Here is a 72,089-nt window from a genome sequence, read left to right as displayed (position 1 = left end):
TTAGAGCCTGTATGTCATAGCATTTAGAAATGTAATTGGACCCAGGTTCGGCTGCTTGCTCCTTGAGAGCCAAACTGGAGACACAAGAGTTGGTCGGAGGAGAAGTAGGTTTATGAGGAGCTGGCAACCTGAGGAGATGGTGGGCTAGTGTCACAAAGACCATCTCAAATTTCTCAGGCTAGCCAGGGGTGTTATGCGAGGGGGAGTCTGGGGGAATTATGTACAAGAGCTGAATACATGCTGGTCAGTCTGTCTAGTCTCAATGACTGTGTTGAATAATGGGCCACCTGGTGGTCTGGCTGGCATTAGCTTGATTGCAACAGGAATACAGATGAACTGCTCAGCCTTCTTTCCAGAGTGGGACGTTCTGCAACCTGGATTCCATGCTTAGCGTTTCAGGTCAGTCCCTGCAGTTCTTTAAGCAAAGCACGTGAGTTAAGCATCATCAACAGCCTAGCATAGAAAGAAGGGGGATAAAAGGAAAAAAAAGAAAAATAATTGTTTTTCCAGATGAGGTGGTAGTTTCTGTTACAGAAAGAGCCCAAAGGTTTATAGATAGAATCCAAATGTCTCATGTTATAGGCGAGGAAACTGGTTCTGAGAAGTCAAACTTGAAAACAGCAGAACCAAAACTAGAACCGTTTTTTCCCAACTTATCTTCAGGCGCTCTCTTCACATCACAAAATTTCTGGAAACATCGACTTCTCCTTTCCCTGAGTCCTTTCTGGACATGGTTTGATGGCTCCTAACAGTGCCAGGCACACAGCCAGTGTTCACTTCCTTCTTGTGTAAACAATCAGACTCAGCCTGTCTCTGAACAACCACTTAATCCGAAGAAAGGAAGCCAACATGCCCACAGGTCATTTTCTTAGCTGACTAAGACTGGAAGGTGGATCCCAGAGCAGCAAAGATGTATTCAATGTAGACATAAGAGAAAGAGGAAAAGAGATGTCATGGCTCATTGTGCCCAAGAGACTCCATGTCCTCCCATGTGACCAGGGTTCCACTTTTCCAGATAGCACCTTGCTCAAAGATTTCTCCAGTGCCAGGAAAATTGTGCACTGCTCAAGTTTTCCTACCTTAACAAAAAGGTCATATCATAAAGAATCTATTTGGTCACTAAGGGCCACACAGCAGGTTATTTCCTAATATTCATTGTCCCTTTCTTCTATAGAAATAGAATCTTTAGACCGGGCGCAGTGGCTCACGCCTGTAATCCTAGCACTTTGGGAGGCAGAGGCAGGCAGATCACCTGAGGTCAGGAATTCGAGACCAGCCTGGCAAATATGGCGAAATCCTGTCTCTACTAAAAATACAAAAATTATCCGGGCATGTTGCACCTGTAATCCCAGCTACTCGGGAGGCTGAGGCGGGAGAATCGCTGAACCTGGGAGGCTGAGGTTTCAGTGAGCCAAGATAGCGCCACTGCATTCCAGCCTGGGCAACAGAGCAAGACTCCTTCTCAAAAAAAAAAAAAAGAAAGAAAAAAGAAAAAGAAATAGAATCTTTAACCTGGGCACAGGCTGAAGAACAGAGAAAGATTCTGTTCTCTAGCTTCCAGTGCGTTGAGTGTGGCCATGTGATTGAATTCTGGCCAGTGGGCCCTGAGGGGCTGTGTGGTGTGCTGTTCACCTCCATGGGAAGGTGTGTGTGCTCCTGTCTCTTTCTTCCTTCTTGCTGGGTGGAATGCCAATGTGACAGGGGCTATCATGGAAATGGGGATGCCACAGAGCAGCAAGGTCAAGGCTGACAGGCAAGAAGACTGTCTCAGTCAGCTCAGGTTGCCATAACAAAATACCACAGACGGGATGGCTTCAACAACAGGAGCTTATTTCTCAATGGGAGCTTATTTCTGGAGGTGGGAAGTCTAAGATCAAGGTGCCAGCCAATTCAGTTCCTGGTGAGGGCTCTCCTGCTGGTTTGCAGAGGGTTGAGTTTTTGCTGTGCCCTCACATGGCAGACAGAGATCTCTGGTGTCTCTTCTTCTTATAAGGACACATACCCTATTGCATAAAGGCCCCAACCTTATGACCTCATTCAACCTTAACCTTTAACCTCTCAAAGACCTCATCTCTAAATGTCATCAAATTGGGGGTTAAGGCTTCAACATACGAATTTTGCAGGTTTGAGGGGAGACAAAAATTCAATTCATAAGAAAGACACACATCACAAGCAAGGTCCCCATGCTTGCTTGGACTTTTGCGTGATTGAGAAGTGAATTTCTAACCTGTTACACTACATTTGGGAACTCTTTTACATCCAGAGAAACTTATAAATTAATCTGTATATTTAAACTTAGGTTTCATTCCTACTGATGTCACACTAATGTTTGTTTTTGCTATTGTTTTTTGGTGCCTAGCGTAAATACTCACTGAAAGAAAGCATGCAGTGGTTCTAACCAGACACAGGCATCTGGGCAACAGGTGTGAGAATTCCCATATGGCCCTCCCCACATGTGGTGTGATGCATTCTCATCAGAAGGCAACTGTGGTTGGAGTGTGAATGGCTCACTGAATTGCTGATTGCAGAGCGCCTCTGGGCGGGTTCTATGCACCCTCCAGCCTGTGGACCATAGCAGAACACATCTGGAAGGCTTTCATGTTTTTCTTTGGAAAAGAGGGAAAGAGGAAGACATGACACGGAGTGAGAAAAGGAGGGTATATTTGTTTGCTAGAGCCGCCATAACACAGACTGAGTGATCTTAAACAACAGAAATTTATTATCTCACAGTCTGGAGGCTGGAAGTCTGAAATCAAGGTGTTGGCAGAGCCATGCTTCCTCTGAAGGCACAGAAGGATCTGTTGTAGGCCTCTCTTCCAGCTTCTGGGAACTCCTGTAGCAGTGTAACGTCAACCTTCACTTTCACGTGGCGTTCTCCCTGTGTAGAGAATGTGTCCACATTCTGCATGTCTCTGTGTCTAAATTTCCTCTTTTATAAAGACACCAGTCATATTGGATTAGGGTCCACCCTAAGGACCTCATTTTAACTTAACTAATTACATCTGCAATGACTGTATTTCCCAATATGGTCACTTGGGGTTACGAGTTCAACATATGAATTTGGTTTGGTGGGGACACAACTGAACTCATAACAAAAGGTAAGAACTAACAGAGTATTTCAGCCAAATGGTTCCAGCCAACCACTAGCAGGAGAGGAGACCAAAGGTATGTCACGGAACAGCAGAGAACCAGGTATGGTGCATCATCCTAAGAGGGAGTAATGAGACCGAGCCTTGTGGTTTCTGCAGTGAAGGCTTGATCTCAACTAATGCTCTCCTCATTCCAGCATGGCCGATGATGACCAGGGTTGCAGAGTTTTCCGTGGAGCTCCAGGACCCAGAAGCCAACTGCTGTAGCTCCTCGTTGATGCTCTGTCTCCTGCATGCCAGCTGCCCTCCATCCCTTCCTGGGAGCCATGGATCAAAACAATTACCTGCTCTCTCTGGAGGCCAAACACCAGAGGCTGGTGTTTTGTTTTAGAAAATACAGTTTATCCCTTTTCAATGACAAAAGAAATAATATTCATTATAGCAAAGTTGGAAAAAGCACCGAAGTTAAGAGTTCATAGGAAAATCATCCCTAATTCCAAGACCCAGACAACCCCTGTAAAATTTTGACTCATATATTATTCCTTTTTGTCTTCTTTTTTAAGGCATATTTTACAGTCTGTACCACAGCCTCTCTGTAACTACATACTTAGATTTTCCACATTATATAATGGATATTTCCTATGTTATTATAAATTATTCTTAAACATTCTTTCAATAGTTGTATAATATTGAGGATGACTAAATCATAATAAAGAGAAGCTGATATTTTCTGCTTTCCACACACTATTCCAAGCAATGTACATACATTCTTTCCATGTGACTCTAGCAAAAGCCCAGTGAGGTAGGAATTAGTCTCATCATATAAATTGATAAGAAAATTGAGGCTCAGGGTTTTAGCAATGTGTTTAACATCACATGCTTATTAAACAGCCAAAGAGGGATTTAGACACAAGTTGGCTTGACTCTACTTTCCATGCTTCTAATCACTGCTTAATTTCTCTATTGCTGGACATGGAGTTTACCTCCACATTTTTACTGTTATGAATACTGCAAGGCACATCTTTGCACAGAACATTTTGTTTCCCCTGTATTTTCTTATGATAAATTCACAGAACTGGAAATACTAGAGCCAGGAATTGAACATTCAAAGAAACTCCACCATTTTTGTTACTGCTAATTTGTTTTCCGAAAAGGTTGTGCCAATTTACATCCCTTCCAGCGCTATAGGAGAAGGCCGATTTCCCCACACTCAGCACAGGACTGTCTGCTCTGTGAACTTCCCTGCTATTTATGATAGCTGGAAATGCATTGGTTTTTGTGTTTCTTTTTGCATTTATTTGAGTATTGGAAAAGTTACACATTTTTCCTTTTCTTTCTCCCTTTTTCCTTTTTAGAGACAAGATCTTGCTCTGTTGCCCAGGCTGGAGTGCAGTAGTGCAATCATAGCTCACTGCAGCCTTGAACTCCTGGGCTCAAATGATCCTCCCACCTCAGCCTCTTGGGTAGCTGGAACTACAGGCACGTGCCACCACCCCAGCCAATTTTTCAGAAAATTGTTGTAGAGACAGGGTCTTGCTATGTTGCCCAGGCTGGTCTCAAACTCCTGGGCTCAAGTGATCATCTCACTTTGGCCTCCCAAAAAGTTTGTGGGATTACATGCATGAGCCACTGTGCCTGGCTAAGTTACACATTTTTCGATGTTTTAAGTCGTTTGTATTTTCTACTAAAAATTTGGAGCCATTTATTTGTTACGGTCTTAGTATTTAATTGAACCACGTGTAATTAAAATTTTTGTAAGTCAAAAGTTGTTGAATATTATCTCAGCCAAATGTTTTTTCAAATGCATTAAGAATATTAATTTAGATATATTGGCTATAGATATTTTTGTTGATGTTTTGATATAGAAGTTTTAATTGCCAAAATGAGCATCCAATCATCTGGAAATTCTCTGAGTAATGAAGATGGCATGCTAATGATTGCCGTGGACTATTTTAAAAAAAAACTTTCCTGCTTTTGTGTTTTATTTGTCCCTTTTGTTCTTCCTGCTCTTCTCCTGACCCCTCAGGATTGAATCCAGAAAGATGTATTTTCATGAGATAGGTGAAGACTGGGTATCAATTTTGGAGAATAGGAAATATTATTGGAAGAATTACAGGTGCCAGTAAAACAAGTAAAAATAGTACACCTTTATTATCCTTGATGCCATACACCACTAAAACTGTAGCCTGACAGCATTTGGGGGCATAGCTTTAGCTGTAGCAACTAAGAGGATCTTTAAGGAAGGGGTGATCATGGCTTAAGTGTGCACATATGCCCTGCGTGACACTCACATACATTGCCTCAGCGGAGAGCTCACTGGCTGTGTCTTACTCTGAGCCAAACAAAGACAACGCCAGCCCATCCGGCTCTGAAACAATTTAATATCTTGTCTTTCCTGTAGGTAGACAGAGAACCATTTGAAAGTTAACTATCATGACTGCATATTGCACACACATTTTTAAACTTCTAAAAAAAGAGAGAGAATGGCTACAATGAAGAGCGTCAAGTCGCTTGTCAAATCTTGTGGTAAGAGGACGAGAAATGCTACTTCAATAGCCACGAGTATTTCTGAGATCGCTAAGTAGCACTTGCTTTTAACATCTGCTGTTCAAGACCCTCATTTGTAGCAGCCATTTCTGTTTGCTTCTGTTCACATGGGGAGGCAGGTGGAGTCAGACCCAGTTCAGGTTTCTTGAGCCTCTGATTAAAATGATTCACACCAAATCTCCCTTGGCCCCAAATACATCTTTATATCAAATACTGGTTATCTCCTATAAAGCTGGGAAGCAAATCTAGGCTCCTTCAGTGTCCAAGGCTTTGATCAACCCAGTGGATCTTGCTGCTTTCCTAAAGCATCAAGGAGACTGCATTTCATTTTCACAGTGTGGCTCCCAGGAGGGGAACTGAAAGCATTACAGATGATGTGTTTGCCAATACAATAAAATGTTCTTAGTGGGCGAGGAGGACATTTCCGACCCACGGTGCAGACTGGATGAACTCACTGTTGGTTTTCCCAGGAAGAACACGGCTATTGTCACTTGGCTCCTACTTGGCAGATGCCGGCTAGGCTGGGGCGCAGTCAGTGAAGAGGAACAAAGTTTTCCTCTGTGCAAAGCTAACTGACCCATTCCTGGATCAAACCTGCAACCTCAGCCTTCTTGGCACCAGCCACAGACTGACTGAGCTAACGGGGACAAACTGTTTCCAAGTCATGTAGGAACAAATCCTTCAGAGCACAAGGCGTCTGCTGCCCGGCACAGGCTTCTCAGCGAGACCTTGGTGAATGGGCTGGAATCTCTGCACAGAGCAGCCAACTGGCAGGCAAGTGACAGCCGCTGGCCTTTTGCACACAGGGCCTTACTGGAGCTGTACTTTGTTTTGCTGAAGATGACTTATTCACACGTCCCAGATGTTCCCTGTAACCGAGAGCCCTGGAAACAGCTACCTAAAAACACATGTGTTTTCTAAAGGCCTGACAGAAATAAATATGAGCAAACAGCCTGAGGTTGCTGTCTGATCACCAGGCAGTCTAAGGCCTGACCCCATCTCTTCATTTCCTCTCTGTGCTGCTGGGCCTCCCTTCTCTAATGGGGCAGGATCTGAACAGCTCTGGTTGTAGTTTTAGGGTTTGTTGTAAGTAGTTTGAATGTAATAATCAAACTCATAGAAGAACATTAAAAATGTTAAAAAGAGGGCAAGGAGAACAGAGAAAAAGCTGGTGTTAGCTTGAAATGAATATGTGGAAAATGCAAGTATACTTTGAAAATGATAGCATCGTCTCATATTTGCTTTCGATTAAAACTTATACAGGCATTTTCTCCCTGCAGAAGCCTAAAGCTCTCCCTTGGAGGAATGTCAGCAGTGACACCTAGGCAGCCTCTAGCAGCTGTGGGGTAAGACACAGGAAATCAACCGCACGAATGCATTTGTCCTCCTCTTGGGACCCAGGCCCAACTGTGCAGGATGCATAATGCCCCTCTTAGGTCCTCTCAGCATCTCCCTAACTGGCTGCCTTGCTTCCACTTCCTTTCTGTCCAAATCCAACCTGCAAATGGCCATGACACGGATCTTCCCAGGGCCTCACCGGCAATAAGTCGATTCCCTACATGAGATGGCTTCATGCTACACCATGCGAAATGCACGGGGAATAAACAGCAGTTGCCTCTCCTTGGCTTTTGAGATCTTCCCCTGTCTGCCATAATCCTACTTTTCAAACCCTCTCCTGACCCCACCAGGGTTGCCTCTGTGGCCCCCGACTCTTCCTGTTTCCCAGACCAGGTTGGACCCCATTAGAAACTTCGTGATGTTCTGCACCTCCTCTTCCCAGCACCTCCTCACAATCCCAATTCTCATTTAATGCCTTGTCCGCTTCTGTGAGCTCCCTGTGAGGGTCAGAGCTGAGCCATCTTCCTCCCTGTGTGTCTGCAGTGTCTGGTAAGGAGGTGCTCCATGAGTCTTTGCCGGCTGCAGGAATGACTCCTCTTAACATCCAGCTGGCCCTGCCTTTTAATACTCCACATCCATTCTGTTTTGTCGTTTCTACCCCTAAGACTATGCTCCTGTTGCTTTCTCTACCTGAGAAGCCCTTCCCTCTTCCCATCCACATCCCACTTACCTTTTCTAGCCCCCACTCAGTTCTTTATTCTGTACAAGGTGGCCCCTGACCCCTGATCTCTGACCCATCTGATCTGCCCTGAGTTCTCCCGCTTCCAAATTCCTAGGGCACTCCCTGCACCACGGATGCAGACCTTAACACATGCTACCTTGCAGTGTGACCTGAATTTTCCCCAAGTCTGGCCTCCCTTATCAAATCTGTATCCACCTTCCTAAATTCCTAAGAGCCCTGAGCAGAGCTGAGCACAGACCAGCTGTTCGATAAATGTCTGGCTCACTATGATTGGGCAACTTTCCTGCCTCTCTCTGATTATCTACATCCTGTCCATTGTTCAAAGTCTGGCTTCCTTTGAGGTAGCTTTGTGGATGATGCCCACGTTGAGCTCAGGCCTGGCTCATGGTGTAAATCAACACTTTGTGGAACTCTCACCCCCTTTGGGATGACATGCTTGAGCACACACTGCCAGTAAACACGCATAGTCCATGATCCGTGAACTTGACATGGGTCCTGTTGTACCCTGACTCTCTGGATCACTGGTCTACCCTCAGGGGAACACACACTGCACACTGGCGGCCATGGGGCTTCAAGGCACCGCTTGGCACTTTAGCCTGTCTCATGTTGCTCTTGGACACCAGAGAACATGAGGCCTAAAATGTGTGGCTGGGGGTGTTGCCTTTTTGGGATAACTTTCTGTGCAAGTTGGAACTTCTGGTCCTGTTGTTTGACGTATGTATCTCTCAGTATAGGAGGCTAATGGTGGAACCCTTTGAGACCAGGAAACCCATCACCAGCAGACCAGACATTTTACTGGACACAGACAGACACTTATTTTAAAGATGCCTACTGCGCCTGGCACAGAGTAGAAACTTAACATAAGTTGATTTAAATTAAAAGCAATTGTGATCCTTGATGGCAAGTGTCCTACCTCATTGTACTGAGATGTCCTTTTAATGTGAACCTCGTTAAAAAAATTTGAAAACCTACATACTCCTTCAGACATTTTTAAATTGACATCTAACATCTTCATCATCATAGGGTTAAATAAGTTTACTTTTTATTAACAGGAGATAGAAAATGTTAAATATTTTATATGGTAAAATAAGATGAGAATTGATTATAATTGGAATACATATTTTATATTATTTCAAAAAAATTTTTCATTAGTTTATTGATTAAAGCATGACATATCGGAAATATATCAGGTTAAATTTTTGTTTGTGTGTCTGATTTATTGTATTTTGAAAAATCCACTCATCCTGCAAAAAATTCCAGTTACATTTATTTAACTGGATCAGCATCGCAGCCGTATATGACTTAGACATTCTGAATTATGAGCCCTCATGGGCCAATATGCCTTCTCTCTTGCAGAAATATGTACAAGGCAGGAGAAGGCAGAAAGCCTTGAGCTCAAGGGCCTTGATTTATCTTTAAGTTTATCTCATTGTTTTAAACTCCCTCCTGCAGCAAAGCACCAAAGCGAGATTTGGGATGGATAAAGGATATATCTTTTTTTCTAAAGTGAGAAAAGGTACATTCTGAACATAGCTCAGTTTCAAGCAGATTAATATTAGAAAAATACCACTGGACATTGATTCCCCTGTAACTATCCTTGCCTGAGTATTATGGGGAAGTCTTCAGGTCCCCCAGGTAAATGTGCACCTAGTTGGAGGAACGCCAGCCCGGGCTGCCCACCTGGTGATGAGACAGGTAGAACAAGGTGAGCATTAAGTGCTGCCCGGGCTGGGAGCAAATGCCTTTCCTTGGTTCCATGGAGAGGGTGGTCCTTATCTTCATGGAGAAGCAGCTAACTGGCCTGTAATGAACACAGACAGAAATGAAAGGGTCTCTAAGCCAGGGACATGCAACAGAGTACAACAGCTCTCCAAGGAGCAGAGGGTAGAGTGGTGGGCAGGCAAGGCTGAAGCAGAGGTGAGGAGGGAACAAAAGGCAGGGCACAGGAGCCAGCATGGCCTCAGGGTCAGACTTGCCTAGGTCAAGTGCACCCTGGTTCTTTTTGTCAGCCCTGCCCTGGGAAACCTAGAACTCAGACTCCTGGGTCCCCAACTTACAGCCTTGTCCTAAAGAAGGAAAACTGTACAGCTTTTGCAGCATGAGATGCTGTGAATACAGTCTGGCCTCATCCTCTGTGGCTCTGGCACCTCCACAAGCCCCTGGCTCATGCTCTGGTCCCTGTGTCTTGTTCTTCTCAGACAAACCACACTCTGCCTGGCTTGAGTGCCCAAGCTGTCCCTTGTAGAATGACCTCCCTGTTAACTCACAAGTCGTTGTCTCTGAGCCTTCTTTCTCCAGCATATCCGTTCCTACCTTCTCCCTTAGAGCAGAAATTTTCAAAGTGGGGTCCACTTCTGTGCCAGCATTACCTGGGACTTTTTGTGGGGAAAGAGAGTCAATACCTAAGACACATCTGGAGATGCTGATTTGGTAGATCTGGAATTTGAATATATAATGTTGGAACTCCTGGGACAATGTCTGGGAAGCTGAATTTTTATAGACTGCCCAGATGGCCGGGTGCTCCAATATTTCCTAGAGCTTGGGATCCACCAGGATGCAGCCGGTGACTTCCTCAGTGTTCCCGGGCTCTCTTCAGATCTCTACTGGAGCACCTACCATACCATACTGTAATTTGTTTATCTTCCTGTCTCCACTAGTGTCTGAACCCTCAAGAAGAGCATTGCCCTTCATCTTTGTTGACTCCACACCAGAGCAGTGCCTGGCACATAGTGGTGTTTGATTGTTTGGTGGTTGCTATGGTTTGAATGTCTGTGTTCCTTCAAAATGTATGTTTAAATTTAATGCCCAATGCAATGTCCTAGGAAGTGGGGCCTTCAGGAGGTAATTAGGCCATGAAGGCTCTGCCCTCAAGGATGGGATTAATGCCCTTATAAAAGGGCTTAAGGGAGCAATTTTGTCCTTTTTTTCTCTTCCACTATGTGAGGACACAGCAAAAGGTGCCATCTATGAAGGAGAAAATAAGCCTTCACCAGACACCGAATCTGTCAGCACCTTGGTCTTGGACTTCCCAGCCTCCAGAACTGTAATAAATTTTTATTATTTATATATTACCCAGCCTAAAGTATTTTGTTATAGTAGCAAGAATGGACTAAGACAGTGGTCAAAGTGTTGCTGGTAAATGGTACACAAGAGAGACTGGGAATATTGTCAGAGTTCTCCTTCCTGGGTATCAGTATCAATGAACATAATGCTCTAAAACTTGAAGAGAACCACCTGCTGGAATCTAGGATTAAGCTAAAGGGCTTTGCAAGATGCAAAAGGCAGACCCAGATAGAAAGAGACGGTGCACCATGCCTGACAGCCATTTCTCCTTTCTTCCTCAATAATGAGATCTGAGTTTATGAAAGGCAACAATGCACCCAGCAGAAAACTACACCTCCCAGTCGCCCTTGTAAATAGGGTGACTGAAGAGATTTAACAGAAGTCACTGTGTCTGCCCTTCCTTCTTGCAGCCTGGAACACTGACTACAGTTGCAGCAGCCATTCTACAACCAAGGACGGATGCCCTGAGCAGGGAACAGAAAGCTAGACAAAGCCAGAGTCTCCATGACATCATGGAGCCAGCATGTTAGCCATACGTTGCCTACCTTTGGGCTTCTTTTACGTGAGACACAAAACAACCAACCATGAAACCCCTATGTTGTTTAAGCCACTGATAGATAGGTTTTCTGTATATGCATTTGATCCTACTCTTGACTAACTCATATGGGTTGAGATTATTAGTTTTGTGAGCCGATCATCCATTATAAATTTCTTGTTTGATGTCTACTTGACCTTAGAGATGCAAGACTCACCTTCCACTCTTACAATTGCTGTGCCCAGTTCCTCACGGTCCTTGGTGCTCTCTGCCCAATGCTATTCAGTCTTTTAAGTTACTTGAAGAGCAAGAAGCTGGGCTCACTAACCACTTGTGATATCAACCAAAAGGGCCTTCAAACTCTTCAGTGAACCTACTGTGCTTGGGAAACCCTGGAGGGTGGTCATGGGCTCTTTAATTTGTACCCAGAGGAAACACACAGCTGGGAACTTATTACTCCTGGGATCTTCCTCCTTTGAGTTTCAATTATATAGGCTTAAATCTTCCAGTTTACAGTTGACACTAACATTTTGTTGGTAGTGAATAACAAGCTTATAAGGGAAAACTAGGAAAATTTCCTAATGGTATAGGAGGAAGAAGTGCAAAAGTGTTTATTTTTGGGGGAGGGAGTTCAAGGTATAAGGATTTCAAGTCTCCCAATATGAGTGGGTTTTTGATGTAAACAAAGATAATAAGCAAGAACATCAAGATAAAGCTATTAGCATCATTTTAGTTCCAATAAAATGAAGATATGTCTATAAGTCTGGTCCAGAATACTGTACTGTCTATAAACCTAATCTAGCCAAGGGAAGTCCTAAGAATCTACACACAGTGATCAAAACAGTAGGAAGGAGGCTGGGTAAAGGCACTAACACGGGCTTTGGGGGTGAAAGAGAACTGAGTTTAAATCCCTCTTTTGCCATCTGTCATGAAATGAGGGCACACTACCTATCTGGCAAGGTTGTCATGAGGATTAAATAAAAAACCACATGTAAAAGGGACTGGCCATAGGGAACACAGGATGTGGCGTGGGAGAGTGAGCAAGGTGGGAATAGGGTGTGCTTTGCCATCCTAGACACGGTTGTCTGAATCTAGACTCCTTTACTTACTTGCCCCATGACCTTGGACAATTTTCTCCTTTACAAAATGGGGCCAGTAATGTATCTTACCGATAAGGTGATTGCGAAAATTGTGTGACATCCTGACTCCTCATTCTTTCTTTTTCCTCTGAATCCCAGATTGCTGAGCCCTTCTGGAGAAAGTTAAGAGGTGGAAACTGATTGAACCTCCAACACTGTTATGAAATGTTGACATTTCAGACGGACAATCTTTCATTTCATTCCCAATTTCCTACAAACCTCCTACCACAACTGTTCCTGTTCTTACTTCTTTCACACCTTAAACTTTGTCCTATCCCCTTCTCTCAGCTGAAGACCTCGCTACCCACTTGGTGGATCAGGGTCACTCTTGTAGACTCCTGAGTGCAGTCTCTCTCCCCTTCCTACTTTATGTGGGTCTTTACCATTCTGTCTTATCTATGAGAAAGACTTGTTTTCTATTTGAGATCCCTCTACCCCTAATTCCCAAACCAAGACATTTTTTCTACCCCTTGTGCCTGTTAAATGGCACTTAGGAATTCAGAAAATAAACACATTAACTACCAAGGGGTTACCAAGAGCCCCTTAAAAGCTCTACCTTCCTCAAATTCAGTGTTTTTCACCCTATGTGCTCTCTCCTTGTCTGTCTCATGTCCTCTTGGGATCCTGATATGTCTCTTTGCAGTACGTTTGTGAATCTAACTTTCCTTCTTTTTTGTTATTGAAGACCCAGAGTTTCATCTGTCAGCTGGATACCTCCATGTGAATGTCTCAATTACCTCCAGCTCAACAAGCAGCTGAACACATGATCTTTCCCATTGAACTTGGGGTCAGCCTCCCAAGAAGCCAGGCTCTAAATCTCCCAGCCATCTCTATCTTCTCCTCTTTTAGCTCCCTTTGCTGCACAGGTGGCAGACCTCCTCTTCTTTTCCACATCTGGTGTCTTAGCCCTGGTTCCTCTAATATGGACAATGAGACAATGAAATAGCTCCTCAACTGGTCTTTTCAAGTTCTGTCCTTATCCTTGCCCTAGCCCCCAATTGGTGCCAAAGAATAATTTGATGGAATTCTACACCCATTCATTACTTAAAAATAAATAATAAATACACAATCAAGTAAACCTCCTATCAAACTGGAAATAAAAAGACAACTAACATGACGAAGATTATCTTAGACTGGCAGCCAACATCATATTTATCAGTCAAATGTTGCGGCATTCTCTTTAAAGCCGTGAACACGACAAAGATGCTCATCATTATAATTAATAGCAAGAAAATAAGAAAAATAAGACAGAAAAAAATAGATATCATTATAATTATATCATATCATTATATCATTATATATATAATTATATCATTATAATTAATAGCAAGAAAAAAGAATAAGAAAAATAAGACAGAAAAAACAGATATAACCATTATAAAGACAGGCAAAATTATCTCACAGTATTTATTGATTTTTTGAGGAAATGGATGAAAGAATGAATCACATGGATAAATATTTATGGTAGATTAAGAGAAAAAACAGTGACAAAAAAGAATATGTGGCACATAATCCCAATTTAGTGAAAGAAAATAAATGATACTCATTCAATGAATGAGGAAAATTTTTACAGCTGAAGAAAATTAGTTTGCAAATGTCTATACATTAGAATCCAAGTTTAATTATATATTGTTTCCCCCAAAATTGATCTTCAAAGATAGAAACCAAAATGTTAACAATAATTATTTTTGGGAGATGATTTTATAGATGAATTTTATTTTATTTTGCTCTTGTGTTTATTTCATGTTTTTATAGAGAAATGGATTCCTTTGAAATTAGGGAAATATTATGAAAAAAAGCAAGCTTCTAATTTTTAAGTTCTAATATAGACAGACACTAGGCAAAGGTTAACTTTCCTGGCATTTTCCTTGTGGCTGTCCAAAAATTAGCTACTCATCAACCATTTACACAAGATGTAACGTCGTCTCTCTTTCAAATGCCTTAATGTGTTCTAAATGTAAGGAACATTCTTTTTCTCTTTCCAAGAACTTCTAGGCATGAAACACCCTTAGGGAGAATTTCCTTCTTAGAAGTGATTTGTTAGTTGGTGTCACAGTTCTCAGAAGTTCTGTGAATAAGTCAGGGACTCAAAATCAGGCATAGTAAAGTTAACCTGCAGCTGAAGAGTATAGAGCTGATTTTACCATTATGGTGGATAAAGAGAGGAGGGCCTTGTTGGCTTATTGAGGCAAGAAAATTGACAGGGAAATCTTGAACTGAGTCACAGAGAACACTGTTCAGTCTTGCACCTGTTCAAAGTCAAGAAGACCCTTAGGATTGTGACCCAAAACTGCCACAAGTGTTCAGTCCAATTAGAAATTAACAAACCCATCCGATTCGGGAAATTCAGCTACACCTCCCAATCACCTAATCCTTCTCCACTCCTGATGCTATTTTTTGAACCCTTCAGTCTTCAACTTGACATTGTCCCAGCTTTTGGATTTCTGATCTCCTGATTGTGAATTCTGTTACTAGTCCCCCATACTGACTCCCAAGACCATGAGCCTAGCCAGGTCTCTGGGTGACATCTCTGCACAGCTGTGTCAGGTGGGGCATACAATGCAAAGTGGTGCTAAAGCCATAGACTGTAGGGCATACTTCTGAGTATATTCTTGCTGGAGGTTCATTGAATTTCTTAGATCTGTGAGTTTATAATTTTCATCAAATCTGGAAAGTATTCAACCACTTTATCTTTAAATATGTTGTTCCCTTCCCTCTTTTTAGGATTTAATTACACATTTAAACAACTTGCTGTTATCCTAGAAGTCTTTGAGGCTCTGTTAATTTGATTCAGTTTTTTTTTTCTCTACTTACTTTATTTTGAATAATTTCTATTGTTATTTCTTCAAGTTCATTAATCTTTTCTTTTGCAGTGTCTAAACTGTTGTTGTCAAGCCTATCTAGTGATTTTTTTTTCCATCTCAGATACTATATTTTTTATCTGTAGGAGTTCCATTTGGTTCTTTTTTATATATCCTTCTTCCCTACACATTAAGTTGTTTTATTTTAAATCCTTGAGCATATGTATAATAGTTGTTTTAACGTCTTTGCTCATTCTACAATTGGTGTCGATTGCAGTTCTGGTTCTGTTGACTGATTTTCCACTCCAGTTTATGGGTCTCATTTGCTACTTCATGTCTAGTAAGTTTTTACTATTATGTTATTAGGTTGCTGAGTGTGTGGATTTTGTTGTCTTCCTGTAAATAGCACTGAGCTTTGTTGTGTCAGGCAGTTGAGTTATTTGCAAATCAGCTTGATCCTTTCAAGGATTGCTTTTAAGCATTATTAGGACAGGTCTAGAATAGCCTTTAGTCTAGGGCTAGATAAGCTGTCTCACTACCCCTTCTGGAGATTCTACTGAATGCCTCAGCTATTTGAAATTCCTCCACTCTGCATTGCCGGAACACAAATGTCTATTGCTCCTCTGTGAGTTCCAGGAATTGTTGATCATATTGTTCCTTAGCAATTATTTGTCTGGCCTCATAGAGTTCCCCCTCTGTAGACTTATGGAATTTCTGTAGACTTACACAGATTTCTCAGCATAGCTATCACTTTTCTGAATTCTTTCACACAAATTCTAGCTACCTTGGGATCCCTGAACTTTAATGTGTCTCTTCAGTTCAGAAAGACTGCCATGCATTGTTTGGGCTTTTTTGCCCCACCTCTTGGTCTGGAGAGTGTTTTTCAGGCAGAAGCTTCTAAATTCCTTTCCTCCCTCCCTCCCTCCCTCCCTCCCTCTCTCTCTCTTCCTTCCTTGTTTTTATAGAGAAATTGATTCCTTTGAAATTAGGGAAATATGAAAAAAGCAAGCTTCTAATTTTTAAGTTCTAATATAGACACTAGGCAAAGTGTCTTTCTTTCTTCCTTCCTTCCACTCTTTCTCTCTCTCTCTTTCTTTCTTTCTTTCTTTTTCTTTCTTTTCTCTTTCCTTTCTCATCTTAAAATAGGGTCTCTTTTTTAAGAGATAGGGGCAATCATAGCTCACTGCAGCCTTGAATTCCTAAGTTCTGCCTAGGATCCTCCTGCCTTGGCCTCCTGAGTAGCTGGGACTACAGGCACAGATCACCATGCTGGGATAATTTTTTTATTTTTTAAATTTTTTGTAGAGATGTGGTTTCCTATGTTGCCCAGGATGGGAGAAATTTCTTTTGATTGTAAGGCTTGTGTCTTGTTTTCCTTCTCCCAGGGATTACAGCTCTGTGCTTCTTTTTGTCTAGTAACTGTTCTATATATGGAGCCCAGTGTTTTAGCCTAGTACCATTTACTAGAACATGGCTGGAAAGCGATCCTATTGGAGCAAAGAGGAGGTGCAGGTTGAAGAGGTTATGCATTAAGAGCTAATTGACTTAAATAAACCATGTTTTAAATAGCTTTGGGAAGCCATAAAGCATAGGACATAGAGAGCAGTAATTTTACTTTCTATTAATAATTTCAGATATAATCTAACATATAATGAACTTACTAAAACGTTTTTAATATTTTAAATTTTTTCCAGCCCCCTGGTGGCTCTGTTCCCCTAAAAGTACAGATGGCTAGAATAATAAGCTGTTTACTGTCCACAGAAAACTAGAACCAAATAAAAGGGGTTTTGACAGTTTCTTTGCCAAAATACAAAATGATCTGATCATTTGTCAACACTAAATATTACGACTGATTGACTCCCAAGCAGATGTACAGAATTACACTCACATTAGCACTGTATAAGAGATTACATTGTCCCACACTCTTACCACACTTTAGTGTTACTGGACTTTTTAGTTTTTCCCAATTTGGTAAACTTAGCACAAGGGGATGATGAAGACAAGAAAAGATGTATAAGAATAGAAGATAAACTTTGCATTAGTAGGAGGATGAAGATATTATAGTAGAATGTCATGTAGCAGTTAAAATAAATTAATTGCTCCTACCAGTTTTAATAAATCAAAATATTAGGCCTAATCCTGAGCCATGAAGAAAGTTGCAAAAGGGCACATACAGCATAAGGACATTTTTAAAAAAGTTTTAAAACGTACAAGATAGTACCTATTTATAGAGCAGCAGCTACAAAACCCAGTGGTCTCAGCTCTGGCTGCTGATTAGGATCACCTAAGGAGATTTAAAACATACCTATCACTGTGACTCACCTCTAGAGATTCTGATTAAGTTGAATTTAGAGTCACCATTTAAAGCAATTCAACTTACCAGTATAGAGCTTCCCAGGGGTGTCCAAGGGAGAGAATACAGTCATGGGTTCTTAGTTACTGTTTCTGGTTGGGCCAGTAAAGCCCCTTCCTCATCCTTCTTTTCCGCCTATCACTAGAGACAGAAACTAAAAACCAAGGCTTCAGGCTGCTCAAAGCCTAAAACAAAACACAACAAAACAGAACAACAACAACAAACTAAGGCAGGATGGACAAGCTTGGTCATTCAGTGATGCAAAGTACATCTCTGTATACTACACGTATATAGTTTCTTTACCTTTTATCTTCCTTTTGGAGTCCACATTCAGACAAACTTTTCATAGGAACCACCCTTACTTTAATTTCCATTGGCTAATTGTGTAAATTTGACAAAATTACTTAATTTTGGCATTGCATTTTGTCTTCATCTGTAAAACAAAGATAATAATCACACTACACTTTTCAGGGCTATTATGAGTATCAAATTAAATTATATATGTGAGTAAAATGGAAAGCAATTCACAAATGTTAATTATTATGAGTCTCCCTGCTCAACATTACCATATGCTGCTTGAATTACATCTGCGTACACTTGTGTGTGCTGAATTGTTGTAATTTCCTGTCTATTTTTATGTGTATACTTATATAACCTAAATCTCAATTCAATTAAGACTTTTTGGGGGCAAGAAACAAGATTTATACTTCTTTAGTATACCTTATTTTCCCCATTTCTCTGATTAGAAGCAAAAAACATTGAATTGAATATATTAACAGAAACATAGTGCATAATTTTAAAAAATTTTCTTCGTTACAGTAGGTATTAACTTTGGCAAGTATACTGTACACACACATTATATATATACACACTATATATACACACATACATGTACATATATCTATATATGTGTGTATGTATATTATACATATTATTATATTATAAACATATATACGTGTGTATATATATACACACAGGCACACCTGTAGAACATATGGCAGGAGGATTTTTTTTACATATTAACCTTTCATTCTTTTCCTCTCCGAATGTCTCCTTTTCCTACCATTTTCAATCAGATAACTTGGCTCATTGGTACTTGCTTCATTGTGTGAGGGGAGGGATGTATCAGGATCAAAAGCAGAAATGACCCATGAGTCTTTTTTACTTTCATCTCTAAAAGCCTAATTTCAGAGCAGGCAAAAGGATTTGATGTATGGACAGAAAGTCTTGCCAGAAACTGTGGAGAGCACAGAGTGTTCCATTCTCCAGGCAAGAGAAAGATTCACCCAGGCTTAGGAAAAGAAAAAGGAATAGAAAGGAAGTTGGTGCTGGGAGGTGGCAAGATCCCAGAGAAGGAGGTGGGAGGGGCATGTAGTCATGTGGGCAAAACTGAGAAGATTTTCGCATCCCAAACATGACTCAGGAAAGGGAGGCAGCATCTGGACCTGAAGGAGCTGTTGTGCTGGGATGGGGACATTCTCCACGGCAACTTGTGTGGACAGGTGGCCAAGGAAGGCATTTTCCTGTAACTCCCCATGCCTTGTCCCTGTATGGGACTCTGAAACCATGCACAACTCTGGCCATCATGGCGCAGCAGAGGCTCATAAAGACTGAGGTCAGCATTTCTTAACAACTTAGTAGCCAAATGGGAATTAAATGGTTCAAGAAATCAAAGAAAATTCTATTTCTTGCATGTTTGGGAATATGAGCTGTGATTCATACTCACCACATTTATGCATATACATATTCTTGAACAGCTATTTATATTTCACATTTGTGTTTACACACACACACACCATACAACTCAGGGTTTCCTGCCAGAAAGTACATTTGTATTTTTCTCTTTTCTGGTAAGAGGTGTGTCCAAGAATCACCTTGGAATTCCTGTAGTAGCCTCACTATTGGGAAGGCACTTCCATATTACCATGGAGTCACCAGTACAAGGAAAACACCACCTCGAGATACTTCAGAAAGGTAACAGCCCTGAGTGAAGAGAGCATATATAACACCCTCAAAGAAACTCAGACATATTATGTCAACCACATAATCTATTACTAAATGGCAATGCTATATTAATATTAACATGTTTCCATTGCTGATAAGGTTTTGCTGATAGGAGAGTTGACATACAGTTTTATGGTAGATTAAGAATGATAAAACCAATGTTATCTTATTAACAATGACAAATTGACATGATGACAACAGCGGCTAGTGATTTCCACTGCAAGGCACAGCTGGGCTGTTTTTAATGACTCTTAAAAAGAAGGTGATCCAGAATTCCTGGCGTGTAGCCTGGAGCATACATCCTCAGAGATGTGGGCTTTTCGTTCCCATGAAAAAGAAGATAAAAATTGGGAAATAATTGAGGACACTCGCTGAAAAAGAAAGCTGCTTGAAATGTGGAATTGCATCTTACTCACCATCGTGTTCTTCCCCTTTGCTCTTCTTCCTGTCTGTAGTGCAACTGAGGTATCTATTAATAGAGACACCAGGCTGTGCTGCAGCAGCAGTCTTCCAACTGTGGAGACAAATGCTACCTGGTAAAGAAAGCAGAGTTAGAGAAGTGTCTGTTCATATCCTTTGCCCACTTTTTGATGGGGTTGTTTGTTTTTTTCTTGTAAATTTGTTTGAGTTCATTGTAGATTCTGGATATTAGCCCGGGTGGGGGGAGTGGGGAGGGATAGCATTAGGAGATACACCTAATGCTAAATGACGAGTTAATGGGTGCAGCACACCAACATGGCACATGTATACATATGTAACAAACCTGCACGTTGTGCACATGTACCCTAAAACTTAAAGTATAGTAATAATAAAAAAAGTATGAGTCCATAATGTTACAAATAAATGATTGAATAAATATATAAATGTAGAAGAAAAAAAAGAAAGTAGAGTTAGAAGACAGAAGGGGCCTGAGTTCTTCGTAACTCCCTTAGGCAGTTGACAATTGCCTATGACTGCCCAACTCCAGACTTCTTGTTATAAGAAGAAAATAATCTCCTTCTGTCTTAAGTCACTGTGGTTGGGTTTTCTGTTCCTTGCAACCGAATGCCTCCCTAATCAAATTTACGTGCACAGCTATGATTGCCTAATATAAGAAACATTATATACACAGGGCAGGATTTATTGGTAATAATAGTGAAGGTAAATCCACATTTTAGAAAGTTTTCTTGGAAATTTGGAAGATTTCTGGCTAAGCCCTTGTCAAATCAGATTGGACTCTCACTGCTTTTACTCACAGTGGGGCTGTGTAAGAGCTCAGGACAGGAGCTGAAGTGCCAGTTCTGGTACAATCATGCTGTTCTTGTATGCTTGCCGTATTAGTATTATTTTCAGTCCAGGGGATTTTTTTTGTAGAATCTTTTAAGTCACTGTTTAATCTTATGAGAGTTACTTTAATTAAAATATTATAATGGGCAGGGCGCGGTGGCTCAGGCCAGTAATCCCAGCACTCTGGGAGGCAGAGGCGGGCGGATCACGAGGTCAGGAGATTGAGACCATCCTGGCTAACACGGTGAAACCCCGTCTCTACTAAAAATAAAAAAATTAGCCAGGCGTGGCGGCAGGCACCTGTAGTCCCAGCTACTCAGGAGGCTGAGGCAGGAGAATGGCATGAACCCAGCAGGCGGAGCTTGCAGTGAGCCAAGATAGCGCCACTGCAGTCCGGCCTGGGCGAAAAGAGCGAGACTCCGTCTCAAAAAATAAAAAAAAAAAGAAAAGAAAATATTGTAATGTACATGTCCACATAATCAGCAATATAAAGTGCAAAAGGCACAACTAATCTGAAAGCAAACATACAAGGGAGAACCCCAGTTTTCCCAACCTCCCTTCCCCAGTAGACATGAACATCTTCCACTTCCTTAGGGGCCAGCAGGCTTGCTCTGTGTGTTATACAAACTGAGCAAAAGCTACACTATTAGTCTAGATGCTAAATAGTAATAGAGCTCAACTTGCTTACTTCAAGAATTAAAACAGAGTATAGTGAATTTGATATTCTAAAGGGCTAGTCTAAATTTTCTGTTATAGCTAGATTTTGGATAAATTGCTCCCCTTCCAAATTATTTTTCACCCATTGCTAGGCTTGTGAGAGAGTCTGAGAAATTTTCAAGAAACCAGAGTTCTCACATCTTATAAAAGATATTAACTCAACATGGATCATGAACTTAAATATACAACATAAAACTATGAAATTTTTGGAAACATAGGAGAAAAATCTTTAGGATGTAGGACAAGGCAAAGAGTTCTGAGGCTTGACACCAAAGGCATGATCCATAAGATGAAATACGAAAACATGTATTTAATCAAGAGTAAAAACTTTTGCTCCGCAAAAGGCCTGATTATGAGGATAAAAAGGTGAGCTGAAGACTGGGAGAAAATATTTGCAAGCCATATATCTGATAAAGGACAAGAATCTGGAATATATAAAGAACTCTGAAAACCAAACAATCCAATTTGAGAATGGTCAAAAGATGTGAAGAGCTATCTCACTAAAGAGGATACACAGATGGAAAATGTACACACGAAAAAACATTCAACATCAATGAGAACACTTGGACACAAGAAGGGGGACATCACACACCGGGGCCTGTTGTGGGGTATGGGGAGGGGGGAGGGATAGCATTAGGAGATATACCTAATGTAAATGACGAGTTAATGGGTGCAACACACCAACATGGCACATGTATACATATGTAACAAGCCTGCACGTTGTGCACATGTACCCTAGAACTTAAAGTTTAATAATAAAAAAAGAGATATAACAAAAAAAGAAAAAATAACTTACCATTTACTATGTCATTACTTAGTCCTAATTGTTCAAACACTATGCTTTGATTGAAAAGATTACTGTATCCTTACTATTAAATAAGAATACAAACAATTCATATTATTCTGTTTTTTTCAGAATAAATTCCCATATGTATACTTTTAATTGAGGAATAAACACATATAGTGATGGATAGAAAAAAAAAGAAAAGAAAAAATGTTCAATATCATTAGCCATTAGGGAGATGCAAATTAAAACCAAAATGAAGAATAACTACACATCTATCAGAGTGGTTAAAATAAAAAACAATGACAACACAAAATGGTGGTGAGGATGAGAAGAAATTGGATTCCTCATACATCACTGGCGGAAATGTATAGCCACTCCAGAAAACAGTTTGGCAATTTTAAAAAAATAAAATAAAATGAAACATGTAATTACCCTGTAACCCAGGAATTGTACTCCTGGGCATTTACCCAGAGAAATACATATTTATAGCTGAATGTATATAGCAGCTTTATTTGTAACAGCCCCAAACTGGAAATAACCCAGATTTCTTTTGATTGACGAATGGTTAAACAAACCATGATACATCTATATCATGGAATAACACTAAGAAAGAATAAACCATGGATACATGCAGCAATTTGGATGAATCTCCAGATAATTATACTGAATGAAAAAAGTCAGTCTCCAAAGATTACATACTGACTGATTCCTTTTATATAAAATTCTTGAAATGACAACATTGTAGAAATGAAGAATAGATTCGTGCTAAGGGTGAAGAAGGGGATAAGGATGGAAGGAAGTGGGTGCGACTATAAAAGGGCAATCTGTAGGATTCTTGTGATGTTGGAAATATTTCATATCTGACCGTATCAATGTCAACGTCTTAGTTGTGATGTTGTACTGTAGTTTTGCAAGACGTTGTCATTGGGACAACCTGGGTAAAAGATACATGGGATGTCTCTGTATTATTTCTTACAACTGCATGTGAGTCTACAATTATCTCAAAAAGATTAAGTTTAAAAAGTAAACAAATAAAACAGTGCTTCGAAACCAAAAGATGAATGATAAGCAAACACTGCACAGTTACGGTCAACAGCATACATGTTAATCCATGGCAGATGGGAGGTCTGGAACCAAGTGGAGTCTCTTGAATACCTCTGGAGCGAAGCATGCCCATTTAGGTTTTCAGGATCCCCACAAATTAAGTTCAACCAAGTAAGAGCTCATAATAAAAAAAAAAAAAAATCACCAGGCTACATGTGGTGGCTTATGCCTGCAATGCCAGCGCTTTGTGAGGCTGAGGTGGGAGGATCTCTTGAGACCAGGAGTTTGAAACTGCAGTCAGCTATGATCATGCCACTGCACTCCAGTGTGGGCAGTACAGCGACACCCTGCCTCTGAAAAAATAGAAATTTACCAAAGGCACAAGGAAACAACTCACCGTAAAGCAGAGCCAATAGGTAAAATAAATTTTAGTGTAAGACCCCCCAAGGACATCACATATTTTACTTTTCTGATGCAGAGTATAAAATGGCTACGTAAGGAATGATTAAACTCGATAAAGGATGAAAATTAAAAATAATGAATCAGAATGCAAAACAGCTACGTAGACTAGAAAATGAAATAGAATTTATAGAAGTAAAAAATTGCAGTTGTTGAAATTAAAACCTCGTGGGTCAATGCCTCTATTCTACATGGTTTGAAGGCCTAGCCAGAAAAATTAGGTAAGAAAAAGTAATAGAAGGCCAGGTGCAGTGGCTCACACCTGTAATCCCAGCACTTTGGGAGGCCGAGGCGGGTGGACCATGAGGTCAGGAGCTCGAGACCAGCGTGGCCAACATAGTGAAACCCTGTCTCTACTAAAAAATACAAAAATTAGCCGGGCATGGTGGTGCACACCTGTAGTCCCAGCTACTCGGGAGGCTGAGGCAGGAGAATCTTTTGAACCCAGGAGGCGGAGGTTGTAGTGAGCCAAGATAGTGCCACTACACTCCAGCCTGGGCAACAGACTGAGACTCCACCTCAAAAAAAAAAAAAAAAAAAGAAGGAAAAAAAAAAAGAAGAAAGAAAAAGTAATAGAAGATATAAGCATTGGGATAGAAGGAACAAAATTCATTATTTGCAGGTGATATGACTGTCTACATAGAAAACTCAAGAGAACTTACAGAAAAATATTGTCAGAATTAATGAGAGTTTATCAAAGTGGCTAGAATAGAGAACAATATGCAAAAATCAAATGCACTTTTATAAACCAGCAATAAATTTAAAAAGTCATTATCAAAAAGGTACACTTGAAATAGAAACAAAATATAAATTATCTAGGAATAAATGTAACAAAAGGTATTTAGGACTTTTATACAGAAAACTGTTAAATCTTATTGGAAAAAAAGAGTGAAATAGATAGAGAGTGATACAATGTTCATGGATAAAAAGACTCAATATCAACTGTTTTGTACCATCTCTCTCCTCTTCCACTGATGCCCTTGCATTTCTATTTCACTGGAAAGAATGCAGAAGTAAGAAAAGAACTTCTACTACAACACATAAATATTAAAACCCCAACAGCATTTTAATGGAACTATATATAAAAGCTGTCACCTATTTTTGTTGAATGTAACATTTGAGCTTCTTTCTGTCAGAGGCAATGGTGTCCACTTTGGATACAGCTTCCTCTGTAATTCTTTAGCCTTGTCTTCAGGCCAGGCCAGTTGTAGCTGACCAGTCTGTGGGCAGAGAAGAAAGCATTTTCCATGATTGCTCAATGTAGGACCTGGCCTCCCATACTTTCTTCCTTCCATCCACAGACATCAAGACAGATGTGTGTGTTTGGACTTGGACTGCCACCTCGCAGAGGGAGCTATGACACAATTTCCTCTACATTTCTTAACCCTTACAGCTTTGCCATTGCTATTTTCTCAGGTCCATCATGACTAATCTTTGATAACCTTTATGTATGTTTACTTCAGTCTCCATCGGAGGCCTGAGACTCCCACATTACCCCTCATTTCCTTTGCTTAAATGCTCACATAGCTCAGCACATTCTTTTATGTCTACCTCCCATTCCTCCACAACAGATGCAACCCTGGCACTGTGTCCTCTGAAACTCACGCAGCAAAATCCTTTATATTTTACACCTCTTCTCTGAACATTTTTCACTTTCTTGCTCTAAGGAAACCTGGATTCCCCCTGAGGACCCTGTTTTTCCTGCAGTCCTTTAAGTGGTGGCTATTTTCTCTCCTATAGCCCTTTAATTCCTGGGTCTGGAGATGGCCTGGGTGTCTTTCTTACTATTCATTTTTCTCTCAGACCATTCTCCCTTCTTCTTCCTCCCTAAAATATTCCAGCTTTGAATATCCTATCTTGACCTTGAGTTCATGGTCATAGTCATTTAGTGAACTCAAGGGTAACCCTATCTTATTTCTTATTAATTTTAACTCTGGGTTTTCTGTTATTCTATCCAACATTACCCTTTTCTTCATTTCTAATGATTTAAATATGCATGTAGGTAATATGTTTTACACTCTGAACTCTCATTTTCTTGACCTACTCTCCTTCAGTGGCTTTGTCCTTCATCCAATCTTGTCTGTTCATTCCTAAGGACATAGCTCAGACCTTGTCATTACCAGTAGCTCCAGCTCTAACATTTCTGGCTCTCTGACTTCAGGCACATGGTAGAATTAAAATTTCCCCCATTGAAGTTAGTCCTGGCCATGAGACTTTTCTTGGCCAGTGAAATGGGCAAAAAAAAGCTTTAAGATGCAGAGCCTTTACCTCACTTCCTCTTGTCATGATGACCAGCAACATTTGAGGTAATAGCTGTGCTGTCAGTCTGGGACCATGAGTGTTCATTAGTGATGAATAGTGTCCTTGTGCTAACCTGGTTGGACTTGTACCCTGAACAAGAAATAAACCTTTGTTATTCAAAGTTACTGAGAATTTGGGGTTATTTATTGCTGTAGCATTGTGTGCTTGCTTCCCTTTCTCTGACCATTTTTCGTATCTTTCCATATAAATTTCTTTAGTATCCAGATCCCAATAAACCTCTGTGAATGTCAAGAAACTGAAACTGACGCATGTGAATTCTCTTTGCATTTTTTTCATAAATCCAAAGCTATTCTAAAATAGTTTATTAAAATTAATGTAAGGAAGTAATGTTAGCAAGATAGCGGACTAGTAAGCTTCAGGCCCTTGTTTTCCCCAGAAACACTAAGAGAATAACAACAGCAACAACAAGAACAAACTCCTAGAGACTGGCTAAAATAACCGTATAGAAGCTCTGAAAATTAGTCAAAGATCTATTGCAACCAATGGAATCCTTAATGAAGAAAAAGCCACATTCAACACGGTAGAAAATTTCATGGCTTTTTTTTTTTTTTTTAAGACAGAGTATCGCTCTGTCTCCCAGGCTGGAGTGCAGTGGCACGATCTCAGCTCACTGCAACCTCTGCCTCCCAGGTTCAAGCGATTCTCCTGCCTCAGCCTCCCGAGTAGCTGGGATTATAGGCGTGCACCACCATGCCTGGCTAATTTTTGGATTTTTAGTAGAGACGGGGTTTCAACATGTTGGTCAGGCTCCTGACCTCATGATCCGCCCACCTTGGCCTCCCAAAGTTCTGGGATTACAGGTGTGAGCCATTGCGCCCAGCCGAAGACTATTATTTTAAGTGAAGTAACTCAGGAATGGAAAACCAAACATTGTATGTTCTCACTCGTAAGTGGGAGCTAAACTATGAGAATGCAAAGGCATAAGAATGACACAATAGACTTCGGGGACTCAGGGAAAAAGGGAAGGAAGAAAGTGAGGGATAAAAGATTATAAATTGAGTTCTGTGTACGCTGCTTGGGTGGTGGGTGCACCAAAATCTCACAAATTACTGCTAAAGAACTTATTCATGTAACCAAATACCACCTGTTCCCCCAAAAAACTATGGAAATAAAAAATAATAATAATTGTTTCACTATTTAAAAAAAGTTCTCTCTTCTAGTTACTTTTTTTTTTTTTTTTTTTTGACAGAGTCTCACACTGTAGCCCAGGCTGGAGTGTAGTGGTGTGATTTTGGCCTCCCAGATTCAAGTGATCCTCATGCCTCAGCCTCCCGAGTTGCTGGGATAACAGATGCATGCCAACACATATGGTACTTTTTGTATATTTTGTAGAGATGGGGTTTTGCCTTGTTGCCCAGGCTGGTCTTGAACTCTTGAGCTCAAGTAATCTGTCTGCCTCAGCTTCCCAAAGTGCTGGGATTATAGGCATGAGCCACTGGGCCTGGCCTCTTCTAGTTACTTTGAAATATATAATAATTCATTACCAACTATAGTCAGCCGACTCTGCTATGGAACATTAGAACTTATACCTTCCATCTAACTGTATGTTTGTACCCATTGACCAACCTCTTTTCGGCCCCACTCCCACTCACATACTCTTCTCAGTGTCTGGTATCTATCATTCTTCTCTCTACCTCCAGGAAGTCAACTTTTTTAGTTGAGTGAGTACATGTGAAATTTGTCTTTTTGTGTCTAATTTGTTGTAATTAACATAATGACCTCAAGTTTCATTCATGTTGCTGCAAAATACATGATTTTATTCTTTTTAATGGCTGAATAGTATTCCATTGTGTATATAAACCATATTTTCTTCATCCATTCATCCATTGATTCTACTTCTTGGCTACTCTGAATTGTGCTGCAATAAACATGTGAGTGCAGCATCCCTTTAACATACTGATTACTTTTCCTTTGGATAGGGGCCCAGTGGATTGTACGGTAGTTCTATTTTTAGTTTTTCGAGAAAACGCCATACTGTTTTCCATAGTGGTTATAGTAACTTACATTCCCACCAACAGTTTATAAGAATTTCCTTTTCTCTGTATCCTTGCCAGCATCTGTTATTTTTTATCTTTTCAGTAGTAGCCATTTTAACTGGAATAAGATAATATTTCATAATGGCTTTAATTTGCATTTCCCTGATGATTAGTGATTTGAGCATTTTTTTTCATATATCTGTAGGCCATTTGTGTGTCTTCTTTTGAGAAATGTTTATTGATGACCTTTGCTCACTTTTTAATAGGGTTATTTGTTTTTTGTTTTGTTTTGCTTTTGTTTTTTATTGTTGAGTTGTTTGAGGTTTCTTATATATTCTGGATGCTAGTCCCTTGCTGGATGAATAATTTGCAAATGTTTTCTCCAATTCAACCGGTTGACTCTTTACTCTATTGACTGTTTCCTTTGCTGTGCAGAAGCTTTTTAGTTTAAAATAGTCTCATTTGTCTATTTTTGTTTTCATTGTGCTTTTGGGTTCTTAGCCATAAAATATTTGCCTAGACCAATGTCCTAATGTGTTTTCTCTCTGTTTTCTTCTAGTAGTTTTGCAGGTTTTTGTCTTACATTTAAGTTTTTAATTTATTTTGAGTTGATTTTTGCATATACTGAGACAGAAGGGCCCAATTTTATTCATCTGCATATAGATATTCAATTTTCCCATCACCATTTATTGAAGAGGGTGTTCTTTCCCCAATGCATGTTCTTGGCACCTTTGTCAAAAACCAATTGGCTGTAAATTTGTGGATTTATTTCTGAACTCTCTATTCTATTCCCTTGGTCAATGCTTTGTTTTTATATCAATGTCATGCTGTTTTGGTTACTATTGCCTTGTAATATATTTTGAGGCACATAGTGTAATGCCTCCAGCTTTGTTCTTTTTGTTCAGAATGGTTTTGACTAGTCTGGATATTTTTTTGTTCTGTATAAATTTTAGATTGTTTTTCTGTTTCTGTGAGAAATGATGTTGGTATTTTGATAGAGATTACATTGAATCTGTAGAGTGCTTTGGGCAGTATGGTCATTTTAATAATATTAATTCTTCTGATCCATGAGTATGGGATGTCTTTCTATTTGTGTCGAGCATGGGATCTCTTTCTATTTGTGTCCTCTTCCATTTCTTTGATCAGTTTTTGAAATTTTCCTTGTAGAGATCTGAAAGTACCTCATTTATAGAGGAAAATGTTCTCCAAGTTCAATGAATCCCAGGATACATATGAGTATATTTTCAAACGAACCTAGTCTCAATGTGTATATAATACATGATAAGCATGTTGCAATTATCTCTTGGAGAAACAAAAATATCTAATTAGGTTGGCAGGTACCCAGAATTGGTGTCTTCTAAATTGGCCAGTGATAGTTAATGGATCTGATGCATCTTGAAACACTTAATTGGCATATGTGTAATCATCATAGTCTCAGAAATGATTATTGGCTTTGTTCTGATGGCTTTCAATTCCACATTCGTTTCAACTCCTCTATCAGAACACATATTTATTTATCTTTTCTGCATGTGTTCCCAGAATATTCTGTTTAGCAAAGAAGGAATATCAATAAATCCCTCTGTTTTAGTGAGTTTACCAAAGAGCAAAATAGCTGGTCTATTGGCCAAAAATTGTTGGTGTGATTTTTTTTTTTTTTTGTAGTTCTTTCCAAGCATATTTTGCAGGGGTTGATTTCCAGTTGTAAAAAAGTCTTGATTTTGAGTTAGCCACGAACTTGTGAACCCACATTACATAAAATCCTTGTATTTATATGAAACTTTGAAATTTCCTAAGAATTTCCATATGCATTTTTGCATTTAATTCAATAATAAATACTGTGTGGCTATTGTTGATTCCTTTTTACAGAAAAAGCAATGAATATGCTTTTGAAAAAAATTTTCTCTGACTCTTGAAAATGTGCTAGAACTTTCAAAATGTGTGAAACAAATTATACTAGCATTTCTTCACACTCACAACACAGAACATTTCTGATCACTGAAATAAGGAGAGTCCGAGTGTTTTTCCCCACCAAGGCATTCTCCAGTTTTCTGTGAACACTGACTGGGTGTCCTACAATTCAGTTCAGTTCTGACACTAACCAGAGTTACTGCAGACCCCACAGGTTAAGGGCTCAGTCCCACAAGGCTGCCTGTCACTTCAGACACCAATCTTAAATCCCATGTTATCACCTTTACTTCTGACTGATAGCTACAACTCAGGGTTCCCATGACCCTTCCTTGGGTTCAATAATTTGCTAAGAAGGCTCACAGAACACAGGGAAACACTTGTTTACATTTATGGGCTTATTATTTACTAAAGAATACAAATGATAGAGACAGATAAAGAAGTACATAGGGTAAGGTACGTGGGAGGGGTGCAGACCTTCCATGGCCTTTCCTGGTTTACCACCCTCCCAGCACCTTCACGTGTTCACCAACCTGGAAGCTCTTCAAACCCCATAGTTCAGGGACTACTATGAAGGCTGCACCATGTAGTCATGATCAGTTATTAACTCAATCTCCAGCTCCTCTCCCTTTTCTGGAGAAAGAAAGGGAGGGAATAAAAGACGATGAGAGGGTGGGACTGAAAGTTTCAAGCTTCTAATCATGGCTTGGTTTGTCTAGTCACCAGCCCTCATGCAGAAGCCCAGGAAAAGTCATCTCATTAGATCAAAAGATGCTCCTACCCCCCAGGAAATTCTGAGAAACCGGGAGCTCTGTGTCAGGAACTAGAGGCAGAGACTATATATATATATGTGTGTGTGTGTGTGTGCTTTTCATGAGTTGCACACACCTCCAGCTGGACCAGATCTGGGGGTCACAGAGCTGTTCAAAGTTTGAATAATTCAGGCTATTTCAGGTCAGCTTTGTAAATCAGGTCAGCTTAGTGATTTAAGTTCCTCAAAAGTTTAAGCTTTTCACCTATCTGGCTTCAGTTGGTTTCTTGTGCAACCACTATTGAGTATCTGTCTAGACAAAGTGTTTAACCTAAAGACTGAATGAGCAGCCTCTATCTACGGCCATCCCACTCTGAACATGCCTGATCTAGTCTGAATTAGCAGCCTCTGTGCTCTACCCACCTACCTCTCTTTCAACTCCGTGGTGACTTCCTCGAGGCCATCTGACGCATAGCGTTAAGTGGAAAGACAAAAACCTTAATTTGACTTTGCTGCTGGAGAGGCTCCTGTTGTCCAGCAGAGATAACCTAAAGGAAGTTGCTTAAAAAAGACATGTGGCCACAGGCTGTCACTTTGAAGTCACTGCTTATAATAACATTAGTTTGGGCTGCAGAAGCAGTTGATGTTTTCAGCTGAGGAGGTCTAAATGACTCTCAGTGAATTCAGATTGCAAAACACAGGCATAAAAAGCCTCACTTTCATCTCTGCCTATAGATAAACTAGCTATAATCAGACTTAGTTTCTCTCTTATAGGACTTTGTTGAAGGTAGTCAGAAGTGACAACACAAGTAAGTATTCTAGATCTCTTACGGGTATGCCCTTGGCTGGGATGTGGTATAACCTCACATACATCACATCCCAGCAGGGCTAAAACTGAGGTAATATGTGAAATACTCACCTCAGGTGCAAAATTTAAAGGGGCACATAAAACACCTCAGTAATCAAGATAAATAATATTTTAATGTGATTTTTTTAAAAATAAAAATTAATGCAAAAAGTATGGTGAATAAAATAACAAAATTTTAAATAAAGACAGTATCAGTGTTGTTGATTTTTCCTTTTGCCTTTGGCTCCAATGTGCCTTGGCATGGCATCGCTCACAGTTGATGGTTTTGCTAACTATTTTGCAATTGAAATTATAGGAGTCACCAACTTTCCAAACTGCAATATTGAGTCCTCACTGCCTTTTGCTTCACAGCAAAAGTTTATTGAAATAAGCTATCTTCAGAATCCCATTCCTGGTGCTACATGATATATTAGAATTAGGTTTGGTTACACAGGCCAGAAAATCCAAAGTAGTAGGATCTTAAGCAAGACAGAAGTTTATTTCCCTTTCAGGTAAATGTAGGCAGGCCAAGGTTGCTGTTGCAGCTCCATGATTATCAGGGATCCAGGTTCCTTCTCTCTTAATTCTCCATTATCATCAATATGTGGCTGCCACCTTATGGTTCATAAATGTTGCTTTAGCTCCAACCATTACATCTATAGTCTAGCTAGCACGAAGATAGAAAGTGGAAAAGAGGCAAAGCGCACCCACACTCACACCATCATTTTCTCTAAGGAAAGCTCCTACAAACTCTATATAACGCATGCTCACATTCCATCTACCAGAACTATCAAAGCTAAGTCTAGCTGCAAAAGAGGCTGGAAAATGCAGTCTTTGTTGTGGGTGGCCATGTGCTCAGCTAAAAAATGCTGAAATTAGTATGGAGAAAAGGAGATCAGATACCGTAGACAGCCAACAGTCTCTTGGAAATCATGAAGGATCTGGTTGCATCCATTGTGTCAGCTTTGATGGGGCTCCTACACAAAAGATCTACCCCTATGCTGGTCAAGCAATCACTGTCACTCCCAAATGTGTCATCACACTGTGCTTTGACCACAGTTTCCATTCGTTAGCTCTGATTTAGAGATATTAAGATCTACTATTGGCTACATTATTAAACCCATGAGGTGAGAAAGAGATTTTGAAATATTAACAGATACTTGTTTTCTTCTCTATATATCTTCCTACCTATCAGCAAGCTACTCTTTTTTTTTTTTTTTTTTTGAGACAGAGTCTCACTCTGTCGCCAGGCTGGAGTGCAGTGGCGCAATCTTGGCTCACTGCAACCTCTGCCTTCTGGGTTCAAGTGATTCTCCTGCCTCAGCCTCCCGAGTAGCTGGGACTACAGGCGCCCGCCACCAGGCCCGGCTAATTTTTTGTATTTTTAGTAGAGACGGGGTTTCACCATGTTGGCCAGGATGGTCTCGATATCTTGACCTCATGATCCACCTGCCTCGGCCTCCCAATCATTTTTATTTTCTTAATTTAGAGAAGGGATAAAATAGTGGAATGCAAAAGACAAGAAAATAATTCTTGCCTTTTGGATTTCAAAATCATCAAAGACTCATGATCCATTTGGAAGACTATATCACCAGCCAGAACTAGACTCCCCCCAATAGTTCCTCCCCATTTAGGCCTAGATACATATTCCTGGACCGAGGGAAGGAGAAGAGTCAGAGAGGAAGCCAGAGGATTAGATGCTGCTATGAGTCCCCAAGAAGGGGCAGGATTGGTGGTTGGAGAGATGGAGATGGAATTACCTGGATAAGTTTAGGGTCTAAGAACAGGGGACACTTGTGTTCCTAACCCCCGTGGAAGAGCCCAGAGGGCCTAAAAAAGGCCTGCCATGTCAGGTTTCTGAGACGAAGAGATATTTGTATGGCATGTCCAGTGCATTCGTCAGGTTATATATATTTACATATGAGATTTACGCAGAATTGGCTCACTTGATTACGGAGGCTGAGAAGTTCCACAATCTGCTATCTGCAAGCTGGAGACCTAAGACAGCCAGTAGTATAAATTCCAGTCCAAGTCCAGAGGCCTTAGAAGCAGGTGAGCTGATAGTGCAAGTTTTTGTCTGAGGGAAGAAGGGTAATATCCTAGCTCAAGCAAGCAGGCAAAGAGGAAATTCTCCCTTCCTCTGCCGTTTTGCTCTATGCAGGCCCTCCATGCAATGGATGATGCCCACCCACCTTGGGGAGGACCATCTGCTTCACTCAGTCTACTGACTCAAATGTTAATTTCTCCCAGAAACACCCTCACAGACACATCCAAAATAATGTTTAACCAGATATCTAGGCACCCTGTGATCCAGTCAAGTTGACACATAAAACTAACCATCACACCCAGACCAAAGAGTCTGTGTTTCCTGCAGACAGACTTTCTATTCTAAGTGCTGACAAGGTGCTGTGGAAGAGTTTGATCAGGGAGAGACGGAATGTGATGGACATTTAAAAATAGCACTGATGCTAGAAGCTTGAGCATGTTTAAATACTGCTGGGAAAGTCCGTCCAGAGGAAAAGCTGAAAACCAAAGAAAGAAGGGGTAACTGAAGCAGACGCGACAGTCTGGGAAGGGGATTAGAACCTAGAAAGGGGGCCAGGCGTGGTGGCTCATGCCTGTAATCACAGCACTTTGGAAGGCTGAGGCGGACAGATCATCTGAGGTCAGGAGTTCGGGACCAGTCTGACTAACAGGGTGAAACTCTTTCTCTACTAATAATACAAAAATTAGCTGGGCGTAGTGGCAGGTGCCTGTAATCCCAGCTACTTGGAAGGCTGAGGCAGGAGAATCGCTTGAACCCGGGAGGCAGAGGTTGCAGTGAGCCGGGATTGCACCAATGCACTCCAGCCTGGACGACAGAGCGAGACTCCATCTGAAAAAAGAAAAAGAAAAGAAAGAAAAAAAAAAGAAAAGAACCTAGAAAGGGGGTTAGTCTTGGGCAGAACTGGGAATAAGCCTTTCACTGTGATGAGAGGGTGGCAGAAAGAATGGGTTAGTAAATCCATAAGTGGGGTGGCAGGAGTTAGGTGAGTTCCCTGAGGAAGGGTATGCTGAGCAGAAGACAGAAGCTTTTGAGGAGGGTGGAAAAGTTCGGACATAACCAGTATAGAAAATGGGGGATTGATGGCCAACTGCACACTAGAGTTTGGCAGGCCCAGGAGGAACTGAAGGAGGTGAGCATGAGAGGATGTGGTTTGTCCCCACCAGGCTCTGTGGCCAGGGACAGGTGTTGAGGAGGCAGACACTGCAATTATTGGAGAGTTGGTGTCTGTGGCAGGTGTGAAGGAAGCGCAGAGTAGATCCCTGGTCCTCCAACTTGGCTACACATGGGAATCACCTGGGGAACTTAAAAGATATACTGAGGCTTCAATCGCAATACAGACATTCAGGTTTAACTGGTCTGGGGTCCAAGTTTGAGGAGAACTGGGGTAGGGGATACTGGCAAATATGGCTGAAATTGATGGACCATGTCTGAGCTAGGGCAGGAGGGGTAGGCAAGGGTGCAAGAAGGCAGGAAATAGAGGGGCTGAGAGTGGAGGTCTCAATCAATGGGAAAAGAGTTTTCCTGCGATGTCCCAGAAATGCAACTGTAGTTACACTTCCTTCAATTTCCAGAGCTAAATTCTCCCAGGTATCTTCCATGTTTACCTGTGTAGACCTGAGGACATGCTCTGTTTGCATTCCAAATAGATCTCTTTCTCAGCAGTTTATGTGGATTTTGTGTGCTTTACTTTACATGACAGTACTATACAAGCCAAGAGCAATTCAGATTTTAGACACGGACATCTCCTTCTACCTTCTGAGAGATGGTGAGTGCTATGGACTGAATGTTGGCATCCACTCCTTGCCCCGTTCTTATGTTGAATTCTAATCCCCAATGTGTTGGCATTTAGAGATGGGGCCTTTGTGGAGGTGATTTGGTCATGAGGGTGGAGTCCTCATGAATAGGATTGGTGCCCTTATGAAAGAGAGAGCTCTCTGGTCCTCTTTCCACCTTGTGAAGATACAATGGGAAGTCGGCAGTCTGCAACACAGAAGAGGGCCCCCACCAGAACATGATGATGCCGGCCCTCTGATCTTGGATTCCCAGTCTTTAGAACTGTAAGAAATAAATTTCTGTTGTTTATAAGCCACCCACTCTATAATACTTTGTTATGGGCAGCACAAAATAAGATGGACAGACTCTCTTGGTGCCTTTGAGGGGATATGTTATTATCAGCAATGTTGTTTGAAGCAGTCTCTGATAAGGAATGCTGACCCACAAGGGACAAATACCCCTATCTTAAGCAAACTCTCATCCCTATCTCCCTGCCCTAAACCCTTTTTCAGGAGCTGCGACAGCATCAATCAGGCCTTGGCAGGCAAGGGAGCCCTTTGAAGAAGTGGCCAATGGACAAGCTGAAGACATGGTAGGTGGAATGTTTTTCATCACCCGCAGGGATGATATAAATTGTGTGGGCCTAGGGACAGCAGGTTTCAGATATGGCCATATTGTCTTTATTTATTATATGCTCCATTGATTAGAAATTGGATTCCAAACCCCTCAGGAAGTTGCCCTATTCCCTAGCTAGCTCTAGATCCAGCACTGCATGAGTGGTTCCACTGTGATAAAGCAGTAGTTCTCAAACTTGAGTGTTGTCTTACTCTGTTCAGGCTGCTATAAAAAAAATTGCCATTGACTGAGTGGCTTAAAAACAACAGAAATTTGTTGCTCACAGTTCTGGAGGCTGGACAGTCCAAGATCAAGGCACTGGCACATTTGATGTCCGGCGAGAGCCTGTTCCCTGGTTCATAGACGCACAGTTTGCTGCATCCTTGCATGGTGGAAGAGGCAAGGGAGCTCTCTTGGGCCTCTTTTATGTGGGCAAATCCCATTCATGAAGGCAGAGCCTCCCAAAGGCCCCACCTTGTAATACCTCACATTGGGGATTAGGACTTAAACACAGGAATTTTGGAGAGACACAAATATTCAGTCCATAGCAAGTATGCATCAGAATCTTCTGTAGGGCTTGTTAGGGTAAGGGTTACTGGACCCCAAACCCAGAGTGTCTGGTTTAGTAGGCCCAAGAATTTGCATTTCTAACAAGGCCTAAGGTGATGCTAATGCTGCTGGTCCAGGAACCATGCTTTGAAAACCACTGCTGTTGAGAAAAAAATGGCATTCGAAGGATGGGGAAGCAGAGAATGGAACATCTTCCATTCAAGGGGCCATTTCAGGTGGCCCTCTACATCCCCAAATTAATCCATCAAACCGTTGCATCTGTGACAGCATAGTTTTACATGTCAATATGTGATACTGCAGTTTCTTAGTCTCTAAAGTTAAAGGCTTCCTGGTGGTGATGACACGAGGACCAGGGGATTGCTGGGACAGGGCTAATGTGCACCTCACTCACAGCTAACCACTCATGAAGTGTCTCCATGGGCTGCACCCAGTCCTGGAGCTCTATGTATGTTATCTCTTTTATTCCTTACATGAAGCGGGTGGGGTTAAATCCCCATTTTGCAGTTAAGAAAACAGTGACACAAGCAGATGTAAGTAAGTAGAGTATGTTTGCAGGTAAGTCCTGTACTGCCTCTTGGCATTGGCTTACTCTGGGAGGTGCTGCCCAGGATCTCTCAGCCAGTTAGTGGAGGAGTGGGCCTGCATGAGGCAGACTGACCCTGGCATCAGATCTCCTACCCATCTCCCCACCTGTGCTCACTCAGTTGCTGCCCCTTCACTCCCTTTTCTTCTGTAGAGACAAAGGGAAGAATCTGTCAGGAAAATTCCTGGGAGAGGGGAAGCTGTACTTCTGAAGAAGGCAGTTGTTGCAGTCCTAGTCTGCTGACAACATGGTTGGTGGCACAGAACTTCCCACACCTCCATGCCAGATGTCTTAAGGATCAGCCCAAAGCTTAATGTCTCCAGGGATACCCACTTCCTTCCTAAGGGAAGACAGAGGTGCTTGAAAATGTAGGTTTTATTATTATTCAGGTATGGTGAGGCCAACAGACCAGGAGATGACAGCCATTGAAGAGAGAGTTTATTACTCACAGTCCCCAGGAGGAGGGAGCACACTGGGCCACACGGGGAAGCATCAGGTCAGTCAGGAGGCAGAGGGAAAGGGGGAATCTGTGGGCAGAAGGCTTTATTGTGAGAAGAAACAGGTGAGGCAGGCTTAGGATTGGCTGGCTTGGAAAATTTGAGCAGGCTCTGGGCCATAGAACTGCCTTAGTTGTCTGGTACCTGGCCCTGGAGTGACTGGGACTGGTAACTGGTGGCCTTGAGTGTGAGAGCCTGATAAAGGAGGCGGTTGGAGGTGTGGGCTCTGGACTGGTTGGCTTGACTGTGAAAGATGTGTTCGTGGGTGAATCCTGTACTGTCTCTAGGAACTGGCTAACTCTGGGAGGGGCTGTGCCTCTACCATCAGCCAGGCTCCAAGATGTCAAAATATCAAATACAGAATCTAGAACATTTGGTTATTCCAGAGAGCTCATGCAAAGATGGTATTAGGAGCTACTTTTCCAATCAACAGCCTCCAGTACTGTTTTCTCTCCAGAATCATCTATCAGGGAAGAGACTTATAATCAGAAAGCAACAGAACAAAGAGGGCAGGCCACAGTTAGGTATAAGCAAGGGATTGGTCTTTCCTGGGGTGGACCTAAAGGGTCGCAGCTTTAAAAGCATCCATTGTTATTAGAGTGTTAACAGTAGCATCTCACGTGTGAAGGTAGGGAAGAACGAGAAGAGGTCAGGGCCAAGACCCTGAAGGGGGCTGTGGACCCAGAGCATGTCTCATAAATCCCAAGTCAGATTCTGTTGACTCCTGGGACTTTCTGTTTGTTTCCCCCCTAATTTCTCCTTTTTTTTCAATTTACCCATGTGTCAGAAGCACCTGGGGAGCTCCTCGAAATTGCTGGGGCTGACCCCTGGCCACTGCTCTGCATCAGAATCCCCTGGAGGCTGGTGAAGCACGTTTCCAGGTCCCACACCCAGAACTTCTGATTCAAAAGATCTGGGGTGGGGCCTGAGAATTAGAGCCTGTTCCTAGCACGTTCCCAGGTGATGCTCATGATGCTGGTCTGCAGCCCCTGGTCTGCGAGCCACTGACCTAAGGATTCTAACTCAGTAGGTCTGGAGAGGGCCCCAGGTGGTTCTGACCTGGTGGTATTCTGAAGTCTGCCCCTGGAGAAACACCACCCTGAGACTGAATGAATTCTGTGATGAAAATTCTCACTGTGCTGCTGCCGTGCAAGGGAGAACTGGCCGAGGAGTTATTTGGCCAGCTTGAGCGACGCAGACCCCAAGAGCACTCCTGGGTAGGCAATTGCCCCGGTGGAACGCCTCGTCAGAGCAGCACGTGGCAGGCCTCCCTGGAGGATCAACGCAGTGGCTGAACACCGGGAAGGAACTGGCACTTGGAGTCCGGACATCTGAAACTTGGTAAGACTGGTCTTTGGAACTTGCCCACTCCATTTGAGTGGAAGCGTGGCCTGATCACCCAAGGCGTGCCTGTACTGGCACTTTGGTTTTTGTTTTTGACTTGACTTGAATTGCTTGATACTTTGGTTTTGGTTTTGACCTGGATTTCTGGATATTCTGATTTTGGTTTTGATTCTGGTTTGGTGTAAACTGAAAAAGTGTGTGTGTGCCCTTTTTACCCGTTCTTTGTTTTGTGATGTGCGTGTGGTGTGAGCTTGGTGTTTTGTCTCGGGGAAACATGGGTCAGACACAAAGTAAGCCTACAGCACCCGGTATTCCCAGGCGGTCTCCCATCCAAGTACTAACCAGGCCCGACCCTGCTTAGCTTCCGAGATCAGACGAGATGGGGCGCGTTCAGGGTGGTATGGCCCTAGACACGGCTGGAAAAGGCCAGACGGGCCCCCCAAAGTGTGGGGCCTAAGCCTGGGGTCCCAGTTGCCTGAGCCTAGGAGTTTTTTCTGTAATGCAATATCATTCTGGGGTTTGTCACAATGTTAGAAACACAAAACTTGCCAGATCACCTGGCCTCATTTTGGGCTTGAAAAAAAATGGGGTCGCCAAAGATATAAAGAGTGTCCCCGAACTGTTAGCCCTCCTGAGGTTAGAACGCCCTAGCCCTACCCCCAATGCCCAGCACCGTGGTAACTGCTTTAGTTCCAGAAGTACAAAGTTTCAACATCCAAGGTATAAGGGTGACCCCTCTGTGAGACATTTACTCTTCTAAGAAAACTTAGTTCCTCACTCTTCAAAAGCTGCTTGGGAAAACTCAGGCAATGATGAAAGTGAGTATCAACTTCAAACTTCACCATGTCCCCAGGTTTCTCTCATTTGTCACATCAGCTAAAATCTTACAGGGATTTTTTTTTTTTTTTTTTTTTTTTGCGAGGAGAAAACTAACTTTGTTTTAGCCCTGTGATCTATAAATGCAAATAGTGGATTGGAGTCAATTTCCAGTGTAGAGAGAGTTGAGTGATAGAAATGCTAAATGGAAAATCCACTTTCCAGTAGCTTTCTGTAGCCTGGACAAATGCATAATTTATTCTCAGATAGCTGGACTAGCAAACTTGCAACAGGGAGTGTCATGTCAGAATGCATTTGTGCAAGGAATCTGAATTTCAAAGGACAGCTTTGCCTGGAGAGACACCACCCAGAACAATGTGGGTTTAATTAAGGTTTAGAGCAGCGCTTTGTTCACGTGGGGTTGATAGGAAGGCTCCAGGTAAGATTTTATTTGGTAATAGATTATTGACCAATGGCAGGCAAGGGTGGCTGGTTTGCATATTTTACTATTCATGACCTTGGGACTGCAGGAATCAGAATGACAGTAGGCGATATCTCTGTCAGCCTGCTGTTTCTGGAGGGAAAGGCAGTTTTGTGGGTGGATAAATAGACCTCATTTGTGTTGCCTTTTGCACCTGGACCTGATGTTCTGTTAAAGCCAAGTGTGAGAAATAACTTCTCTGAAGCAAAGGGCATGCTTGGGTGAGAGTAATTAACCTGAATACCAAAGATCTACTGTGGCACCAAGATAAGGAGCAGTGGGCAGACCCTGCCCAAACAGAAGCAGAGTGAAGTCCTGGAGGGCAGACCTGTGCTCTGAGAAGGCAGTGCAGGCTCCTTAGCATGAGTCAGTCACCCTTGGTTTGCACCCAACCCAGAAAGATGTCCTGAGGAATCCCAACGCATCACAGCCAGCCAAGGGTCAGACTGAGTTGGGACAATAACAGGATTCCAGGGTTGTGGGTGCTGGGCAGCACCTTACCTGCTTGCCTAGGTGAAAAGGATACCAGGAAGAGCTTTGCGGGGTGAGGCTTTCTGGAATAAATGAAGTCATAAAAGATGCTATCAGAAAAAAGGGGTAAGGCAGAGGTGCAGCTTGGTAGGATGGGGTGCAAAGAAAAATCCATTTCTGCATTCCTTTTTCCACTGACATTTCCTTCCCAGCTGCCCCACCCCCAACCACACACAAACAGAACAAAACAACTTCTGGGGCCCAGTGGTTACTCCCCATACCTTCCTCCTAAAATTGCTCTCCTTGACTGGGCACGGTGGCTCACGCCTGTAATCCCAGTACTTTGGGAGGCTGAGGCGGGCAGATCACTTGAGGTCAGGAGTTCGAGACCAGCCTGGCCAATATGGTGAAACCCTGTTTCTACCAAAAATACAAAAAAATTAGCCGGGTGTGGTGGCGCAGGCCTGTAATCCCAGCTACTTGGGAGGCTGAGAATCGCTTGAACCTGGGAGGTGGAGGTTGCAATGAGCTGAGATCGCACCACTGCACTCCAGCCTGGGCTACAGAGTGAGACTTCGTCTCTAAATAAATAAATAAATAAAAAATTGCTCTCCAAGAAGTCTAACACCAGTAATTCAAACTTTGGGAAGATTTTAGTTTAGGTATTATCTCCCATTTTTAACATATGGGTGTCTAGTTACCCCCCGTATTATTATGAAAAGGACTGTTCTTTCTCCATTCAATTGCCTTTGCCCCTTTGTCAGTTGACTATATTTGTGAGGGTCTATTTCTGGGCACTTAACTCTGTTCCACTGATCAATTTGTCGATTATTTTTACCAGCATCGTCCTATCTTCATTACTGTGGCTTTACAGTAAGTTTAAAGTTGGGGAACATATTGGTTAGTCTGAGTCTTTTGTCTTTCCATATAAACATTGGAATTATTTTTTCAGTATCCACAGAATAATTTGTGAGATTTTGATTTGAATTTTGTTGAATTTATAGATAGAGTTGGAAAGATCTGGCATCTAAACAATATTGAGTCTCCCTATTCATGAACATGGAAGATCTCTCTATTTAGATATTCTTTGATTTCTTTCACCAGAGGTTTGTACTTTTTTTCATATAGATCTTGTAAATATTTTATTATATTTATGTGTAAAGATTTTTTTGGTACTAATGTAAATAGTATTGTGTTTCAAATGCCAGTTGTTCATTGGAGTATGTAGAAACCCAATTGACTTTTGTGTATTAACCTTATACCCTGCAACCTTGCTCATTTATTGGTTTCAGGAGGTTTGTGGGGTTTTTTTTTTTTTTTTTTTTGGTCAATTCTTTGAAATTTTCCACATTAACATTCATGTCATTTGTGAACTGAGTTCTTCCTTCCCAATCCCAATAATGCTTTTTTTCTTTCCCTTTTCTTGTCTTTTTTTCTTTCCTTTTTTTTTTTTTTTTTTTTTTTTTTTTTTTAATTTTGAGATGGAGTCTCGCTCTGTTGTCCAGGCTGGAGTGCAGTGCCATGATCTTGGCTCACTGCAACCTCCACCTCCCAGAGTCAAGTGATTCTCCTGCCTCAGCCTCCTGAGTAGGTGAGACTATAGGCACAAGCCACCACGCCTGGCTAATTTTTTGTATTTTTAGTAGAGATGGGGTTTCACCGTTTTAGCCAGTTTGGTCTCAATCTCCTGACCTTTTGATCCGCCTGCCTCAGCCTCCCAAAGTGTTGGGATTACAGGCGTGAGCCACCGTGCCTGGCCTTCTTTCCCTTTTCTTGTCTTATTACATTAGCTAGGACTCCAAGTACAATGTTGAATAGAAGTGGTGAGGCAGACATCCTTCCCCTGTTTTCTGATTTTGGGAGGAAAGCATCCAGTTCCTCACCATTAAGTATGTTAGCTGTAAGCTTTTGTAGATGTTCTTTATCAAATTGAGGAAGTCTATTCCTAGAGTGCTGAGAATTTTTAACATGAATGTCTGTTGAGTTTTGTCAAAATCTTCTTCTGCATCTATTGATCATATGATTTTTCTTCTTTAGCCTACCAATACGATAAATTATATTATTTGACTTTCCAAAGTTGAACCAGACTTATATAACTGGAATAAATCCCACTTGGTTGTGGTGTATAATTCTTTTTATACATTGTTGGATGCTATTTGTTAATATTTTGAAGATTTTTGCATCTATGTGCATGAGAGATACTGGTCCATAGTTTTCCTTTCTTGTAATGTCCTTATATTATGTCCTTATACCTAGTCTGGTATTAAGATAATGCTGGCCTCATAGAATGAGTTAGAAAGTATTTCTTCTGCTTTTATCTTCTGAAAGAGATTATGAAAAATTGGCATCATTTCTTTCTTTAATGTTTGGTAGAATTCCCCAGTGAAATTACCTGGGCTCGATACTTTCTTTTCTGGAAGGTTATTATTTATTTATTTTCTTTATGTAACATAGGCATCTTCAGATTATCTATTTTTCCACGTGTGAGTTTGGTAGGTTGGGTCTTTCAAGGGAGTGGTCCAATTTATCTGAGTCATTAAATTTGTTGGCATGAAGTTGTTCATAGTATTTTTTTTATTATCCTTTTAATGTCCATGGAATCAATAGTGATGATCCCTCTTTCATTTCTGATATGAGTAATTTATGTCTTCTCTCTTTTCTTGGCTAGACTGGCTAGAGGTTTATGAATTTTATTAATCTTTCAAAAAAACCAGCTTTGGTTTGATTAATTTTCTCTGTTGATTTCCTGTTTTCAATTTTATTCATTTCTGCTCTAATTTTTGTTACTTCTATTTTCTGCTTGCTTTAGGCTTATACTGTTCTTTTTCGTTAGTTTCCTTTGGTGAAAGCTTAGATACTGATTTTAGATTATTCTTCTTTTCTAACATATGCATTCAGTGCTATATATGTAATTTTATTTTCAAAGCCAGAAATCATTTATTGAGTAATAGAAACTGAAGTAAATAACACTGCTTTCAGTCACTGAATCCCACAAATACTAAGTTGTATTTTTGTTTTCATTTAATTCAAAATATTTTAAAATTTATCTTGAGACTCATTGTTTGGCCCATGTGTTATTTATAACTGTGTGGTATAATTTCTAAATAATTTGTTATTTTCCTGCTGTTTTTCGGTTATTGATTTCTATTTAATGTCATTGTGATGTGAAAGAATACATGATTTTTATTCTTTTAAATTTGTTAAGGTGTGTCTTATGGCTCAGCATGTGGTATATTTTGTTAAGTGTTCCATGTGAGCTTAAGAAGAATGTGTATTATGCTCTTCTTGTATGAAGTCAACAACTGTCCTATACATGTCAATTAGAACTAGTTGACTGATAATGATATGTAGTTAACTAAATTCTTACTACTTTATGCTTGCCATGTCTGTCAATTACTGATAGAGGAGTGTTTAAGTCTCCAAGTATGATAGTGAATTTGTCTATTTCTCTTTGCAGTTCTGTTTTTGCCTCACGTATTTTGATGCTCTGTTCTTAGGCCCATATACATTAAGAATTATGTCTTCTTGGAAAATTGACCAGTTTATCCTTTTCTAATGCTGCTTTTTATCTCTAATAGTCTTCCTTAATCTGTAGTCTGATTTGTCTGACATTAACGTAGCTACTCTTCCTGTCTTTACATAAGGGTTAGCATGGTATGCTTTTTGACATTCTTTTATTTTTAATATATCTGTGGATTTACATTCAAAGTGTATTTCTTGTAGACAACATATAGTTAGTTTCTGTTCTTTGATCTGCTCTGACAATCTCTGTCTCTTAGTAGGTGTTTTTGAATCATTTCCACTTAAAATGATAATTGATACAGTTGAATTAATATCTACCATATTTGTAACTTTTCTATTTATTGTACCTGTTTTTTATCTTCCCCTCTTTTTCTGCCTTCTTTGGTCTTAATTGAGGATTTTACATAATTCAATGTTCTATTCTCTCAGCATATCAATTATACTTCTTTAAAAAAAATTTTAGTGGTTTCTCTAGAGTTTGCAATACATTAATACATTTACAACTAATCTAAGTCCACCTTCAAATGACATCATACTGCTTCATGGGTAGTGCAGGTAAAGTATTCCTGATTCATCCCTTAGTACACTGCTGCCAATTATTTTATTTATCCACATGCTATAATCATTGAACACATTGTTGCTATTATTGTTTTGAGCAGACAGTTAAAAATTATGAATAAAATAAAGATTTTATTTTTATTTATTCATTCTCTGACACTTTTTCATTCTTTACGTAGTTCTGAGTTTCTAACCTATATACTTTCCTTTTCTCTAAGAACTTTTTAAAAATAATTTTTTGCAAGGCAGATCTACCAGTAAAAAATTCTCTCAGTTTTTACTCGAGAAAGTATTTCTCCTTTGCTTTTGAAGGTGATACGGTTTGGCTGTGTCCCCACCCAAATCTCATCTTGAATTTCCAGTTGCTGTGGGAGGGACCCAATGGGAAGTAATTGAATCATGGGGGCAAGTTTCCTGTGCTGTTCTGGGGATAGTGAATTAGTCTCATGGGATCTGATGGTTTTAAAAAGTGGAGTTCCTGCACAAGTTCTCTCTCTTTGCCTGCTGCCACCCATGTAAGATGTGACTTGTTCTTTATTGTCTTCTGCTATGATTGTGAGGCTTCCCCAGCCACTTGGAACTGTAAGTCCCACTAAACCTCTTTCTTTTGTAAATTGCCCAGTCTCGGGTGTGTCTTTATCAGCAGTGTGACAATGGACAAATACAGAAGAATAATTTTGCTGGATACATAATTGTAGGTTGGTGGTTTTTTCTTTCAACACTTTAAATATTTCACTCTACTTTTTTTCTTGCTTGAATAATTTCTCAAGAGAATTCTGGTATACTTCTTATCTTTGCTCCTATGCAAGTAAGGTGTTTTTTTCCTCTGGTTTCTTTCAAGATATTCTCTGTGTTTGGTTTTCTACAATTTGAATATGCTATAATTAGATTTTTAAAAACATCCTTATTGTGTTCTCTGCCCTTTTAATCTGTGGTTTGCTTTCTGGCATTGATTTTTGGAAATTCTCGTTATTAATCCAAATATTTCTTCTGTTCATTCTTCTTCTGATATTCTTATTTCTTTGTTTTCCCTGAGACAGGGTCTCACTCTGTCACCCAGATTGGTGTGCAGTGGCATGATCACAGTTCACTGCAGCCACTACCTCCCTGGGCTCAGAAGTTCCTCCCACCTCAGCCTTCTGAGCATCTGGGGCTACAGACAAACACCACCATGCCTGGCTAAATTTTGTATTTTTTGTAGAGATCGTGTCTGACTATGTTGCCCAGGCTGCTCCTGAACTTCTGGGCTCAAACAGTATCCCCCCTAGGCTTCCTAAAGTGCTAGGATTACAGGAATAAGTCACCATATCTGGCCACTTACTATGTGTATCTTAACACCCTTTGTAATTGACCCACAGCTTTTGAATATTCTGTTCCTTTTTTCCCCATTATTTTTTTCTGTTTACATATCAGTTTGGGAAGTTTCTATTAACATATCTTAAAGCTTATTGATTCTTTCCTTGACAGTGTCCAGCGTACTAATGAGCACATCAAAGGCATTCTTCACTCTCGTTACAGTGCTTTTATTTTCTAATGTTTTATTCTGATTCTTTTGTAGAATTTTTCTCCCTGTTTATATTGCCCATCTGTTCTTGCATGTTGTCCACTTTTTTTTTCATTAAAGCCCTTAGCACATTTAATAGGATTTTTAAATTCCTGGTCTCATAATTCCAAAATCAGTGTCATATTTGAGCCACGTTCTGATGCTTGCTTTGTCTCTTCAGACAATTTTATTTGTTTGTTTTGGTTTTGGTGTTTTGCCTTTTAGTATGGTTTATAATTTTGTTTTCAAAGCCAGAAATGATTTATTGAGTAATAGAAACTAAACAGACCTTTAACGTGAGCGTTTATGTTTATATGGCTAGAAGTTAAGCTGTGTTTAACAGCTGCTGTAGCTGGAGGTGCTAGGGCCTTCCATTTCCTCTAGCCTTTTTGTGTTTGTGTTCTTTGTTGTCTTGGGATTTTCCTAGAGACTCCTTTTTAAATTGAGTCTTAGCTTTATAGTTCTTTCTGCTGTAATCTTGGTTATCACACAGGAGCCTGTTAATGTGGTGGTAATGTATGAGGAGAGGGAAAAATCTTTATAGTCCGATGATTAGGACTTAGTCATTTAGTAAGCCTGTGCCCCTGGGCTGTGACCCTCACAAGTGCTTCTCAGCTTTCCCCTTGTGTAGGTGAGATAAGAAGGTTAGAGGGAGATAGAGCTGGGTACTTCCTTCTTTCAAGGCTTCAGGTTTTGGTAAAGTAGTTTCCTCTGAGAAAAGGCCTTTGTTAAAGAGAACGGATCTCTCTGGGTATATTTTAAAATGGTTGCTTTTCCTGTCCCCTTGCTGGAAGCAGGAAGTGATTTTTCTCTGATCTTCACTTTGATAACTTTGTTGGTCTCTAGGAGGTAAAACTCATGAAATTATGACCTCTCGCACCACCCCTCCCCCTAGCCTGAACCCAAAAGAGTTTTTGACTTTCAAGCTAGTCCACACTTAGCTTCCATAAATCAGTCAATTACCACTTAAGTTTGTCTGCCCATTAGTTACTTACTTGCTCCAGTAGCTTCTACTTTAATTGTGTCATTTAAATTTCAGTGTTCTTTTGTTGCTGAAATATAACAATATAATTGAGCTTTGTATATTGACCTTATATCTATCACCTTGCTGAATTCACTTATTAATGCTAATGGATTTTCTGTTAATTTTTAAATGGATTTTCTATGTACACAATCATGTTATTTAAAAATAATTACAATTTCATTTCCCATTATTTCTAATTTTGATAGCTTTTTTTTTTCCTTATTGCAACTACTGCCAATGTAATGTTGAATAGAAGTGGTGACTGAGTATCTTTGTTTCATTCTTAATTTGGGTAAAATCTTTCAATATTTCCCATTAGGTGTGATGTTTATTTTAGAGTTCCTTCTCTTCCAAGCTACTCTATCAGTTAAAGAATGTTCCCTTCTAATCCCACACTCAGAATATTTTTTTTTTCTTTTATCATGAATGGGTGTTGAATTTTATCAAGTGCTTTTTTGGCATCTATTTAGTTGCTTGTCCTTTTATTTTCTTAGCGTGGCAAATTACATTGACTAATTTTTTGAACATTAAATCAACTTTGCATCCTAGAATAAATCCAATTTGGACTTGTTTTATTATACTTTTGATTAGGTCCTCAATTTGGTTTGTTAATGCTTTATTTAGTATTTTTACACTACGTTATTAGGGAAGACTGATTTATAAGTTTTCTTTCTTTGCTGATTTTGGTATCAAGGTTAACCGGCTTCATAAAATGAGGTGGGAAGTGTTCCCTCTTTTTCTATCCCTGGGTAAGTTTGTGTGAGATCAGTGTCACTCCTTCTTAAATGTTTAGAAGGATTTCATTAGTGAAGAATTTGGGCATAGAATTTTACTTGTGGGAAAGAATTAAATTACAGTCTCAATTTCTTTCATACATGGATGACAATTCAGATTTTCTATTGCATCTTATCTTAGTTTTGGCAAGTAATGCTTTACCAGGAATTTGCCTATTTTATTTATATTTTGAAATTTATTGGTATGACATTTTTATAACATCCCCTTTTCTTCATAATATTGATAATTTATGTATTCTCTTTTTTTAGCTCATTTTGCCAATGATTATCCATTTTATTAGCTTTTTTTCAAACAAACAATTTTTCCTTTTGTTGTGTTTCTTTGCTGTATGCTTGCTTTCTATTTCATGGATTTCTGCTCTTATTATAATTATTTCCTTCCTTGTACTTTATTTTGGTTTCATTTGCTATTCTTTTTCTAACTTTTCTAGATCAACATTTAGATTATTCTTTTTCAACCTTTCTTCTTCTCTAATACACGCATTTAACACTTTATCCTTCTGATTATGGCTTTAGGTATACCCCATATATTTAGACATGTTCTATTTTCATTCATCAGTTCAAAATATTTTCTAAGTTATATGGTGCTTTTCTCTTTGATCTATAGATTCTTTAGAATGTATTCTTTACTGTATGTGGAATCTTGGTGATTTTCTTTCTTCTTTTTTTTTTTTTTTTTTGAGACGGAGTCTCACTCTGTCGCCCAGGCTGGAGTGCAGTGGCGCGACCCCTGCTCACCGCAAGCTCCACCTCCCGGGTTCACGCCATTCTTCTGCCTCAGCCTCCCGAGTAGCTGGGACCACAGGTGCCCGCAACCGCACCCGGCTAATTTTTTATATTTTTACAGAGACAGGGTTTCAACGTGGTCTCGATCTCCTGACCTCGTGATGTACCCGCCTCAGCCTCCCAAAGTACTGGGATTACAGGCGTGAGCCACCGTGCCCGGCCAAGAAACTTGGTGATTTTCTAGCTATCTCTGCTTTTTAAAAATGTTTTAATTCCATCCTGGTCAGAGAATGCATTCTCTATTATTTCAATCCTCTAAAATTTTGAGAGACTCACTTTGTGGCTCAGGTCAGTTTTGGTGATTGTTCCAAGTGCACTGGAAAATAACATATACTGTGGTTGTAGAATTTAGTATTCTACATATGTCACTATGCCGACAGCTTATTAATCATGTCCTTCAAGTTCTTTATATAATTATTGATGTTGGGCTTCCTTGTTCTATTAGTTACTAAAAGACATATGTTAAATTAACTATGATTATAGATTTATATATTTCCTCTTTTAATTCTCTAATTTTTGATTTACAGATTTAAAACTATATTTTGAAGTACATTCAGATTTAGAATCGTTATGTCTTTCTAATAGATGGATCCTTTTATCATTATTAAATATACCTCTTTATTTTTAGTAATGCTTTCTCAATTAAGATCGACTTGTCAGATAATTGCATAGCGGTACTTACTTTCATTTGGTTGATATTTGAAGGGTATATAATTTTCTATTATTTTACTTTCACACTTTCCGGATTCTTACACCTAACCATATATTAGGATGTCTCTTCTGTAAGCAGCTTAGTGTCGCTATTATTAAAAAATCCAATCTGATGATCATTGTGTTTTAATTGGAATATTTATTTAATTTACATTTAATGTGATTTCAAATATATTTAAATCTAAATTTATCATTTACCCTTTGTTTCCTATTTGCTATGTTTTAAAATTTCCTTTTTCTTCTCCTTTCTTGGCTTCTTTTGAATTAATGTTTTTATGATTTCTATTTCCTTCTCTATCATTCTCTTTGTGATTGGCCTAGAGAGTATACCATCCATCTGTATCTTATTATCAGTCTTTTATAATAATCTTCCTGAACAACTCTAGAACTTCACAATATTTTAACTCCTTTTATCCTTTTCCCAACTTTAATACTATTTAGTCATATATCTTAATTTGGTATATATTTTAAACCCCTGAAGGCATTATTATAGACTGAACTGTGTCCCTCACCCTAAGAATTTACATGTTGGAGTCCTAACCCCCAATATCTCAGAATGTGACTATATTTAGAGATATGGCCTTTAAAGAGGTAGTAAAGGAAAAATGGGTCATTAGGTTGGGCCCTAATCCTATATGACTGGTATCCTTGTAAGGAGAGGAGATGAGGACACGGACACACACAGAGAGAACACCATGTGAAAACACAGGGAGAGGACACCATCTGCAAACCAAGGAGAGGGGCCTCAGGAAAAACCACCCCTACCTACACTTTGGACTTCCAGCTTCCAGAACTGTGAGGTAGATTTCTGTTGTTTAAGCCCTCCAGTCTGTGGTACTTTGTTATGTCAGCCAGAGACAAATACAGACGACATGATTGTTGTTTTAAACAGTTTTATCCTCTTATTTATTCTATTGTTTCTTATTCCTCCCACATCATTATGCTCCCTTCAGGATACTTTTCCTCATTCATGATAAACTTCCTCAGTATTCCTTTTTGAATTGGTGTGCTTGGGACAAATTATTTTGGCTTTTGTCTGAAACATCTTTACTTTGTTTTTAATTTATTAATTGGGAAAATGTTAATATAGTATCATTTTTGAACAATCACTTGTGCCAAGCACTGTATTTAATATTCTATATAATTTTTTCACTAAATATTTACAACAGTTCCAAGGAAGTAGAATTGGCCATCTCCACTTTACAAATAAGAAAACTGAGATTGCCACAGATCTTTCAAGGTTACCTAGCTAGTACATAACAACGTTTGCCTTTATTTTGAAGGATATTCCCACTGGGTATTGGATTCCAGGCTGACAGTCATTTGCTTTTAGCATTAAGGATGTCATTTCATTATCTTCTAAATTCTATTGATCTGTTGAAAAGTCAGCTTTATCCACACGTTTTATATATGTATACATGCACATGTATAGCAGGATACACAAGAAAGTGTAATAGTTACTGTTACCGAGGACTCTAGGAGAGAATGCATTTCCCTGCCTTTTCCAGCTTTTCAAGGCCACTCACATTCCTTGGCACATGATCCCATCCCTCTCCCCCATCTTTAAAGTCAGAATGGCCAGTTGAGTCTTCCTACAATGCCAAGGTTTTGGTCCTGACACTTCTGCCTCCCTCTTATAAGATGCTTATATCTTAAGTATAAGAATATACTTAAGGATGCTTGTGATTACACTGGGATCACCTGGATAATTACATGGGACCAACTGCCCCGTTTGCTGATCAGCCACATCAACCTCAGCTGCATGTTTAATTCCTTTTTGCCATGTAAGTAACATATTCAGAGGTTCTGGGGATTTGGCCTTGGGCATCTCTGAGGATATGGGGTGGTTGAGGTGTATAACACAGGCAAGACATAAAAGGTAGAAAGTTCATGCTGGGGGAGTGACCCTGCAAAAGAATTTGGCAGGTTTTTCAAGATGACCTGGAAGTGCAGCCTGTTCCTTTAGTGGCAACAAATCATGGATTCACTGGGTAAAACCAATTTCATACAGCCCCTGCCCATTGTTCTACCAAATGTGTTCAGATTGTGGGTCCTGGTTTTGATGCCCCAAATCCCAATTACATAAGAGAAGGAACACAACAGATGCTAATGATAGGTACTCCTCCCCAAGAATGACTGCATTCCCCTTTTCATCAAATTAAAGCTTATCTGCTGGAATGGACAATACCTTTTGTTTCTCTGTGAGCCATGAGGGGCCATAGTCGGGTCTGAATGACTATGGACTGTGCATGCTGACAATATTTCTTCGCTTCTTTGCTCTTCTCTGGAAGTGTACAGGGGTTTTTTGCCTGTTGAAAGGAGGACTTCATTGGTAATCAATGACTCTCAGCAGTAAATAATAACAGCCACAACTAACCATGAGTCTGGGATTGTGCCAAGTGTTTTACATGTAAGCTCTGCTGCTGGCTGTTGGCTCCCACGCATAGACCTCTGTTCTTGTTTTGCCACTCCTTTGCCAGGGCCTCCCACTGTGCTTGGCTCAGAGTAGGTGCTCAATAAATATAAGTAATATGTGTAATGCTATCAACTTTTCACATCATCTTTAAGATGCTATAATTCCCCTATTTCGTTGCCTGGAAACAGGCTCAGAGAGGCTAAATGACCTCCTGCAATCACAGAGCATGTACATGGCAGAACTGAGATTCAAAGCCAGGTCTGACTCTTGAGTCCAGGCTCTTAGCTTCTACACTCACCCATCTCATGTTCAGTGTAGTCTGCATGGCAGACACACGCCCCAAAGAAGGCACATCAAGGAAAATTTGGGAGTCAAGTCTGAAAACTGAAGTCAATAAGATCCAATATAAAATCAATCAGATTAACCACTTGGAGTGATGGTTTGTTGCTTGACCACTAGCAAGTTTTCCAAGTTTCCTTAAGGGAGAACAAAGTGCATCTTAACTAAGTGTAGAAAAACAGTTCAGTCAAAGTGGTTGTGATGCTTAACTTTGTGTGTCAACTTGGCTAGGTCATGGTACTGTGTCCAGAGTTGGTTCCTTCTGGTGGGTTCGTGGTCTCACTGACTTCAAGAATGAAGCCGCGGACCTTCGTAATGAGTGTTACAGCTCTTAAAGATGGCATGAACCCAAGAGTGAGCAGTAGCAAGGTTTATTGTGAAGAGTGAAAGAACAAAGCTTCCACAGCGTGGAAGGGGACCCTAGCAGGTTCCCATGGCTGGCTGGGGTGGCCAGCTTTTATTCCTTTATTTGTCCCTTCCCAGGTTCCATTTTTGTCCTATCAGGGTGCCCTTTTTTCAATCCTCCCTGTGATTGGCTACTTTTAGAATCCTGCTGATTGGTGCATTTTACAGAACGCTGATTGGTACATTTTACAGTCTTCTTGATAGCTACAGAGTGCTGATTGATGCGTTTTTTACAGAGCGCTGATTGGTGCATTTTACAATCCTCTTGCTAGCTACAGAGCCCTGATTGGTGCATTCTTACAGAGCGCTGATTGGTGCATTTTACAATCCCCTTGCTAGCTACAGAGCACTGATTGGTGCGTTTTACAATCTTAGCTACAGAGTGCTGATTGGTGCATTTTACAATCCTCTTGTAAGACAGAAAAGTTCTCCAAGTCCCCACTCGACCCAGGAAGTCCAGCTGGCTTCACCTCTCAGTGCCTTACCAGAAGGGTGTGTCCTTAACCTTGGCAAAATAAACTTTCTAAATTGATTGAGACCTGTCTCAGATACTTTTGGGTTCACAATATGATGCTGTAAGAGAAGCATACACCCACGTAGGGAGATGGGACTATTAGAGTGGATTTATTAAGTATGACCTCCTCACCAGCCTCCTAACTACGTCCCAAAGATGGCCCAGAGACATTGAGAAATTCATTGGTGACAGGGACATGCACATCCTGTCAAGGTCCTGTAGTGGTTGTCCACTATACCTGGAGGAAGGTGGGCCTGGAGGAAGGTGGGGGACTGCTGCTTCTGAAGTGGGCTCTGTGATTGCAGGGAAGAGGATGGGATCTCTCAAGGCAGAGCCCAGCACAGCACATGACAGCCAGAAGCAAGGTGTCATGGCTCCTCAGAAGGTCAGTAGGGCCCGAGTGGAATGCAGGTGACCTGACCTGCCCAGATCTTAGGCAGAGGCTGCTTGATAATGAGGTCTCTCCTTGCATAAACTTCCTGAGAAAATAATTTTACCTGTAATTTATTTCCATCTTAAAATGAAAATAACCCCAACCAAGAGTTCATCTTTTCATTTATAAACACTGCACATCTCCAAGGATGAAAGTTCTTGAGAACAGAGCTTTTCAAATTTTTATATTTATTTGAGTCACCCTAGATCTGTCAAAAATACAGACTCTGACTCAGGAGGTCTGGGGTGAGGTCTGAGATGCTGCATTTCTCACACACTCCCAGGAGATGCTGCTGCTGCTGCTGCTCTGTGGGCCATGCTGGGAGTGGTTAGTTTTTAAAGATAAGAGAACATTGACGGAGGGCTGAGGGATGGGTCCTGCTTTCCCCCACCCCAGCTGTACTACTGTGCTTTAACCAGAGTAGCCCCCAGCCTTTTTACAAAAGTCTTAGCTCAGATTTTATTTAAAAAAAAAAAAAAAAAAGCAGCTCTAATTTAAAGCAGATTTAATGTTAAAAAAAAAAATAGGCCTAAATATTCATGATGAATTTTCAATTAAAAAAAAGAGAGACATATGACTAAGTCATTCTACTTTCCATTGTTATCTTCTGGAATTCTTTTTCAGTTCCAGTTTTCATTCATTCAAGAAATAATTTTTGCAAGGCTACTCTATTCAAAGCACCATAAATGCTGAATTTGTCTAGTATCAGCTTTTGCAAAGTTGAAATCTTTGGCTCTTCTGACCTGGGAATCCTATCTGTAAAACTTCAGCTGCTTCTGGCACAACACAATCCTCTCTCCCCATGCCAGGGTTGGAGTTTGATGGTTTACACATGTTCATTTCAGTCTCCTCTTATTGGGAAAGACTGTTGCCACCCAAGGTCTGGAGAGCCAACAGACCTTTCAGAGGGGGTTTACAAGGGCCCATTTTGTAGAGGCCACACATTTCTTTAGAAAAAATTATGAGGAAATGAGGAAAGGCAAGAGAAAATGGCTTTCAAATAGACCTATTATCTATGCATTTGATGTGCTCCTACCTTTCTATAAATGCCAATGACTCTTGATTCTGGAAAGGTACAGTATTTACTGCTGGTTCACCTTCCATGGGTTGTGATTCCTAACACATTAATGTTATGTCTTTCGGGCTATTGAGTTATTTAAAAAATCACACTCAGGGCTCCAGTTAAATGTCAGCTTCTTTGTGATGTCATTCCTGACAACCCTGTCCTTGTTAGAAATAACTGATTCTTACTCTGCCCTCTGAATATGCAGCTATGTAGAAGTTCCCAATAGATGGTAGATATTAATAACAGATGTGTATGTTTTGAAGTAATGTTTTATAAGAGTATTAGAGTATAGTCTTTTTAAAATTTATTTTAAGTTCTGGGATGCATGTGCAGAATGTACAGGTTTGTTACATAGGTATATGTGTGCCATGGTGGTTTGCTGTACCTGTTGACCCATCCCCTAAGTTCCCTCTCCTCTCCCCACACCCCTAACAGGCCCTGGTGTGTGATTATCCCCTCTCTGTGTCCATGTGTTCTTACTGTTCAACTCCCATTTATGAGTGAGATCATGCGGTGTTTGATTTTCTGTTCCTGTGTTAGTTTGCTGAGGATGATGACTTCCAGCTTCATCCATGTCCCTGCAAAGGACATGATCTCATGCCTTTTTTCATGACTGTGAAGTATTCCATGGTGTATATGTACCACATTTTCTTTATCCAGTCTATCATTGATGGGCATTTGGGTTGGTTCCATGACTTTGCTATTGTAAATACTGCTGCAATAAACATACGTGTGCATGTGTCTTTATAGTAGAATGATTTATATTCCTTTGGGTATATACACAGTAATGGGATTGCTGGGTCAAATGGTATTTCTGGTTCTAGATCCTTAAGGAATCGCCATACTGTTTTCCACAATGGTTAAACTAATTTACACTCCCACCAACAGTGTAAAAGCGTTCCTTTTCTCCACAGCTTCGCCAGAATCTATTGTCTCTTGACTTTTTAATAATTGCCATTCTGACAGGCATGCGATGGTATCTCATCGTGGTTTCGATTTGCATTTCTCTAATGATCAGTGATGTTAAGCTTTTTTTTCATGTGTTTTTTTTGGCTGTATAAATGTCTTATTTATTTATTTATTTATTTATTTATTTATTTTGAGATGGAGTCTTGCTCGCCAGGCTGGAGTGCAGTGGCGCGATCTCGGCTTACTGCAAGCTCTGCCTCCCGGGTTCACACCATTCTCCTGCCTCAGCCTCCCAAGTAGCTGGGACTACAGGTGCCCACGCCCAGCTAATTTTTTGTATTTTTAGTAGAGACGGGGTTTCACTGTGTTAGTCAGGATGGTCTTGATCTCCTGACCTCATGATCCACCCACCTCGGCCTCCCATAGTGCTCGGATTACAGGTGTGAGCCACTGCACCCAGCCAAATGTCTTCTTTTGAGAAGTGTCTGTTCATATCCTTTGCCCACTTTTTGATGAGGTTGTTTTTTTCTTGTAAGTTTAAGTTATTTGTAAATTTTGAATGCTAGGCCTTTGTCAGATGGGCAGATTGCAAATATTTTCTCCCATTCTGTAGGTTGCCTTTTCACTCTGATTATAGTTCCTTTTGCTGTGCAAAAGCTCTTTAGTTTAATTAGATCCCATTTGTCAATTTTGGCTTTTGTTGCAATTGCTTTTGGCGTTTTTGTCATGAAGTCTTTGTCCATGCCTATGTCCTGAATGGTACTGCTTAGGTTTTCTTCTAGGGTTTTTATGGCTTTGGGTTTTCCATTTAAGTCTTTAATCCATCTTGAGTTAACTTTTGTATAAGGTGTAAGGAAGAGGTCCAGTTTCAGTTTTCTGCATATGGCTAGCCAGTTTTCCCAGCACCATTTATCGAATAGGAGATCTTTTCCCCATTGCTTGTTTTTGCCTGGTTTGTTGAAGATCAGATGGTTGTAAATGTGTGGTGTTATTTCTGAGGTCTCTGTTCTGTTCCATTTGTCTATATGTCTGTTGGTACCAGTACCATACTGTTTTTGTTACTGTGGTCTTGTATTGCAGTTCAAAGTCAGGTAGCATGATGCCTCCAGCTTTGTTCTTTTTGCTTAGGATTGTCTTGGCTATACAGGGTCTCCTTTGATTCCACATGATATTTAAAGTTGTTTTTTTCTAATGCTGTGAAGAATGTCAATGGTAGTTTGATGGGAATAGCATTGAATCTATAAATTACCTTGGGCAGTATGGCCCTTTTCATGATGCTGATTCTTCCTATCCATGAAGATGAAATGTTTTCCCATTTGTTCGTCCTCTTTTATTTCCTTGAGCAGTGGTTTGTAGTTCTCCTTGAAGAGGTCCTTCACATGCCTTGTTAGCTGTATTTCTAGGTATTTTATTCTCTTTGTAGCGATTGTGAATGGGAGTTCATTCATGATTTGGCTCTCTGCTTGTCTATTGTTGGTGTAAAGGAATGCTTATGATTTTTGCACATTAATTTTGTATCCTGAGACTTTGCTGAAGTTGCTTATCAGCTTAAGGAGTTTTTGGGCTGAGATGATGGGGTTTCTAAATATAAAACCATGTCACCTGCAAACACAGACAATTTGACTTCCTCTCTTCCTATTTGAATACTCTTCCTTTCTTTCTCTTGTCTGATTGCCCTAGCCAGAACTTCCAATACTATGTTGAACAGGAGTGGTGAGAGAGGGCATCCTTGTCATGTACCAGTTTTCAAAGGGAATGCTTCCAGCTTTTGCCCATTCAATATGAGATTTGCTGTGGGTTTGTCATAAATAGCTCTTATTATTTTGAGATATATTCCATCAATACCTAGTTTACTGAGAGTTTTTAACATGAAGAGATGTTGAATTTTATCAAAGGCCTTTTCTGCATCTATTGAGATAATCGTGTAGTTTTTGTCATTGGTTCTGTTTATGTGATGGATTACATTTACTGATTTGTGTGTGTTGAACCAGCCTTGCATCCCGGGGATGAAGCCAATTTAATTATGGTGGATAAGTTTTTTGATGTGCTACTGGATTCTGTTTGCCGGTATTTTATTGAGGATTTTCACATTGATGTTCAGCAGGGATATTGGCCTGAAGTTTTCTTTTTTTGTTGTGTTTCTGCCTGGTTTTGGTATCAGGATGATACTGGTTTCATAAAATAAGTTAGGGAGGAGTCCCTCCTTTTGAATTGTTTGGAATAGTTTCAGAAGGAATGGTACCAGCTCCTCTTTGTACCTGTGGTAGAATTTGGCTGTGGATCTGTCTGGTTCTGGGCTTTTTTGTTGTTGTTGTTGGTAGGCTATTAATTACTGCCTCAATTTCAGAACTTGTTATTGGTATATTCAGTGATTCAACTTCTTCCTGGTTTAGTCTTGGAAGGGTGTATGTGTCCAGGAATTTATCAATTTTTTCTAGATTTTCTAGTTTATTTGCATAGAAGTGTTTATAGTATTTTCTGATGGTAGTTTGTATTTCTGTGGGGTCAGTGGTGATATCTCCTTTATCATTTTTTATTGTGTCTATTTGATTCTTCTCTCTTTTCTTCTTTATTAGTCTAACTAGTGGTCTACTTATTTTGTTAATTTTGTCAAAAAATCAGCTCCTGGATTCATTGATTTTTTTTGGAGGTGTTTTTGTGTCTCTATTTGCTTCAGTTCTGCTCTGATCTTGGTTATTTCTTGTCTTCTGCTAGCTTTTGGATTAGTTTGCTCTTGCCTCTCTAGCTCTTTTAATTCTGATGTTAGGGTGTCAATTTGAGATCTTTTTGGCTTTCTAACATGGGCATTTAGTGCTATAAATTTCCCTCCCAACACTGCTTTAGCTGTGTTCCAGAGATTCTAGTATGTTGTCTCTTCATTCTCAATGGTTTCAAAGAACTTCTTGATTTCTGCCTTAATTTCATTATTTACCCAGTAGTCATTCAGGAGCAGGTTGTTCAATTTCCACGTAATTGTGTGGTTTTGAGTGAGTTTCTTAATCCTGTGTCCTAATTTGATTGCACTGTGGTCTGAGAGACTGTTTGTTATGATTGCAGGTCAGTTTTTCTTTTCTTTTTTCTTTTTTCTTTTTTTTTTTTTTGAGATGGAGTCTTGCTCAAGGAGTGTTTTACTTCCAATTATGTGGTTGATTTTAGAATAAGTGCCATGTGGAACTAAGAAGAATATATATTGGGGTGGAGAGTTCTGTAGATGTCTATTAGGTCTGCTTGGTCCAGAACTGAGTTCAAGTCCTGGATATCCTTGTTAATTTTCTGTCTCATTCTGTCTAATATTGACAGTGGGGTGTTAATGTCTCCCACTATTATTGTGTGGGAGTCTAAGTCTTTTGTAGGTCTCTAAGCACTTGTTTTATGAATCTGGGTGCTCCTGTATTGGGTACATATATATTTAGAATAGTTGGCTCTTCTTGTTGAATTGTTCCCTTTACCATTATGTGATGCCCTTCTTTGTCTTTTCTGATCTTTGTGGGTTTAAAGTCTGTTTTGTCAGAGACTAAGATTGCAACCCCTGCTTTATTTTGCTTTCATTTGCTTGGTATGCTTTCACTTCCCTTTTTTGCTTTCATTTGCTTTCATTTCCCTTTATTTTGAGACTATGTGTGTCTCTGCATGTGAGATGGGTCTCCTGAATACAGCACACCAATGGGTCTTGACTCTTATCCAGTTTGCCAGTCTGTGTCTTTTAAATGGGGCATTTAGCTCATTTACATTTAAGGTTAGTATTGTTATGTGTGAATTTGATCCAGTCATCATGATGCTAGCTGGTTATTTTGCATACTAGTTGATACAGTTTCTTCATAGTGTCATTGGTCTTTATTTTTTTGGTGTGTTTTTGCAGTGGCTGGTACTGGTTTTTCCTTTCCATATTTAGTACTTCTTTCAGGAGCTCTCACAAGGCAGGCCTGGTGGTAATGAAATCCCTCAGCATTTGCTTGTTTAGAAAGGATTTTATTTCTCCTTCACTTATGAGGCTTAGTTTGGCTGCATATGAAATTCTGGGTTGAAAATTCTTTTCGTTAGGAACACTTTTACACTGTTGGTGGGACTGTAAACTAGTTCAACCATTGTGGAAGTCAGTGTGGCGATTCCTCAGAGATCTAGAACTAGAAATACCATTTGACCCAGCCATCCCATTACTGGGTATATACCCAAAGGACTATAAATCATGCTGCTATAAAGACACATGCACACGTATGTTTATTGCGGCACTATTCACAATAGCAAAGACTTGGAACCAACCCAAATGCCCAACAATGATAGACTGGATTAAGAAAATGTGGCACATATACACCATGGAATACTATGCAGCCATAAAAAAATGATGAGTTCATGTCCTTTGTAGGGACATGGATGAAATTGGAAATCATCATTCTCAGTAAACTATCGCAAGAACAAAAAACCAAACACCGCATGTTCTCACTCATAGATGGGAATTGAACAATGAGAACACATGGACACAGGAAGGGGAACATCACACTCTGGGGACTGCTGTGGGGTGGGGGGAGGGGGGAGGGATAGCATTAGGAGATATACCTAATGCTAAATGGCGAGTTAATGGGTGCAGCACACCAGCATGGCACATGTATACATATGTAACTAACCTGCACATTGTGCACCTGTACCCTAAAACTTAAAGTATAATAATAATAAAAAAAAAGTAGAAAATTCTTTTCATTAAGGATGTTGAATTTTGGCTCCCACTCTCTTCTGGCTTGCAGAGTTTCTGTTGAGAGGTTTGCTGTTAGTCTGATGGGCTTCCCTTTGTAGGACATCTGTCCTTTCTCTCTGGCTGCCCTTAACATTTTTTTCCTTCATTTTGACCTTGGACAATCTGATGATTATGTGTCTTGGAATTTGTCTTCTCATGGAGTATCTTTGTGGTGTTCTCTGTATTTCCTGAATTTGCATGTTGGCTTGTCTTGCTAGGTTGGGGAAGTTCTCCTGGAAAATATCCTGAAGTGTGTTTTCCAGCTTGTTTCCATTCTCCCCATCTCCTTCAGGTACTCCAGTCAATTGTAGGTTCAGTCTTTTTACAAAGTCCCATATTTCTTGGAGGCTTTGTTCATTCCTTTGCATTCTTTTCTCTGTAATCTTGTCTGCATGCCTTCTTTCAGCAAAGTGGTCTTCAAACTCTGATATCCTTTCTTCCCCTTGGTTGATTTGGCTATTGATACTTGTATATGTCTCACAAAGTTCTCGTGATGTGTTTTTCAGCTCAATCAAGTAATTTATCTTCCTCTCTAAACTGATTATTCTAGTTAGCAGCTCTTCTAACCTTTTATCAAGGTTCTTATCTTCTTTGCATTGGGTTAGATCATGCTTCTTTAGCTCAGCAGAGTTTTTCATTGCCCATCTCCTGAAGCCTACTTTTGTCAATTCGTCCATCTCATCCTCTGTCCAGTTCTGCACCCTTGCTGGAGAGGCACTGCAATCATTTAAAAGAGAAGAGGCACCCTGGCCTTTTGGGTTTTTCAGTGTTTTTTCATTGATTCTTTCTCATCTGCATGTTTGTCTAGTTTTGCTCTTTGAGGATGCTGATCTTTGGATGGGGTTTTTGTGGGGACTTTTTGTTGTTGATGATGTTGTTGCTTTCTGTTTGTTTGTTTTTCTTTCAATAGTCAGATCCCCCTTCTATAGGGCTGCTGCTGTTTGCTGGGGGTTCACTTCAGACCCTACTCATCTAGTTCACTCCCATGCCTACAGATATCACTCAAGGAGGCTGGAGAACAGCAAAGATGGGTCCCTGCTTCTTCTTCTGGGACCTCTCACCTTGAGGGGCACCAACCTGATGCCAGTAGTATCACTCCTGTATAGGCTCTCTGGCAACCCCTGTTGGAGGGTCTCACCCAGTTGGGTGGCACTGGAAACAGGACTGGTTTAACGAAGCATTTTGACTGTCCCTTGGTGGAGGGAGTGTGCTTCGCTTTGGGGAAACCCATTCATCTGGGCTGTCCAGATTCCTCAGAACTACCAGGAGGAAAGGAAGATTTAGCCTAAATCTTCCTTTCCTCCTGGTATTGGAGGTGTGGCCACCCCTCCCATTAGGGGCTCAGGCCCAGGGAGATCTCGGTTCTGTCCCTGAGCCTCTGGCTGGAGTTGTTGGGGTTCCTGCAGGGAAGCCCTGCCCAGTGAGGAAGGATGTGTCAGGGTCAGGCCTGAAGAGGTGCTCTGGCCACAGTCTGCCACAGCTGGCGTGTTGGGCTGTGGGGGACACCTCTTGGGGACCAAGCCGTGGAGCTTCCCTGACTCCAGCAGGGGAAAAGTGCAGCCTGGAGCTATAGAAATGGCTTCCGCCCTTCCCCCGCTCAGGGAGCTTAGTGTGTTAGGCAGTTATGAGTCCCAGTGCTGGCTGCTGCCTCCACCCCAAGGAGCTCAAATGGCTTAGGCAGCAGGCAGCTGCAGCTGTGGTGTTGGTCACCCTTCCCCCCGGAAGCTTGGCAGGCTTAAGCAGATTCCAGCTGAGGGGCTGTGAGAATCTGCGAAGCTCCAAGTTTGGGACCCTAGGCCCCAGTGGCATGGGTTTGCCAGTGGGATCTTCTGATCCGTAGGTTGCACAGTTCTGTGTAAAAAGCACGGTTTCCCCGGCTGGGTAGCACGCTCACTCACCGCCTCCCTTTGCTGGGGGTGGAATTTCCCTGCCCCGTGTGGCTCTTAGGTGGCTGCCATACTCCACTGCTCTTCCTTCCTTATCATGGATCACGTCAGGTGCCTAGTCAGTTCTGATGAGAGAACCTGGGTAGCTTGGTTGCCCATGAAGGATTCATGTGCCAATTATGGTTTTTTCACAGGAGCCTTTGATTGCCGCTGTTTCTAGTCGGCTATCTTGGCTCCACCTAGAGTAGTAGTCTTGAGAGTAACTCAGACAGGTTTGGTTAATGCTTGTCCACTCTGCCTGATAAAATATATATAATTAAATTATGTATACATCATATTGGTGCACTGTATGTCTTTCATTATAACCCATAATACAGTCAGATTTGTAGTGTTTACTATTCTTTCTTATAGGTCATAATCTAATAGAAGAAAGGAATTACATTTCTTTTCTTAATTAATAAATAATTGATTTTTTGAGATGGGGTCTCACTATCTTGCCCAGGCTGGTCTTGAACTCCTGGCCTCAAGTGATTCTCCTGCCTTGGCCTCCCAATTAGCTGGGTCTACAGGTATGAAACACCATGCCTGGCTACATCTATCTATTGTTTGCATTAGGTTCAATATATTGCGTTATATCTATAAGCTGCTTGGTAGTTCTGTGAAACCCCTGCAATTATAAGCAAAATTTTATGGCTGTATGTGTGAATACAATTTTCTGGAAAAGGGGTCCATCACTTTCTTTAATTTCTCAGGGAATTTCAAGAAGCCATACAAAGGAATAACCATTGGCCAAAGATCTCACAGTGAGTCTGTTTATTAAGTAAAAATCTGTTTGTAAGGCACATCAGTTGTAGTACTCGTGCACTAATTTGTAGGTTTTAAGATTTGGATTTTTCTGTATTAGTTGTTCTTGAAATGGGGCTTACATACATAGCAATTCCCTGATGTGGGATGTTTCAGCTGCTTCTTTTTGCTGGCTGTCTGCCCATGGGCCTTTTCAATACTTTCCGCTTCTGCTGGGAGCTGGAATGATACAAGGATAGGAGGTAACACAAACCAGTCAGGGTAGCTGCATTATTAGCAGCTCCAATAAGAGCTTTCAGGGAGGGAGAGTTGAAATTACTGATCCAAATGAGGCTTGGGGATTATCAGTGGATATCAATTATCCATAACCTTCTGGTCTCCCATGACTATCAATGACTTAAAGTTGGCTGTAAGCTTAAATGATTTCTTTTAACTAAATGAAAAGGATCAAGTTCATAAAGACTGGTGACCCTTGAGAGTTGTGCTAAGACTCCATCACCTGGGCTGGGGTTTTGGCTCGGGGAAGAATTTGATTGGCAGGAAGTAGCAGAATTTCATTTTTAATGCTCTGGTCCATTAATAGCATGAAAGCACCACAGGCTATCTTTGGGAGAATGTCCCTAAAAAGCACAGCACTTCTCAAAGGGGGCGGCATGCTGAAATCTCTACAGAAGGGTGGGAAGGAGAAGCATGAGTGTGTGTATGGGATTTGAAAAACTTCCAAGGGACTGTCACGTGCTGCCCTCCTTGTCCCTACCCTCAGCTGAGGACTCACTGGTCTGTGAAGAATGAAATAGTATCTGTGGGACACATTGTGCTTCTTGGCAAGTTCTGTATTTACCATACTGTTGTCCTGCTTGTTGGCGTTCAGAAGCAAACTTGACTTAACACAGGATATCCAATATGCATATTCCAACGTTTCAGCATCCCCCGTTTATGTTTTTTATTCTACATACACCTGCCTTGACTTTGTCATATTCCTGGTACATAGATTCAGATGGAGACAGTCAACCAGCAAAATTTAGTGTGTTTATCTCAAATAATGTGTCTCCCTGGAAAGCAGGAGTCATTTATTTGGGAAGACTCCCCCAGTGTCTTCATTTTTGTTGATGGCTGAGTAACAAAACCCAGCCACCTCTTCTTCCCCTACGCTGTGGAGCAGCAAGAGAAAAACAATTCTGGGAAGTTTTCCAAAAGGTGCCAGTATCTCAATGACCAAAGGCAAGGATGGTCGATGTCGTTCAGCTGGGTGTGTGCCTGGAACATTTGCCCCATTGGAAAAGGAGAAGGTTTGCCTCACAATAGAACTCTGTGTTTCCTGTTAACATTCTGGAAAAACAGAAAATAATAGCAACCTGGGCTCCTCGAGTGCAATGCCACCGTGCCATCCATTTTGTGGCATTTGCTGTTATTTAGCATTTTGGGTGCTCTCCCTATTGCTAGAGTAAGCAGACACAGAAAAATAGAACATTCAAGGAATATGCACACGCACACACACATGCACACAGATGTCTTACAACAGTGCCCTTGGGTCTCATGAGCAGCACAAAGCCCAGAGAAGTTAAACAACTGGCCTATAGTCACACAGCCATGGCAGCGATGGTCACACGTGTTTCTAAATGCATTCCTTCAGTCCTACGCTTCAGCCCTGGGTGTTGCTGCTTTTGGCTCCCTTTACTTTTAATTTTGTTCTGTTCCTAAAAAAGAACCCAAGAAAAAGAATGCTTACACTACGAGGAACAGAATAACAGAATTCTGTGTTTTTTCATTTTGCTCACAGACCTCCAAACTCAGAGGAGAATTCTGAGTGAGTAGCAGGGTCAGAGCTAAGCCCCAGGCCACGTGCACATGACCCCCACCTCCAGCCGAAAGTCATGGTCACATGTCACGCCTCCATGCGGCTGCAGGGCCAGGCATGTACTCAGAGCCCTGCCATGGGCAGTGCCAGGACGGGAGGAGACACACACTGAGGCCAACTGCTCTGGCCACAGGCCCAGAGGGGCGCATCTGACCTGAGGCACCTTCCTCCTTGGAGCTTTCTGCCTCTGCCTAATTACAGCTGGCTTCTCTGAAGTCAATCTGGTCAAGGTCAACTGGCCACTATGGGAAACCAAGCTCAGGGAGGTAAATTTAGAGAGCTGAAGGGACACCCTCACTGCCTGCTCCAGCTATGACTCAGCGGAAATTCTGAAATGAAGAGCCAAATGCTTGTGGAAGAGAGCAGCATAGAGGCGTGTGGGATTGGCAGTGAATGAGTAAACGTCAGGAATGGCTGAATGAATGAATGAACAAATGAAAGCACCAGCCCTTTGCATCCGCAGAGCGGCTCTGGGGAAAGTAACTGGAGTTAAGGACTCTCTGCAATGGGTTAGCTGGAGGATGCTTACAGGATGTGCAGAGTCCTTGGGGGAGCCTGGAGGTGACACTTGCTCACTCCACGTGACACCCATGCAGTTGGGCAAAGCCTCTGAGTTTGACTGAGGAGGAAATCCTAAGTGGATGGACTTGGAGAGGGCCCTCGGCTGCCAGCCACCATATGACATACAGAAACAGGGTCGGCGGGGTGGTCAGCGGCAGCTGCAGGCATCTCTGGCTGGAAATGGAGCAGCTACAAATAGGCGGTGACCTTCTGTAGCCATCCTGCTCCCACAGAAGGAGATGCGCTCTGGGAAGAGGCTGCTGGGTGTGTGCCAGTGCTGAGGTCAGGGGGAAGGAACTCAGTCTTCCCATTGCAAGCAGCTCAGCATCTTTGGGTGGCAGAGGGAGGGGGCACACCTGTCTCCATCTGGGGTGGAGATCCTGGTCTTACATTCTGACAGAATGAGAGCCTGGAACACACTCAGTGGAGAATCCTGAAGAAGGAGATGTCAGACGTAACCCCAGGCGGGGCTCCCGCAAAGGCAGGGCAGGACACTGTCACCTGCGACGGCCATGAACACTGTTGCTTTCTGACCAGCTGGACCCAGTTTTTCTGATGTAGATTAAAGGTGGCAGGAAAGACAGAGAGGGGTGCCAGGAAACATCTTTGCCTTCCACTAATTCCAGATTCATTTATTATTTCTTTTAATATTCATCTTTTAAGGGGTAAGTGTCCCTTTCAGAAAGTTATGCCAAAGTCTAACTTACTCGAGACGCTGGTTTGCTTACCTTCAACACTCCGAGGTGACACATTGCACTCTGCAAATATTTATTGAGAATTGTTTACGTATAAGGCACTGTGCCAGACAATAAGACCAAACAAAGATTAAGATAAGATTCATAACATGGTCATTGCAAGAGCATGGGCTGTGGAGTCAGACTGAAGTTTAAATCTTAATTCTAGCCCTCTGCCTTTACTTGGTGAAGCTCCTCTGTAAAATGGGTATATCAATACCTGCCTAATGAAGTGAGCAATGAGGATTAAATGGAATTCTTATGCAAAACAACCAGTACCGTGACTTCTGTGCGCCAGGCAATTTGTAAATGAAGATTCCCTCCCCTTGAGGAGAGTGGCAAAATTGTTCACTGGGAGAGAGGGTCGTGGAAACTACTACTGAATCCCAAACCAGGATCAGGATTTATTCAGCAACACGCAAGTAACATGCCATAGGACTGCAATGGGAGGAGCCCCAGGGGCATCAGAAAAGGAGGGTTTACAGTACCTTGAAGGGAAAGAGGGGTTTAATCATTGGAGGGTGGAGTGGGTGGTACCCCAGGCTAAAGGGCTAGCACAGACCCAGGCACAGAAAGTGTCAAGTTGTGTAGCCTTCTCTGAGGATGGGGACTGCCCTGATGTGGCTGGGAATGGAGTGTGCCAAAGAAGCCATGGGGGTCAGCCTGGGCTGGAGCCTTGCGTGACCATGGTATCATCTCCTTGAGTGTATCTCATGGCCCTTCAGGGCTCTCCCAAGAGCAGAGGCTGTGTGTGGGCCTCAGTGGCTTCCTCTAGCCTGCTCCCCAAAGCTCTGTATCTAGAAGAAATTCCCCAGAGCTCCAGGATCCGTGACTAGCTCCTTTCCTGGCATGTTTGCTGCAGCTACAGAGGGTTTTAATTGGGCTCTGTGTTCACAGATCAGCTGAATCCCAAGACATATTAGAAGAAGCGTATTGTGACAAGCCATTGGTTGGAAGTCATCCTGTTCCTTTGGGCATGAATTAGACCCTATGTATCCACAATATCCAGTTTTGAACATGACCAAAACCTGAAGATATCAAAGAGGAACAGGAAGGGCACCAGGGAGATTACAGGGATAGGGGATCATGCTGTCCCAGACAGGCTGAGAACATAGGTTGCCTGGGGAGGAGGGGGCTAGGAGCAATGTCGGGATTCTCTCTACATAGAGAATTTTCACTAGGACAAAACTTATTTTCCTTCCTGTCTTGGAGACTACAGAGAAATGCAGGCCAAGCAGCATCAACTGGGGCCACACACAGGGGTCTCTTCTTTCCCCCATCTGCCTTGAGCATCATGACAGATGAGATGAGGAGAAGGATGTTTGTGCAAACCCATGATACTGTCCCCAAGTCTACTCATGAGACCAGGATGGAGCACACAGGCTGGATAGGGACAGCCTTGCATTGGCTCTAGTGAATTCTTTAAAGACTAAGGCATTTGCAAGCTTCAAATGAGTTCTGTCTTCAGCTCTTTCAGCAGCACATTCCTTGGTGGATCTCACCACAGATTGCAAAGCACAGGGTGCTGGGGCTGGGAAGACTGGGCGGCTATCCCTAACCCTGAGTGTGCCCCCATGGCACAGGTCCCTCGAGGAAGGGCAAGACAGAGTAAAGTCCCAAACTGGCCTCTGTGCAACCAGAGACAGCACCAGGGCACTCACCTGGTGCCTGGAAGCTGGAGAAGAGAGGATCACAGGAAGGGAGGAGGAGGTGAAATTCAGGTTGAAGAAAAGTCAACTGTTGCCTCATTCTCTTGCAGACTCTGGCTCTCAATGTGTTCCTACAAGATAAAGGATGGTGAAGGTGACATGGGCCAGGGACAAACTCAGTGCTTGCCAGTGTCTGGTGCATAAGTGTTAGATAAATCTCTGTTGGATAAATGGATTGCCTGGGAGTCAGCTGGAGGTTGATTTTTGCCAATTCCCTTCCTTTCCTTCTTCTTTCCTATGAAGGGGGAAGAGGCTGGCATGCTAGTCCTTAAATAGGAGAGTCCCCTTTCCTAACTTTAATTATTGTGAAACTTTGGCTTCCAGGGAGCAATGTTCATAAACATAGGGCAGCTTTAACTGACCCGGGAGGACTTGCAGGTAGGCACCAAACAGAAGGTGAGCAGGAGGGAGCGTCTCTTCTTGCTAGTGGATGGAAAGCTCAGCTGGATGGATTTATTAAAGAAGACCTGGACCCACCCTGAGAGATCAGATGCTGATATAGACTGGAAGAAGGGACAGGGCTGTGGTCCTGAGGAGCCCTGCAAAATCAAAACTGATCAGCAAACAAAGCGTGAGGCTGAGCCGCATTGTGCAGTTCTCCTTGAGTGCTCCATCCTCATGACAGCAAGGGGGACTGAGTGTTGTTAGTCCTATTTTCCATGTGAAGAAACTGAGATGCAGAGGCTCAGGGCCAGCAGACCATGACTTTAGTGCTCCTTCTTTCCTCTGCCACAGGCCACTCTGGAGAAAGCTAGTACTGGTGCTGGGTGCGTCAGATCAACGTTCCCCAAAGCAAGGTCCCTGGATTACCCACCTCAGTATTACCTGGGAACTTGTTAAAAATATAGATTCCAGGCCCCCAGACAAGCCTTGCTGAGTCAGAATGTCAGAAGCTAAGGCTAGGGGAGAATTCCTCGTAGCTGTTTCTCTGGCTGAGGTTGGGATGAGGGCAGAATGCTTCCCTGGATGCATGTGGCATGTGTTCTACCTCCAACAGCTGTTAAGAATCATTTCCATTTTCTTTAAAGGGGCTTTAAAGGAGGGATAGCAAGTTGAGAAATTTGATTCTTGAGCAGAAAAAGATCCAGGAAGAGAAAATCATTTAAACAGTGACCAATTTAATCCAGGTTTATTAGTGTATGTATTCTGTGGCCCCTTTTTAAACAGACATGTTGTGTTCCAATGTATCTGGCATTCATTCCCCCTGTTGATGCTTGGTGCAAACAGGAAAGCTAGTGGACCAGTGACTCAAACCAGATTTTATGGAACCTCCGTCTCCCTTCTTGGCTTGATTTCACTGAACAATTAATTACAAGGGTATTTCTAATCTTGCTTGTAGAGTCTCTGTGTCAGTTGACATGCCTTGAGAAAACTCTGTCTCAAATAGGTTTATCTAATAAGGAAATGGGTTCTCTCCCATCACAAGAGGCTCGGGTGGGTCTCTGGATTTGGTTCATTCAGTGGTTCGATTATGTCAGAACGGACCAGGTTCTTCCTGCCCAGCCACCCCTGTGAGGGCTTTATACCAGGCTGGTGGTAAGTTGGGCTGCAGCAACCCAGGCATCATGGAGCCACAAACAAGCTGTCTGAGACAGTAAACGTTCCCAGAAGCCCCCAGCAGCACTCCTCTCAGGCGTCAGGCTGGAGTTTGCTCATCATGGACCCACGCCTAGACCAGCCACTGGCAGAGGGAGAGGAGAAAGCCACCATCGGCTTAGACCTCTCAGGATCAGCCCTCTGAGCTGGGGTCTTCCCTGACACACAGGCAGATAGGAGGATAGATAGCTTCACAAAATCAGGATTCTGCTCCAAAGAAGGGGGATGAAGGAGTGTCAGCCATAGTTTCTTTCCCAGAAAACAGCTGGTTTGGAGGTCACTTACATACAGTGAATCCCAAGAGTGCCTATTATCCTAAGTAAGAGGACAGGTTTTACTGCACCCACTGATCCAAATGAGGGCTGAAATTAAGCCTCCTCTGCTCTCTGCTCCTCCTGCCTACTTCACATGCTGAAAGCAGACACAAGCAGTGGTTAGGGAGGAGGATGGAACATCCAAGGGAAAGGTACAGAAGTCTATTTTTTGTATGTGTCCTGTCAATTCCGTCCAGAGGATATCCATATCTTATATTGTCCTTCAGATTGAAGCTTTGACACCTCTAAAAATATAAGACAGTCTCGTGGAGGCTAGAGCTTTCTCTGGCAGAACCAAGGAGAGGGCCTCAAACATATACTCAACAAATATTTGTTGGGTGAATAAATGCGTGGATGGATGGATGGACGAGATGTTTGATGAGCATGGTTACACGACAAATTTTAGACAAACTTCTTGCAAACAATGCTGAGTGCTCTAAAGAATGCTGCTGGCGAGGTCAGTAGCAGGGCTGGAACTGTGACCTTGTGGAGCTGTCTGTGATCTGGGGTTGGTCCAACCCTTTAGTGTGCTCTAGACATGATCTGTGGGGACAGCTGCTGAGGTCAGCCCTGGCTTCAGTTCCTACACTATGAGGGTGAGGAAAACAACAGCTGGCAAGGGCTTTGTCTCAGTAGGCATCCCCAGGCCTGTGAACTTCGTCCAGCTGAACTTCCCTCCAGGGGCCTGTAGGCACAGAGGGAGGGAGAAGCTGAGATTTTAAGTCTACTTGCTTGATTTCACACTCTGGCAGAGTTGATCCAATCACCGAGCTTGGTGAGCTCTGATGGACTGCCATATTTTTTCCTATTAGCACTAGAGTATGGAGGGAAACTCCTTTATTTAAATTTATTTTTTTCCAGTTAGAAAATATTTACTTTTGGTGGCAGATGTTACATACAAAAGGATCTAAGTTGAGCCTAAAAAATACTGATTTGGGAACTCACTGGAAGTAAATATGGCGGCATCTCATGACCCTGGAGGCCAGAAGTCGAATCAAGATATCAGTGAAGTTGGTTCATTCTTTTAAAAATTTTTAAATAATTTTGATAAAATACATGTAACATACAATTGATCATTTTAACAGTTTTAAGACTATAGTTCAATAGTGTTAAGTACATTCACATTGTTGTGCACCAATTTTAGGTAGATTTTTAATTGAGGTATATACTATAGAAAAGTACACAAATACTAAACACACAGCTCAGTGAATTTTCACAAAGTGAACATTCCTGTGTAATCCATCCCAGATTAGAAGATAGAATATTATCAGTACCCCAAGAACCCTGCGTGTGCCCCTCCAATTCAACCCCCACCCATCCCCAAAATGACACTACCATCCTTATTTCTAGCACCATAGGAGTAAGTTTTACCTGTTTTTGAACTTCATATAAATGGAATTGTATAATGTGTACTATTCTGTGCCTGGTCTCTTTTGTCCAATGTCACGTTTGAGAGATCCCCCCGTGTCATAGTAACAGTAGTTTGTTCCTTTTCATCACAATGTAGTATTCCATTACATGAATATAGCACAGTTTATTTATCCATTCTGTTGTTGATGAATGTATGGAGTTTTTTTTCATTTTGGGGCGATAATGAAAACAACGTAATATTTATATTTATAATGTTTAGGTAATTATAGTGAATATAATTATATTTATTATTTGCTCAATGAATGCTTCTCTGAGCTTTCTTGGAGATACATTCTTTTGGTGCATATTTGTAATGTAAATCCAGGAGTTGACTTGCTGAATCATAGGATATTCTTGTATTCAAGTTTAGTAGCTACTGTCAGAAGTTTCCAAAGCAATTGCTCCAGTTGCCATTCTGACCAGCAGGGTATTAGTGTCCCAGTGACTTTACATCTTTACCAACAGTTTTTTTCATGTTGGCCATTCTGGTGTGTGTTTGGTGGAATCTCATTGGAGTTTCCTTTTTTTTTTTCCTCTCGTTGGAGTTTTAATTTGCATTTCCTTGCCATACATTTTTTTCATATGT

The 72,089-nt window shown here is 41.3% G+C and overlaps 2 long non-coding RNA genes and 1 other non-coding gene across 4 annotated transcripts; all 3 read right to left on the bottom strand.

The window, feature by feature from the left end:
• Positions 1-12,423: 12,423 nt before the first annotated feature.
• On the bottom strand, positions 12,424-47,553 carry LOC129059859 (uncharacterized). 2 transcript variants are annotated; one of them, XR_008525931.2, is made up of 7 exons: positions 47,501-47,553; positions 26,153-26,275; positions 24,980-25,104; positions 20,028-20,144; positions 17,911-18,040; positions 17,635-17,831; positions 12,424-12,566 (listed from the first exon to the last, which is right to left on the bottom strand). It is a non-coding gene; the product is annotated as an uncharacterized LOC129059859 (long non-coding RNA). The 2 variants fall into 2 exon arrangements; XR_008525929.2 differs by lacking the exon at positions 12,424-12,566 and adding an exon at positions 16,216-16,741 and having other exon boundaries at positions 17,635-17,792.
• On the bottom strand, positions 39,408-39,526 carry LOC112133926 (5S ribosomal RNA). Its single transcript, XR_002915533.1, has one exon. It is a non-coding gene; the product is annotated as a 5S ribosomal RNA (ribosomal RNA).
• A 15,760-nt stretch (positions 47,554-63,313) lies between the features above and the next one.
• On the bottom strand, positions 63,314-71,588 carry LOC129059858 (uncharacterized). Its single transcript, XR_008525928.2, has 3 exons — positions 71,465-71,588; positions 68,136-68,254; positions 63,314-63,540 (listed from the first exon to the last, which is right to left on the bottom strand). It is a non-coding gene; the product is annotated as an uncharacterized LOC129059858 (long non-coding RNA).
• Between the last annotated feature and the right edge of the window lie 501 nt (positions 71,589-72,089).

The sequence above is a fragment of the Pongo abelii genome, chromosome 5, assembly GCF_028885655.2.
Source record: "Pongo abelii isolate AG06213 chromosome 5, NHGRI_mPonAbe1-v2.0_pri, whole genome shotgun sequence".
NCBI classification, from domain to species: domain Eukaryota; kingdom Metazoa; phylum Chordata; class Mammalia; order Primates; family Hominidae; genus Pongo; species Pongo abelii.
This window is presented reverse-complemented; position numbering and strand designations above follow the sequence as displayed.